The following is a 68,718-nucleotide window of genomic DNA, read 5'->3' as shown; positions in this document are numbered from 1 at the left end:
AAAAAAAAAAAAAGATTAGCGGATGGAGGGGATGCAATTGGAGGTCTAGCACTCTGGGAGGCAGAGGCAGGAGGTGGATTATTTGAGCTTATGAGTTTGAGACCAGCCTGAGCAAGAGCAGTCGGGTGTTGTGGCCAGCACTGTAGTCCCAGCTACTCAGGAGACTGAGGCAAGAGGATTGCATGAGTCCTAGAGTTTGAGGTTGCTGTAAGCTATGACACTATGGCAGCGAACCCCAAGGCAACTAAGACTCTGTTTCAGGGAAAAAAAAAAGAAAGAAAAGAAAAAGAAATTGGAGGTCTTGGTTAGTGGGTCAGTGGAGTTAAGCAGTGTATCCCATGTGACAGGTGAGAGGACAGTGGTGTGACATACAACATGCAAGACTCCTCCAGGACACCCAGAAACAGCAGGAGGATAGCTTCTGGAATAAGAGCATAGGTGAGGGTCGAATACTTTCTTTTGTCCCAGGTTATATTCGGCTTAACAAAAATGTAGGGAATTTATACAAATAAATTACTTTCTACTTGTAGAGCCTTAATTTTCCTTTTTTCCTTTCCCAACTCAGACATAGAAGGACCATGAATTTATCCCAGGCATGATGGCTTGTGCTGTAATCTCACTACTTAGAAGGCTGACTGAGGCAGGAAGACCTCCTGAGGCCAGGAGCTTGAGACCAGCCTGGGCAACATAGCAAAACCCTGTTAAAATGAATGTGAATTTACAAAATTTCAGAACAAGCACTTTAAAAGGTATAAAGATGTTCTGGGGACAGAAGCTGGGAGTAACCTGAACAAGGAAAAGAATGGGCAGCCCCAAAAGTGGATGAGGATGTGGATAATGAGTATTTTACAAGGCTCTGAAGGTAGCACCTCAGTATCAAGAGATGATGAGCAGAACAGAATTTTTCTCCTTCTTTATCTTGGCCAATCCACTAACAGAGCAGAGGGGCAAAAGATGGTAGCAGGATACAGCTCCATGTGGGAGGGCAGGAGAGGGGGAGCACACCGGCCATGGCTAGGCAGTGAGGGAGGTCACGGTTCTGACCTAAGGGGCCACAGCCATGTGTGGTGTGTTGGGGTGGACGAGGTGAGGAGACTTTGGGAATCCACAGTTGGTTCATGCATTGTAACAGCACTTCTCAAATGTCACTTGTTTACAGCTCATGTTCTTCACTACGAGGTGAGCACAATTCTAGAAGATGACCAGTGTTTTTTCAGTGTGCCCAGCTTCTGAGAAAATAAGACTCAAAAGTTAGCTAAGTGGCTTGGTGCCCATAGCACAGTGGTTATGGCGCCACAACACCAAGGCTGGTGGGTTTGAACCCAGCCCTGGCCACTCAACAACAATGACAACTGCAACAAAAATAGCTGGGTGTTGTGGCAGGCACTTGTAGCCCCAGCTACGTGGGAGGCTGAAGCAAGAGAATCACTTAAGCTCAAGAGTTTGAGGTTGCTGTGCACTCTCTCGAAGGGGACATAGTGAGACTCTGTCTAAAAATAAAGTTAGCTAAGTGACAGAACATTTCTACAAGAAATTATATTTTCAATCCCAAATGGGTGGTGCCTACAAAGAAATTTTTAGAACACAAACCATAAGGATGTATGCCTTCTTAATAAAAGTATACTATTAAAAATAGAGAAAAACAATTCAGAAGAAATAGTCTTTAGAGGTATTCCACAGACTCTTGATTAAAATCTCAATTTTAATTAGTGCAAACCTAGAAATGTTATTTACCCTTGGTTTTGTCTGTAGGATAGGAAATATAGGACCTGTCTCATTGGGTTACTGTGAGGAAGAAATAGAATATTCCTTGTATACAGTAAATACTTAAGTAGAATAAAGATAATGAGGGCTTCGTTTTCAAACCCTGCATGTAGCAGAATACTTGATTCCTCCTATTCTAAAATAATTGGTGTTTATTATCAATGTCCCACAATGGTATATTTTCATACTGACTCACTACTTGTTGCAAACACAGAAACTCAGGCTAAAGGTCTAAGGAGAGTAGCTCCTGATCATTTCACTTTTGGGAGGGTAAACATCTCACAGATTTACAAATAGCATGGATTTTTACAAAAGATTTGTTCAGGTTTAGATTTCTGTCAACTGTATGAAAGCAGGCCAGTTGAAAGACAGAGGAGGGGTAAATATTTCTGGGGGATACCAATGTAGCAGCTGTCGCAGTGTGCGTAAGCATGTTCTCTGGCATCCTTATCCTTTCCCAGGATAATAAGGGAAGAAGGAGCATGGTCTTTGGTCCTTCAGGTCACCTAGTTTCTATGACTCAGCACTCAAGATACTTCTTAAGCATGGACACCCTGCCCCTCCTAGGCATCTCCTTTGCCTTGGAGATGTTGCAGAGGGCTCCTTCCTCCTTGGCTTCTCTCTCACCCCTCTGGGGGAAGATGTTGTTCTCACCCATATCAGCCGTGACCCATCTCTCAGACCCTGGTCTAAAATTGAGCTGATCCTCCCAGAGCATGCACTGATGCTCCTACCTACACCAGCCAGGTCACCTGGCCATACCTACTCACTTCCCTGTCCATCTTACATGAGCCTCGAGGCCTGGGACTTGGTTCTGCTCATTCCTGGGGCACTAGCACCAGAACAGTACCTGGTATACTGCAGGCAGGGCGCCCAGGGCAGGGCAGCGAGGGCTCCAGAATGTGTATCAGTAAGTACCCGCACTCATCTCTGCAGCTCAGCCTCCTCCCACCTGTTACCTGACTCCATTCTCCCCTCTCTTTCAGCAATAGCTTCTCTCCAGGAATATAGCTAAACAGAATAAGAAGACATACTGCTTTTCACATTTAAGTCTTCAGAAGAAGTAAGAAACATAAGCACAGCACATTTTTTCACATTCTCAAATAATTTACCAGAGTTCAATAAGCATAAAAAAGGAACAAAGTTAAGATTGGATATAGAATTCAGATTCTTTTTCTTTCAAAGACACATTTTATATAACTTCCAACATTTATACTTTTAAACAAAATGAGCAAAAAATACACTGAGTGCAAAATAAATCAAAACAGAAGTAATACAATTTTAATTTCAATATTTTAAAATACAGAAATTGGAAAGTAAGAATATCAAATACAACTTTAAACAAGTCACTTGTCCTCCCCTATAATAATCAAGGTAAGCTACTTAAAGACTTACAAATTTAAAACAAAACAAACAAAATAAATACTGTACACTTTCCCTGCCTGCAGGCAAAAGATGGGAAATACTGTTATGAATCGAAAAAAATTGCTCTTCAAGCTTCAGCATCCCACTTCCCAGCCACACCCCATTCCACTGTCACACGGTGGGCTTCCACACTGAAAGAACACACGTGTGCATACACACTGCCTATACAAACAGATGACACTACCCCGCAGACACCCCAAACAAGAAGGAGAAACAGTCACCTTGGACTGTGGGTGTAAAAGTCAGTAAGGAAAGTCAGTCAGGCTAGCAAAACATTACTACAAAACTAGTAAATACATAGCCAACAACTGTCCTCTTTTCAAATTTCACAGATTAAAAACCTCTAAAACCAATACTATCCCTTCCCATCACCCTCCCTAAAAAAAAAAAAAAAAAAAACTTGCTGAAGCACTGGCAAAGTTAGACATTTCACAGTAAATGTGAAAGTTCATATTATATTATCTCTTAAAATGAACCTTTTCACCCTCTTTCCACAGCATGAAACTGTTATGGCTTAATTTATATTAAAAGTAGAAAAGTCTTTTCTGAAGGAAACACAGTCTGCATATGCATTTCCTGATCAGTGCTATTTCATACCTAACAACTGCATGACTTGCTTTTGCAGTCAGAAGCTGTTTGGGGAGAAGTTGAGGTTATAGCTTTTGATTCAGTCTAACCATAAACTGTAAGGCCCTTAGTTTGGTTTAGATTTCTTTTGCAAGATAAAATAACCTTAGGGTTCACTTAGCAAGTTACACCTCAGGTCCCTGACTATAATGTGGAAATTGTATGCATGCTTTGTAAAAATAAAAGGTTACTTATGAATCTGAGGGAAGAAATGATTCTAGGCAAGGAGACAACTCCCATTATATATTACATTTAATGCTGGTAACTTTTACCAACCAAAACTCACCAAAGAAATATAAGATTATGTCTGGGTTATTTTATTCCTGCAAAATATTATATATTCCAGCACTTAAGATCATTGTTTTGGTGAAAAATCTTGGGGAAAAATAGCTGATGTTTTTGAAAAGGAAATGGCCAAAATAAAACTAGAGACAAGTTTTATCTTGAGAATTAAGTTCTGTTGATGACTGCTTTCTGAAATGAAGAAAAGTGAATTTGGAACGTCACAGGTCTTGCATAGGTAAGCTACTTGGAGGTCAAGGGCTACGCAGTAGCCAGGGTTTATCAGTGAAACAGTGCAGAGTAAACGTGTTAGAAAAATCACTGAATAGTTTCAAAAAGGTTTTAACAAAAATGTGTAATGTTGTACTTGTTAAGACAAAGCCTTAGGACACTAGAAAGGGCACCAAGGGTGAGAGGGAGAATCAAAGGGTATTTCAAATAAGTATTTTCTCCTTTCAATAAAGAGGAAAAAAATACTATAGAAGAATAAAATCACAGTCAATCACAATAAGCTAATTGCTTTGGAAACAGGCATTTGCTTCCTAATGACCTTAATTTTTAAAAATTTATGTAGGGATGTCAAATATTTGACTTATGGCAGGATGTTCACTGAAAAATTGAAATAAGGGAAGGCTGTAGTTTCTAGTAAGGCTATAGTATTAAGACTACATTACGTTCAACAGCAAAATAGTGAGCAAATTAATTCTTCCCCTTTCTGTCCACCAGTAAGCACTTCAGCACCAACCACTAGAGGACAACAGCCCCAGGGGACAGGGCCTGTTTTAGGAAGCAAGATATCAGAGGTCCCAGACTGTGTGTCCCAGGCAAATACTGCCCTCTCTGGGTTTCATCTGTCTCCCTTATTTTTGAGTAACATTCTTTTTCTAGGATAAAGATCTGAAGCTCAACCCTCTCAAGATTGCTTTACATGCAGTCTAGGGACATTAGAAAAAGACTGGTGAGCTTCCAGCTTTTCTTTATGGAGAGAATAATTATCTTAATATTTAACAAGAAAAATGAACTTTTGATAGTTACTTGTAGTGGTAGCACACTGGGTCATACAATTATTCCAGTCTATAGTGTGATCACTACAGGCAGCATCTTTTGAAAATGGCTAAAGGAAACTTTTCTGCTGAAGCTGTGCCATGGAGCCTCCCTTCCTACACTACTACAGTGCTCTTTCTCTACAGGCAAGCTGCTGCTCCCGTCTCACAGCTGTCTTTGTTAATTCCCATCTTTCTAACCACCTTATTGTTTTCCCTAGTTCACTGGGTAGCTGCTAGCTAAATCATCTTAATTCCATACTTATTTTCCCTTTGTCTGGAAAAGTATGCTCAATCTGTGAGGAATTTCCTAATTCCTCTTTGAGAGAAATTTAAAGTTATCTTTAAATTACTTGAAGTCACCTTAACATACTTGAGGATAAACAGTCTCACTTTGTTATCTATAAATCATCTTGTTTCTTTTTCCTTCATTTTAAGCATGGAATCTGATCTTAAATTCAGCACCCTCTTAGAGATTCTTGAGATTTTTAAAGTAGTAGGCCCTGGGCATATATCTGATGTGAAATAAATTTTGTGAATAATAGCAGTTTTCACTTTTAAATGAATATAAAGGTATAGTCGTTATCAGCTGTAACTTAATAAGTGTGACATGTTAATAGGCTATGAAATGCTTTCCTATGTTTTTTTTCTTAACTGGTTATCAGAATAAGCATTCTAATCTAAACATACAAATGAGAAAACTAAGACTCAGAATAAGTGACTTATTCAAGGTCACACAACTGACACATAAATGCAAGAACATGGACAAAGAGCCAGGTCTTCTTCCTTCCATACGCCCCAGTATTGCCATATTAAATCACTAACTTTTGAAATTTTTTTAAGTTTTGAAAAAGAACTCAGGCCTTTGTTTTACTTTCACTTCTACAGTGGCATATCTTGGTTGAAAGTAATAAAGTTACGCTATTTTTATTTTTATAAATGGACTCTTGTTAAAGTTTGTTTAGAAGTGAAAATAATACTGCTAATTTTCTGGAGAAGATAATTTCAAGGGCAGAGACTACAACTGCAACTTTATATTCCCCCACAGTACTAACTAGTGCTGGGCAAACAGTAGTTGTCTGATAAGTACCTGTTGATCTCATATGAATAAATACAGTAGAGTACATTGAAAAGGCAATAATTAAGATTATTTTAAAAAGAACAGTATTTAAGCTAAGTATTTAATTAGTGATAAGGATGAGCTTATTCCTCTTGGAGTTTATGATTTCAGTAAGAATTTTCAGTTTTGTATGCTTTAAAAATGAACTAATATTTCTGAAGTTTAATGTATTTCTAGGATACTGAACTACTCTAAGCTGCCAGCTTATATTGTTTACATCATCCATCAATATCGAAGAGCATAATATTATGTGGTGTTGTGAATTACAGTACAGTGGATCCAGGTTAAGTGTTACTTATTTGGTAACAGTATAGGAAAATTATCATCTACTATTACTATTAAACTTGCATACATGAAATCATTATTCTCTATTTTACATATTTGTATTTGCTTACAACTGGCTAAATGCTATCATTGCTGTCTTCTTAAGCTGTGGTGTCTGTATGGTAGTACTGTTTATCAACTGTTTATCAATGGGACAAAACGAAAGACAAAAGGTTGTCTATCACTGTCAGCCCAGATACTGGCAGCAGTTACCTCAAAGTACAGCCACTTCCAGGAGATAAAGGGACCCACCACAGCCAAACTTTACAAAAGGTTTGACTAGGAAAGTTGCTTGATTAGTGGCTGAATTTCCACCAATTCAGAAAAAGACATGTATTCTGTTACAGTGGTTATATTACCATGCTGGAAGTTTTCTAACTTAATCAGTTAATGGGCTAAAATTGCCAAAATGAATCCACAGTACCTTTACTTAAAAATTCCACATTACTGGCTACTCAAAATTAGTATTTATTAGCCATAGGGTCAATGAATACTGGCCACAATTTTAATTCATAAAAGTAAATTGTTTTGTTTTAATTTATATGGCTAAAGGAATAAAGGATAATTAAAAAGATTTAGAATTATGAAAAATGTAAAGAAAAAACCCACCCCACATTATAATGTTATCGGAAAAAGAACTCATAGCTCTTATTTCTTAAACCAAAATAAAAACATGTGTACTGTAACAATAGAAAAGGGTCTACAGAAAACCAGGACATCGCATTAATATACTGTGTTGGAAGGTAGAGCAATCAAACTCAGAATTATGATATCCTGAGGAAAAACTGCCAATGACTGACTCTACCCATCTCTTCGCTAGTTTTTGGCATGGTGTACACAGGGTTTAATTTAGGCCTTTTATAGACACTGAGGATTTCCATAACAATTCTTCCTGGTACTAGATGAGATTCAGACTTTGGTCCACTCTGGACCAAAAAGACTAATTCATAAGCTATTTCACATTTATCCCATAAAATTTTGGAGTAGAGACAGAGTAAGAAATATTTCTCATTGAAAATATATATTTGAATGCAATCATAAAAGATGATGGTATAGTTTTTTTCCTTTTTTTTTTTTTTTTTAGCAATTCAAGTGATACTTAATACAGGAGAGAAAGTCCTGTTACCTTGCTGAGTAAAAAAAATTCATAATATGGCCATATTTCTTCTCCATAAAAATAAAATTTATCCTATTTGCCTATATTTTCTCCATAGGAACCTGTAAAATGCTCTGTTGTCAAAACTGGGAACATTTCCAGCCCACTCTCAGAAATTACTTATTTTTATGTTTTGGGAGAAAAAAAAAGAACTATTACAAGCAACTGAGAACTGGCATTCAGTAAAAATTGTCCATGAAGGAGATAAATGACTAACGTCCAACCAGATACTTAACCTCAATATGAACTAATCAAGTTAGGATAGATGGAAGAAACTGCAAAAAGCACCCATTTTACTCCAAATCTGTATCTTAAATAATTTTTAGAAGCTTAAAAAATAAAAATGTAAACACACACACGCACACACAGAGGATCTCCAACATGCTTGCTTCTATACAAGTTAATATAGTATAATTCTATTATATTACGGCTTATGCAGATTTGAATATCCTAAGTTATTAAATCATATTTTCCAACAAATTAGGTAGAAGAATAAAAGCACTGTAAGATATAACCTTTGCAGCAGGTGTTGGTCCTGTTCACCAACACTAGCTGCTACAGTTACACATGTATTTGGAAAAACTACAAACATGACAATTTAACCAAACTTATAATACTTTTCCCACAAGTGGGAAAAAAAATATTAAAGCTGTTTTCTTTGGGAACCAGATATGATCAGCAGAAATGAAAATGCAAGAAGCCTATTTTTTTACATTTAGAAGAAAATCACAATGTCAAATGAAAAGAGAAATGAGGGATCTTTTCTGGAGTTCTTACACATTGGTTATAAAAGTGTTTCCCTGCAAAGAGAAGAGTCTTGTTGGGTCATCACAAAATAACGGGGAGTGCAGAGGGAAGGTGGGATATAAGGTAATCAACCTGGATAACAGTATGCACCTTGGATGTTAGCAAAAGCGAAGCTAATAGCTTATAAAAAACACATGAAATATATAAAATAAAATGATTTTCATATACATCTTAATTTAAAATAATTAATGCATCAAATCCCTGTTTAAGACTTTAACCTGAATATCAAATTTAAGAGTCCAGACTAATTACTGTTACCGTGGCTCTTCCCCACATATAACACACACACTATCAAAAATAATTTAAAAACCTTCACATTCTTAAATCTAAATTAGTGAGATATTTCTCCAGAAATCTTCCAAATAAATAAATTTTAAAAAGAAAGAATTTATAAGCTGTTAACTTTAAAAAAAATCTGTTAAATAAATTATTGATAATTCTTTATCCTACCACTGAAAATAAATCAAGACACTACCAACCATAAAATGAAATTCAAGCCCTGACAAGAGACCCTTTCCAGTTCAAGGTCTCTTTTTAAGGTTCTACCCTCCTTCTTCCTCTCCCCCACCAGGTCCAAAATGGTTATTGCTGAGTGGGTGTGGCACAGTGAAAATGCAGCATCAGGTTCATTCTGTTCTTCAGGCAGTGTTCTTACTGTACACACAAACTGCTCCAGGCATGGGGACTGTGGAAGCACCAGGCTCCTGCACCCCCAAGACTGGTCTCCAAAGGGAAAAGTGGCTGCAACAGCAGCTCTGTCACACAAAGAAACGTGCATGGCCATTTCTGTTCAACTTAAGAATCTTCCCAAGACGTTGTTTGGCTGTTGCCATTCCTTTTTTTGGGCGTTTACCTATAAAACACCAACAACAGTGTAAATAATAATGAAAAGCACATTTGGCAGACAGCACCTGGAAGATTTACTAGGAGAAGTTTATGGAAAGTAACCACCGTAAGTGTTCTCAATGGACAAAGTCATACTTCTAGACTTCCACTGTTTAAAACTCATCCACCTCCTCACATTAGGGATAAAGGTCAAACTCCTTCATTTGATTACAAGGTCCTCCCACAGTCTGAGCTCTGCCTAGCTCTCCAGCCTGAACTCTTACATATCCTGCCTCAAACTTTGCTTTGGCAATAAAACTGAGTGCAATTTCACAAATACCTCCCATCCCACTTCTACCATTTCTGCCCAGGCTCAAATGCTCTCCCCTGCCTTCAGAGCTGTCCATTCTGTCACTCTCCCCAGCTCAGCCTGGCTAACCCCTTAGCATCCTTTTATAGGGTCTGCTTTCTGACCTCAGAGCTGACTTAGGCATCCTTTTTTGTACCCATTGTAACCCGTGGGTTGCTGTCCGTAATGCAGTAGATGGAGAACAACTTCACTGCAGAGACTACATCTACACTGGTAGCGACTACGTTTACACCATTACACACAGAAATAAACTTAATCTACAAATATGTAAAAGTTACCTTTTGTTGCCTGGTTGCTGATAGGTGGTGGATTTGATGCAGGTCTCTTGGTAGGGTGAAGGGGCACTGAAAAAGAAGTTTCACCAACTGGCCTTTCTGGGCTCAGACTGCCATTACTTATCTGGCATGCCCCTGAAATCAAGGTTGAATTCTGTATATACTTTCCATTCTGAAGGCCTGAGCCACTGCTGTCCACATAATTCCGACTTTGTACCTTTTGACTGGTTTCTGATGAACCTTCTTTTTTGATGCATTTCTGGCTTCTACTTAGATCCTGGAAGAAGGAAGGAAATGAGGCTGAATTTTGAGGGGCTTAAGAAAAGTAAGGTATTTAAATTCTCTATGCATTAGCAAAGTCAAGAGAAATAAGAAATAAACTATTGAATTTTGGTTTTCTTAACTTCCATCAGCCAGCAACAACCACCCTTTCATAATGGTCATCTCAGTTCATATACCTAACAGCTCTGAAGGATTCAAATCTTGAAGTTGCTTCATAACTTAAGTCAAGAAGAAAAAGGAGAGAGAGAAAACAATTTAAACAAGTTGAAATGCCCTGCCTGCCATTACAGTGAGCATGTGCCACGAGGGCCTGAGAGGGGAGGTGTAGACTTAGGCTTCCATAGCATGCCACAGCTCCCTTTTACCTCTCACAGTATAAGGTACTTTTCTTTTTTAGAACTTTTTTTTTAAGACAGAGTCTCACTATGTCACTCAGTAGAGTACCGTAGCATCACAGCTCACAGCAACCTCAAACTCCTGGGCTCAAGCGATTCTCCTGCCGCAGCCTCCCACATAGCTGGGACTACAGGCGCCTGCCACAACGCCCAGTTATTTTTTGGTTGCAGTTGTCATTGTTGTTTATCAGGCCCAGGCTGGGTTTGAACCCGCCAGCCTTGGTGCATGTGGCCGGCGCCGTAACCACTGTGCTACAGGCGCCAAGCCTAGAACCTAACTAACTTCTTTAAAGTAAATCCTTACATCCAAAGCCCCTAGCTTAATGTTTTCCCTTAACTACACACAACTCCTCTTTCAGTCTCTTAAGACTATTGAGTAAACTTTCAGAAAAAAAGAAAATGCTACAAATTAACAGAGGGTCATGACCATCAGTACTAAAAACAGAAAGAACAGACTAGAGATGTTAAAAGAGTACACTGCAATGTGATGCTTCATGAAACCAGTTTTAATTATGCACAAGTGTATAAAGAGAGATATAAAATATATCTCTGACTCTGTCATGACCAAGTAAGTTTCCAAATCTGTATTAAAGATAATAGCTTACTTTTAATATTGAATCCTATAATGCTAATAAATAATAAACTTTATGGCCAGCTACAGTGAGGCATTATAAAATCATATACTGAAAAAGTGAATTAGATCAGTTGAAGGATTGACTTTTTTTTTTTTGGAGACAGAGCCTCAAGCTGTCGCCCTGGGCAGAGTGCAGTGGCATCACAGCTCACAGCAACCTCCACCTCCTAGACTCAAGCGATTCTCCTGCCTCCGCCTCCCAAGTAGCTGGGACTACAAGTGCCCGCCACAATGCCCGGCTATTTTTTTTTGGTTGCAGCCATCATCATTGTTCGGCAGGTCAGACTGGATTCAAACCTGCCAGCTCAGGTGTATGTGGCTGGTGCCTGAGCTGCTTGAGCCGCAGGTACTGAGCCTAAACGATTGACTTTTAACTCTGGAGAATATCCTTCTATTCAATAAAGAACTTATACTCGCAAAACCTTGCTTTAAAAAAAAAAAACTTGGCTGTTTTACTTCTTGTAAAAGTAATAGCTAAATATGTAGAAAATATAGATAAGTCAAATAAAGGAAATAAAAAACACCCATAATTCCACTACTTAAGAGATTAATGATCTTACATACACATTTAGGTTGGTGTCTAATTATCTTTTCTGCTTGTATATTATACATGTACATTTCCTTCTCCAGGGGTTTCCGTCTATACCTCCATCTCAACCCAGGACTCTAGAAGATGGCAAAATCTAAAGGCTCTTTTCACTTCTGTTGAGGTTATGCCAGTGCTATGAGAAAGCTTTATTCACAAGAGATTTCTCCACCAGGCACAATGGCTGATGCCTATAATACTAGCACTTTGGGAGGCCGAGGCGGATGGATTACCTGAACTTAGGAGTTCGAGACCAGCCTGAGCAAGAGTAAGATCCTGTCTCTAAAAATATCTGGGCATTATGGCGAGTGCCTATAGTCCCAGCTATTTGGGAGAATGAGGCAAGAGAATGATTTGAGCCTAAGAGTTTGAGGTTGCTGTGAGCTATGATGCCACAGCACTCTACCAAGGGTGAAAAAGTGAGACTCTGTCTAAATAAATAATAAAGAGTTTTGATTCTCTTTGGCTGCTATTTTCCAAGGTTTGCAGCAAAAGGTTATAACACTTTCCTTATTTTCTTATTTGGTGCTGCTGGTCAAGTGTTTTTTTTTTTGTTTGTTTGTTTGTTTTTAAGAATCAGAGTCTCCCTTTATTGCCCTCGGTAGAGTGCTGTTGTGTCATAGCTCACAGCAACTTCCAACTCCTGGGCTTAGGTGATTTTCTTGCCTCAGCCTCCTGGGTAGCTGGGACTACAGGCGTCCACCACAACGCCCAGCTATTGTTTTGTTGCAGTTTGGCTGGGGCCAGGTTTGAACCCACCACCCTTGGTATATGGGGCCAGCGCTCTACTCACTGAGCCACAGGCACTGCCCTTAGGTTTTGGTTTTTTAAAAATAATATTTTCAGTTCATTTTCTTTGGTGTAAGCATTAATATGCTGGGATCCTAAAACATCTAGTTTCTCATCTCTTAAAGAAGAGGTTCTGCTGGAGTTAATGGATAATCTTGAGGCTGGGATTGGGGTACTGGTGGCAGCACAAACCATGAAAAAATGTAAGCAAAAGTCAGTACTTATGATGAACATTTTCCTCAAAAGAGAATCTATAACTTTCATCAAATTCTCAAGAAATAATGTCAGTCTGGGTGCAGTAGCTCACATCTGTAATCCCAGCACTTTGGGAAGCTGAGGTAGGAGGACTGCTTGGAGCCAGGAGTTTGAAACCAGCTGGGACAACACAGCAAGACCCAGTCTCTATAAAACATTAAAAAAACTAGCTGGGCACGATGATGCATGCCTGTAGTCTCAGCTACTCAGGAAGCTAAATTGGGAGGATCTTTGAACCCAAGAGTTCAAGACTGCAGTGAGCTATGATCACATTACTACACTCTAGCCTAGAAAAGAGAGTAAGACACTGACTTTTTTTTTTTTTTTTTTTTTGAGACAGAGCCTCAAGCTGTCCCCCTGGACAGAGTGCCGTGGCATTACAGCTCACAGCAACCTCCAAATCCTGGGCTCAAGCGAGTCTCCTGCCTCCACCTCCCAAGTAGCTGGGACCACAGGCGCCCGCCACAACGCCCGGCTATTTTTTGGTTGCAGCCGTCATTGTTGTTTGGCGGGTCCGGGCTGGGGATTCGAACCCGCCACCTTAGGTGTACGTGGCTGGCGCCTTAGCCGGTTGAGCTATAAGCGCCGAGCCAAGACACTGACTTTTAAAGAAAACAAAAGAAAGGAAAGCTATAACATCAGAGTTATAAAAAAGATCTTCTGGTAGTCTTCTTTTCCTTTCATGTTTCAGGGTAACCAGATATACCTATAGGTGTTGGAAGTCAGTGATTTTTAAACTACTGCATTGAATAAATTATTATTTTCCAGATCACATTCTATCCATGAGCCTTACCTTAGTCATCATGTTAGAATCCCAACATGGACAGTTGTTCAAACGTGAATTTAATCATAATTTTTTTGCTTTAATCATAATTTTTTTGCTTCCTAGTTCCAGTAGTTAACTATACAAAAATTTTAACAGCTTAAGTAAGAATTTTAAATGTCCTTTTATGTTTCCAACTTAGAATATACCTGAGGATTAAGTCTGGAAGTATCAAACTGTTTAATCCAGGAAGAAGTCCTCAAATCTCGGTCTTCAGTCTTGACATGGTACCCTAAAGAGAAATTTTAATTAAATTATCTTTGCACAAACTTGATCTGAAAGAACAAAATTAGCCTAATGCTTAAAACTGAAAGCAAATTTATGTTGACATTTTATTTAAAAATAAATACATTAACTCTTTTGATATTTGTTCATATACTTTCCCCGTCACTATTTTCCTTTTCCTTTCAATAACAAAAAACAATCACTAGCTCACAGCTTATCATGTTAATTCTTTCAATTCTCTCAAGGACTATATTTATTTATTTATTTATTTATTTAAAAGGCAGTCAAGTAAAGCAGTGGGTGCAGAGAAGGAACAATGAAATATCTAACTGAGAAAAAAAGAAAAGAAATCTATAACTGGTTGTAATCAATTAGCTGTAAACCCACTGTATTTGACTAGCCTCAAAGATTTTCTTTGTATGACAGGTTTTGGGCCAAATACTGGAAGATCTAAAATCAAATTTTATGGCCATCTGTTGTAGATATAAAACCAAAACCAAAATTCTTTCTCTAAAAATGTTATTTCCTATGTAGAATATTTTCCCAAATAGAATAAAGGCAATTGGTTACAGTGGAAAGATAGACAAATTCAGATTTGAATTTGAGATCTTCCATTACTAATGCAATTGAAGGCAAGTTACTGGGCTCAGCGCCTGTGGCTCAAGCGGCTAAGGCGCCAGCCACATACACCTAAGGTGGCGGGTTCGAATCCCCAGCCCAGGCCCGCCAAACAACAATGATAGCTGCAACCAAAAAATGGCCAGGCGTTGTGGTGGGTGCCTGTGGTCCCAGCTACTTGGGAGGCAGAGGCAGGAGACTCGCTTGAGCCCAGGAGTTGGAGGTCGCTATGAGCTGTGATGCCATGGCACTCTACCCAGGGGGATAGCTTGAGGCTCCGTCTCAAAAAAAAAAAAGAAGGCAAGTTACTTATCTTCCCCAAACTTCAGTTTGCTCTTATACAATAAGCACAGACTTTGAGATGGAATGGTCTTGGGTTCAAATTCTAGCATCATTGAATAATAGCTAAGTAAACTGTGGGCAAATTAATTTCACTAAGTCTTACTTCCTTTAACTATAAAATGGGAGTGATTTTTACCAATACTATATGTGTTGTTTCAAGAATTAAGTAACATGAATGCCAAGCTCCTGGTCCATAGTTGACAATTATGTAGAGTCAACACAATTATTACGTAGGCATTCAATTTTAATGTAGTCCATCTTCTCCCCAAACTTCCTCAAGATTTTTGTAAATAAAAATTTGCTCTAGGGCGGCACCTGTGACTCAAAGGAGTAGGGCACTGGCCCCATATAATGGAGGTGGTAGGTTCAAACCCAGCCTTGGCCAAAAAAAAAAAAAAAAATTGCTCTAAAGGTACAGAGCAAAAAAGACAATGGGGCATATCTGACACTGTCATTAAGTCTGCCCTCTTTTCCCAATTCTCCGATTCAAGTAGAAGGAAAAATAGCCTCAATCAGAAAGAAACAGTTCAAAACTTGTTTGACTGTTAAAATTTAGCAGACCATTTAAGACACCATAACATTCCTTTTCACTCTGCTAATAATACTGTCTTGCAATAGCAATGGTAGAATTATGCTACTAAACATAATTCTGAATCCTAGGTAATTTACATTTTGTGTTCTTATGCCTCTATCTTACATGACTTGGCAGCATTATATATATTTTCTTTCAACATTCTTTTTTTTGGTAGCTGCCATTGTTTGTGTTTGGCAGGCCTGGGCTGGGTTCGAACCCACCAACCCTGGTGTATGTGGCTGGCGCCCTAGCCTCTGAGCTACCGGTGCCAAGCCTCTATCAACATTCTTAACACCATTTAGAGCTAAAGGTATGCAACGAATAGTTCTTATTCATAATTTCTAACTTAAACTAGGAATACTGAACTATTAGGTTGGGCCTCATATGTTACTTCTTATAGACTGATAATTTCTTTTTCTTACCATATTCCACTGGTTTATCATAGCGATACAACTGCCTAACCTCATGGTTACTGCTATGGCAGCTGCTGGGATCCTGGTGAGAGTTTCTTTCACCACTGCAGTCTGTGCTTTGTATTTGCCTTTGTAAACACGCGGAATAGTGCAACCCTGCCATAGACAGCATGCCCTGAATAGCTTCTTCCTCTGTGCTCGTCGAGGTAGGACATTCCCTAAAAAGCAGATTATCAGAAAAAAAAGAAAGTGTATTTTTTCTGATAAAATTTTCAGCAAAATTTAAAACTAAAAAATGTTTTCATAGCATTTACACCATAATGTTTTAAGACTACTTCCATCAGCAAACCTACCTTTTAATTGGAGTTTCACTTCTAAATGGCTTCTGGCTCTTTTGAAGGAAGCTCCTCATCACATTAGATTCTTCCTTAAAGTTTGATGTTATTTCTCGTTTCTTTTCATCACCTGAACTTTCAGACTCTTCCGTGGTAAAATTATTTTTCTGAGATAACAAATAATTAAACAGAAACAAAGCTATATAAGAAATTGACCAAGTCTGTACTAACTAATCCAAAAGACTTTATGTATCTGGAGAAATTCAAAATCTTAATTATCATGAAATTATTTCTGATTTCACATGAAAAAGTAAGAATCTTTATTAATATAGGCACATACTATACTTTAATAAAAAAAAAACAGGCTTTCTTTAAGGTAAAATGAAATAAAACCTATGAGAGATATGAGAAACATAAGAATAGCATACGCAGAAAAGTCCTCTCCCTCTACTTGTCCAAAATCAGACAAAAGCTATGTGAACAGTCACTTGACAGTGGGTACATACAATGACCGCTACAGGAAGACCCCACGCTACACAGATTAGCTTCAGGGAAAGCTGTTGTTTGCCTTCCTCCCAACTGATGCTGCGTGGTGCTCATCTTTCTATCAAATAGCGTACAAGTCTCAGGCGTACCAGTGCAGTGCACTCAGGTCCAGAGTCTTCTGACTCAGAAATATCAGAATATCCTGATGATCTATTCCTGAGTTCTGACTTCACACGTGTAAAAAATCCTACAAATTGAAGAGAAAGGATGAGGAAAAAGACAAAGTCATTAGAATTTGATGAATAAGGCAAAGGTTAACCCTAAAGTTCACCCAGCTCTGTGATGTTTCCCTGTCTTTCCTCTTCTATCCTCTTTTTAGGAAAGATGACTTTCCTAAACGTAAAAAGCATTCATGTAGTTAGTGAAGTCAACAAACTTATAAACTAGGCTTTCTCTTTTCATGAGGCATCACCATCTAGCACTTCTTGTTTGAGGAATTTCCTGTTGACTAGCACCTTTTTCCTGCCACGTGCACAAAACCAGAGTAACCAACTACAGGAGTGCCAAGTTTATCTGAATTAGCAAGAACTAAAATGTTCAGTATGGATGAAATAATGTTACTTATTTGAAGCATATACTTGTCAAGTATAAAAATATTTATTTCAACTACTTTTTAAAGTAGAAGGGTATGTGGAGGTCTTAAAAAATGTTGAGAAATTAAGATTCCGTTTAAAGAAGAAAGATCTCAAGGAGAAGGCAGTGTTGATATTTTATCATATTGAAAAGAACCAAATTAATAACCCAGTAAAGGTTGCCAATTTTTGTCAATAGGCAATCAAGTAACACCACAATATATGGAGACCTAACAGCTTCAGATCAGCCAATTTTATATATATATATATCTCCTGAAAATTATATACATGTTAACTAAAATTATCCATATAAAATTTCATTAAACTTGGAATTTTTATTTTGGGGATTAGAGATCCATAAAATGTATGAGCTTTCACATGACTCTAAAAATCAACTAGATGAAGGTATGTGAACCCCATACACCCCTGTCTCTGATACCACTTTCCATTCCCACTCAGCACCTCCCCAGTGGGTGACCTTTTCAGACATACTTCTGATTTTTCATAACAGTATAAGGGACACAAAAATTCTCAATCCTACTGTAAACTTACAAACTTTAAAATTAGCAAGTTACTTAGCATATTATCTCATTAGTAATGAAGAGATCTTTACAATAACCATTAAAACAAACATACTGTTAAGTGGCTTTTGAGATGCTTCATTTTCCATCCCCTCTATTCTTGAACTCTCTTCTATCTTCATTTTTGTCTTTTTTGTCCTTCTTTTATCATCTTCATTTTCACTATCTGCTGTATAAAGACTCTGATCTGCAAAGGGCTGTCTCTCATCTCTGTGTCATCAAAGAAAAGTAATCAAGTCAGAAAATAAGACTATGTAGCCAAACAGTATTCCCCTCCCCCTTAATTTACAGACATTGAGTGTAAAGAATTGAGACCCTGTCCCCATATTTCAGTCAGCTGTGCCACAGTATAGACTAGGCGTAGAATGAATAAAGGGAACACTCTGAAAATTAATCTGCTTGATAGTTTGATCTACTTTACGTACTTAATTATTCTTCCATTTGTCAGCAGTAATCGTAGATCATTATCTTTTGCTCTCCATTCAGGTACTGTGGAAGATGGTTGGAGATGTTTGTTGAATTTTCCATTCAGTTTAGAGCTCAAGATGTCCTTAAAGTACAAAAGCAAAAGTTATTTAACCTCCACCCTCAGATGTCCCTGCTTGACTCAGGAAGACAGTAAACCACCGGCTCCCCTATGGTGCGGCATCTCAAGGTAACTGGCAGCCTCCAGAGCATGGGGAGATGTGGCACTATGGCGCTCCAGAGTTCCTAAAGCCAAAGCAAGAGTCGGGCTCATCTTTCTGGAGGACTATTAACAATAAAATACATTCTATGAAGTAGAATGTCAAATGTGCATAAGGTGAATTAAAAAAAAAGATTCACTCTTGCAGAAAGCTGAAAAGCTGGAACAGCACTGTATAAAGTATTTTAACTCTCCCCCCAACCCCTGCTTCATCCTGCTGCAGTGCTAACCATTAGGCCTTTCTGTTCACCTCATCCTTCACTTAATACCTCCCCAGCAACTAATAGGTCACCACACTGCTACCACTAGGCACAAAGACCACTAAGTGACATAATGGTATAATAGTAGCTGGGTTTTAATGCATAAAAAAGATTTCCTTTGTCCTTAATAACAAATAGAACCTTTCATAATAAGCTAACCTTCCCTGATGACTATGGGTAAGTAGATCTAGAAAATGTTTTAAAACAATTATATAAAACTTAAAATATCTGGCTTGGCACCTGTGGCTCAAGCAGTTAAGGCACCAGCCACATACACCTGAGCTGGCGGGTTGAAATCCAGCCCAGGATTCCAATCCCACCAAACAACAATGATGGCTGCAACCAAAAAATAGCCAGGTATTGTGGTGGGCACCGGTAGTCCCAGCTACTTGAGTGGCAGAGGCAGGAGAATCGCTTGAGCCCAGGAGTTGGAGGTTACTGTGAGCTGTGATGCCATGGCACTCTATCCAAGGCAACAGCTTGAGGCTCTGTCTCCAAGAAAAAACAAAAACAAACTTAAAACTATTTAAGAAAGTTCAAGTTTCCTTCTTTCTTTTTTGTTTTTTTGAGACAATCTCTGTCACTTTAGGTAGAGTGCCTTGGTGCCATAGCTCAGAACCACCTCAAACTCCTAGGCTGGAGCAATCCTCATGCCTCAGCTCCCAAGAAGCTGGGATTACAGGTGTGCACAATGCCTGGCTAATTTTTCTATTACTTTTTTAGTAGAGACAGGTTCTCACTCTTCCTCAGGCTGGTCTTCAACTCTTGAGCTCAAGCAATCCACCCACCTCAGCCTCCCAGAATGCTAGAATTATAGGCACAAGCCTCCGCACCCAGTCAGAAAGTTGAAGTCTCTACAAAACTTTTTTAAATATCTAGTTGAAAGATACCCCTATCTTATTCATCTTATGTACTTATTTATAAGTACTTTATAAAGTATAAAGTACTTTAAAAAGTATGTTTAAAAACATAAGGACTTTATGTTTTTAGGGTTGGGGTCTGACTATGTTGCCCAAGCTGGTCTCAAACTGCTAGGCTTAAGCAATCCTCTTGATGCAACCAACCTCTCAAGCAGCCAGGACTACAGGCACATGCCACCACACTCAACTCTTCTATCTCATTCATTTTAAATTACTGCCTATCCTCTACTTAAGATATAAAATTATGAATGATACAGCTATCATAAACTTTTTACCATGTTTTACAAAAGTGCTTCATCATTCTCATTATTGCCCCCCTATTTTTCCCTTTATCCAGTAGGCCAGCACAAATTTTAATGAGTTTATTCTAACACTCTCCCAGTCTAACAGTCTTCTAGGCTGATGATGTTGGCTCAAGTACAGGCATTCTGCATTCGCTCTTCTCTCTGCCTATAACATTATTCCTCAGATCTCTGTGCATTCATTGGAGTTGGTGTGATGCATCAGTTCAAACCTGACAGGCTCTGGGACCACCTCAGCTAAAGTAGCCAGCCACATCCCACCCATTTACTCCCACTGCTGCTCTGTTGTTTTAGGTTCTTTCATCACTTATAATCTGAAATTGTATTATTTTGGTGTCTCTGCCTCCCCATCCTTCCAACTTGAACTAGGATGGAAGCTTCATGAGGTCAAGAACTTAAGTTTTGCTCACTCTGGCATCTTCTCCAGAGCCTAAAAGAACATGTGGTACTTGGTAACATCCACTGAACATGTCAGGAAATAAATGAGGTCTATTCATCCTAATTCTACAGGACAATTAAGATTAAGCACCACTCCTCAAAGCTGGATGATATCTACAATTCTACAGTAAAAATTAGATAACAAGAACAGTCAGACTGTTCTTTCTTTCCTTTTTTTTTTTTGAGACAGTCTCACTCTGTTGCTTTGGGTAGAGTGCAGTGACATCATAGCTCACAGCAACCTCAAACTCTTAGGATCAACCAAACCTCTTGCCTCAACCTCCCAAGTAGTTGGGATTACAGATGCCCACCACAATGATTGCTAGTTTTTTTTTTCTACAAGAATACAGACAGGTGAGCTACCACCCTAGACCCAGACTGTTTACTTTTTATTACCCCTTTAAAGAACTTTAAAGAAACAATCATATCTCTTTTTGTTATTATAAAACATAATACTTGCCTCTTCCCATGGACACATCTCTAATCTTTTGAGGACCTCCCTAGTGTGGAGCTCAAGGATGTCTAGGTTAGAAGGAGTTCGGACATTATGATCTCGAAGTTTCCTCATCTTTCGCCGAGAATGGTATGGGGAAGTTGCTTCGTTTGAGGATCGTGAAACTGGACACACAGTAGGAATTCCCTGAGATTTAACTGGTTTGCCATTTTCTTCCTTTAAGAATTAAAATCAAAGTATTTTTATGACACAGCTACTATATTCACACCTGCCTAAATAATTACCCATAAATACATTTTAGAAAACTAAACCATTCAGTTTAATCATATATACAAAAAAGGCTAAATCATAAGCCTTGAAGAGCTTTGCTGGAACCTTTATTTCCTTCTCGCCCCAACAGTATAATTTCAGATCATAAGATACTGTGAACACATTTCCTTGATTTTCAGTATCATATTAAAGGCTGTGTTGTACACATATGCCACTGTATGGATATAGTATAATTTATTTAATGCTTACCGGTAGCCATTTAGTCTGCTTCCAGTTCTTTTCCCCAATAAACATTCTTTTCACATAAATACTTGCATAAATCAATATTTACTTTTAATTTTTTTCTTTTAAAGACAGGGTCTTACTCTGTTGTCCAGGCGAAGTGCAGGGGCATGACAAAGCTCACTGTAGCCTCGAACTTCTGGGCTCAAATGATCCTCCCAACTTAGCCTCCTGGGTTGCTGGGATTACATGATGGCTAATTTTAAAATGTTTTTGTGGCTCGGCGCCTGTGGCTCAAGCGGCTAAGGCGCCAGCCACATACACCTAAGGTGGCGGGGTCGAATCCCCAGCCCGGACCCGCCAAACAACAATGATGGCTGCAACCAAAAAATGGCCAGGCGTTGTGGCGGGCGCCTGTAGTCCCAGCTACTTGGGTGGCTGAGGTAGGGGGCTTGCTTGAGGCCCGGGGTTGGAGGTTGCTGTGAGCTGTGATGCCATGGCACTCTACCCAGGGGGATAGCTTGAGGCTCCGTCTCAAAAAAAAAAAAAAAAAAATGTTTTTGTAAAGATGGGTTCTCACTGTGTTGCCCTGGCTGGTCTTGAACTCTGGCATCAAACAATCCTCTTGCCTCAGCTTCCTAAAGTGTTGGGATTATAAACATTAGCCATCTCTCACCATATCATGAAAAGTAGCAGTCTACTCTTCCTCATCCTGATTCCTGTTCTCCAGAAGCAACTATTTGCAACTTGTTTTTTGTACTATGGTAATATATATGTAACATAAAATTTTCTACTTTAACCATTTTTTTTTTTTAAATTTCAGGTTAGTGGGAGGGCACAAACAACTAGGTCAAAGTATTTCAATTTTGTTAGGTATAGTCCCTCTTGTGGTTATGTCCTGCATTCCAAAGGTGTGCCAAATACACCCACACTGTGTCCATTCAGTGGGAGCACTTCACCCTGCTTCCCCTCCCTTGTCACCCCTCTCCCAACTTAAATTGAAATGAGTTTTTCTCCTGTGGGGGCCAAATTAGGCCACCTTAGATCAGTAGTTCTCAACATTCCTAATGCCACGACCTTTGAATATAGATCCCCATGTTGTGATAACCCCCAACCATAAAATTATTTGCACTGCTACTTCATAACTGTAATTTTGCTACTGTTATGAATTGTAATATAAATATTTGATATTAGGTGACACCTAAAACAGGTTATACGTGTCACTGCATTATATCATCTACTGGCTTCATATTAATATTGAATACATTGGGTAATTGCTTTTCCGCTCTTGTGATACTTTACTAAGAAGAATATGTTTCAACTCCATCCAGGATAATACAAAAGATGTGGAGTCACCATCTTTTTTATGGCTGAATAGTATTCGATGGTATGCATACACCACAATTTGTTAATCCATTCCTGAGTGATGGGCATCTTTAAGTATATAGTTCAGTTGCATTATGTATATTCATACTGTTATACAACCATCACTACCATCCATCTCCAGAACTTTCTCATGTGCACAAACTAAAACTGTACCCACTGAATAGTAAGGAATTTCCTATTCTCCCCTGGCCCTAGCAACTATAATTTTTACCTGCACTCCTCTATGAATTTGACAACAGTAGGAACTTCATATAAGTGGAAGAATATACTTGTCCTTTGGTGACTGGCTTATTTCACTTAGAGAAATATCTTCAAGGTTCACCTACTTTGTAGCCCATGTCAAAATTTCCTTCTTCTATAAGGCTGAATAATATTCCATTGTATGTATATACCACAATTTGTTTATCTTGGCCCAACTCTGGCTATTGTACATAATGCTGCCATAAACACGGGTTACATACATCTGAGTCTCTGGTTGCGATTCTTTTGAGTATTGGGTAGCCAGGACTCACAACTCTAATTGTGGGTTTTCCCCCCAGTTTTTTGCCTTCAAATTTCTAAATAACATGTTTAAACTGTTTTTAGCTTCAATCATTACTGAATTCCTACTAATCAAAATGAAGTCTTAATCCTCACATACCTGTCCTAAACATACATGTTCCCCCTTCCTTCAATATTCAGTATTTAAACTGTACTCAGTAAAAATTATTGATAACCCAGTGCCATGTAATATACTATTATTACATTCCTTTCTTTTACACCCTTTGATATTCCTTTGAGTTACAACTGCCTCACTCCCCATCTGCTTTGTTTTCTATGAATTCATCATTAATTGATCTCCAAATTCTCCACTAGAAGAATACATTAGGTAATTCTTGTAGACAGCCTCCTAGATAAGACTGCCAGATAAAGTACAAGACACCCAGTTAAACTTGAATTTTAGGTAACAACCAATATGGAGCATTTCACTCTCCTGACTTATCCTGGACTGGCTGGTCTTTGGGGTAGACTTACTCTTCCAGGTATATTTTACCACTTTAAACTTACAGTATCAATTTGGAGTTGACACAGTTTCAGAAATGATACCTTCATTTATTTAAGTATTGTTTTACTTCCGTTAATAAAGACTTACAGTTTTTTTTCACATAGATTCATACCTATCTTATTAACCTTAGCCTTAGTTTTGGTTGTTACCATGCATGAGATTTATTTAAGATTAAATATATGACTTGATACTAAGTTCATTAATTTGTGATTAGTATCACTCGTTAAGAATAGAAAATATTTTTCTACTATAGCTAGAATATTTTTCTACTATAGCTACTACATGTTCAATTCTAACCATGCATATTAAACCCAGTATTTTTTTTTTGAGACAGTCTCACTTTATCATCCTCTGTAGAGTACTATAACATCATAGCTTACAGCAACCTCAAATTCTTAAGCTCAAGCCATTCTCTTACCTCAGCCTCCCTAGTAACTGGGACTATAGATGCCACAATGCCTGGCAATTTTTTGTTGTTGTTTGTTTGCTTAGCAGGCCCAGGCCAGTCCAATCCCATCAGCCCTGGTGAACGTGTCCAGGACCCTAACCACCGAGCTTCAGATGCTAAGCCCAAAAAGCCCAAACCCAGCATTTTTAATATTTCTTAGATGTATACTTCTTCCTATTCCCCAAACACAAACCTAATGTAAGCTGTGAAATTATCAGCTGTCCTTCATTCCACCACTTAATTTCCTCCATTCAAGCTAGATGCTAACCTTTCTAAAGAATTATTTTAATTAAAACATCTTTCTACCCTTAAACACCTAGAAGAGCCCTTAATTAATAAATTAAAACACCTAATCATAAATTTTTATGAGCTTCTATCAAAGGCATTTACTTGACCAAGTTGCTCTAGTATTTTAGTCCCACCCCACTATCCTCATCCCTTTCTCCAACCCAGCTTCTCTAGCATAACTCATCCCTCTTACATTTTTTCCTATTGTTCTAATTACTTAACAAGTATTCATGTCTAGGTAGCAGAAATTAACTGGATCTGAAAGTTGTATTGTTTAGTCAGTATTTTTTATTTTTAGAGTAGCCTGAAATAATCTAGTAACTGCTTAGTATTTCATTTCAATACAATACTCTAAATTTCTCTCTAGGAATTCTGAAGCTTGAAAACCTAAGAATCCACCCAAGGGTCATTCAATTATTTCTAAGTGTGTAAGGGTTTTCAAATGTTTGTAGTGAGGTGGTATATGTATTTGCTTTTCAGAGCAGACAGTAACAAAGCATTTACATGATAGTTTCTACTTACCTCTATTGCTCGAATTACTTTAGAAAGTTCTTTAATAAGATGTCCAGGTCTAACATTGTCTGGAATTTCAAAGGCATGTTCAGATACAAGCTGTATTTGGATAAGCAAAGATAAGAAAACCAAAGTTATTTACATTTTTTTACATAAAAACTAATTTACTAAACCAATTTTTGAATTTTCTAGGCTCTATAAACATAGTCAAACACTAGAAGCCATGTCTCAGAGTTCATGAAGTTGGTATAATACTATCTAAAGAGATCTTCATTAAAACATAAAAATTGTCTCAGCACCTGTAGCACAGTGGTTATGGCATCAGCCATGTACACTGAGGCTAGCGGGTTAGAACCCATCCCAGGCCAGCTAAACAACTATGACAACTGCAACAACAACCAAAAAAAAAATAACCAGGCATTGTAGAGGGCACCTGTAGTCCCAGCTACTTAGGAGGCTGAGGCAAGAGACTCGCTTAAGCCCAAGAGTTTGAGGTTGCTGTGAACTGTGACGCCATAGCACTCTACCAAGGGCAACAGGGTGAGACTGTCTCCGAAGAAAAGAAAAAAAACAAAAACATAAGAATCCTTAGATAGATTTGTTTCCCCGGTGAGTTTTGCTCTATATTAAGTAGTAACCTTGTACTTTACATCTCAAAGCCCACCATAATTAATTAAGTATAATTAAGCCTAATATTTAATTCATTATTCATAAAGTTTCTAAGGGAAATACAGGCACTGACATAATCCTAGTTGCTCTTAGAAAATCTAATTTGAGGCTCAGAGCCTGTGGCTCAAGTGGCTAAGGCACCAGCCACATACACCTAAGGTGGCAGGTTCGAATCCAGCCTGGGCCCACCAAAACAACAACGGCTTCAACCAAAAAATAGCTAGGCGTTGTGGTGGGCAACTGTGGTCCCAGCTACTTGGGAGGCTGAGGCAGTAGACTTGCCTGAGCCCAGGAGTTGGAGGTTGCTGTGAGCTGTGATGCCACAGCACTCTACCCAGGGGGATAACTTGAGGCTCTGTCTCAAAAAAAAAAAAAAAGAAAATCTAATTTGAATAAATTTTTGTAAACTGTTTTTCTTTTAATAATCAAAAGCAAAAGAAAAGGCCAGGCGCAATGGCTCACACCTGTAATCCTACCACTCTGGGAGGCTGAGGCAGGTGGACTGCCTGAGCTCACAGGTTCGAGACCAGTCTGAGCCAGAGCGAGACCCCATCTCTAAAAATAGCCATGTGTTATGGTGGGTGCCTGTAGTCCCAGCTACTAGGGAGGCTGAGATAGGAGAATTACTTAAGCCCAAGAGTTTGAGGTTGCTGTGAGCTGTTATGCCACAGCACTTTACTGTGGGCAGCACAGTGAGACTGTCTCAATTAAAAAAAAAAAGCAAAATCGAAAAATGATCCAATAATAGTAAACGGGAATTAATTGGTGAGTTACCATATTGACAGAACTGCAAGCTATTGTCATTAGTTATCATGTCCATTTCAAATATAAATCTCTGTATCTAAGTACCTTTTGCTTTTTAGACATACTCAACATAATAGTTTCTACTTTTGCTGTACACTTGGTTTTAGCATAATTTGTTAAAACAAGTTAATAACACAGTAATATTAAGGGCTAACATTAGAGTAACTAGGTACTCTAATATTAAGTATTTTACAAGTCTTAGCTCATTTAATCCTTCCAACAGCACTATGGCATTTTACAATTTCCCCCATTTTGTTACTGACGGAACTGAGGCACATTAGTTAGGTAACTTGCCCAAGTCACACAGCTGGTTTATTAGTAGCAAAGCTGAGATTTGATTCCAAACATCTGACTCCAGAATCCATGCTCCTAATCACTATACTAAGTTGCCTAAGTTGTAGAGCAAATTAATAGAGGGTTAACGTAAACAACATGCTATTTATTTATTTACTTTTAAGACAGGGTCTTACTCTGTTACCTGGGCACAAGTGCAGTGCTGTCATCATCGTTTACTGAAACCCCAAACTCCTGGGCTCAAGTGATCTTCCTGCCTCATCTTCTTGAGTAGCTGGAATCACTAGATGCAAGCCACTCCTAACAGCAATTTTCTTTTAGTATTAGTAGAGATGGGGTCTCGCTAAGTTGCTCAGCCTGGTCTTAAACGATCCCCCTGCCTCAGCCCCCAAAGTACCAGGATTACAGGTGTGAGCCACCACACCTAGCATATCATGCTTTTTAAAATGTGCTGTATGTATTAACTGTATTAATAACAAATTTTTTACTATGCACCAAAATCACCTGTGAACTTTGTCAAAAATAAAAGTTCAGTGGTTCACACTGGTAATCCTAGTAATCTGGGAGGCTAAGTCAGGTGAATTGCTTGAGCTCAAGAGTTTGAGACCAGCCTGAGCAAGAGCGAGACCCCATCTCCAAAAAAAAAAAAAAAAAATAGCTAAGCTTTGTGGTAGGGACCTGAAGTTCCAGCTACTCAGAAGGCTGAGGCAAGAAGATCGCTTGAGCCCAAGAGTTTGAGGTTGCTGTGAGCAATGATGCCATGGCACTCTACCGGAGGCAAGAAAGTGAGACTATGTCTAAATAGAGGTTCAGGTCATACTCTAGATCTATTAAATCAGAATCTCTAGAGAAGAATCCAGGGGCTTTATTTTTATACAATGCACTAATGGCAATTCTGATAAACTCACAAATTTGAGCACCATTTGTCTAAAGCCATTAGTAGAAAATGAATTATATTATTTTTGCAACATGCCCATTTTATCTTGTTATACAGGGTGGCCATAAAGTTCATGTGCAACTTAAAATGGTAAACGCTGTACAGTTTTAAATTTGCTTATGCTTTTCCTTCTTAAATGGATGATAACATCTTTGACAGTGGAAGACATGATTTTTATTTTCCTGGATGCTTTCACACTTCCTTGCTCTACTAGACACATAACAATGATAATAAAGTGACAGGGAATATACAGTTATTGGGATGGTAACCTACTAATTACTATTCTCCAATATCCCTTAAGAGCAGGATTTTTATTTCAAAGGGACACTCAAGAAATTAATTTGGACATGCATTTTCATTAGTTCACATATTTATCATTTATTGAAGTATTATGTGCAAAGTTCCATGGAGTTAAAATAAAGATAAGAAAGAAAGTTTCTGTTCTTCAAGAACTCATAAACCTGATGAAGGAGAAATGAGTACATTACTTTATATATATGAGTTGTAAACCTTCTGGCACAAGAAATATGCTATGGAATCATAAAAGAAATTAACACTAATTCCAAGTGGAGATCTGAGATAACCTTTGGAGGTGGTAGGAATCAATGCAAATATGACCAAGTTTTAATCAAAATGAAAAGCTCACGCTTAAACCTTGACCTCTCTGTCCTTCATTTGTACCAAAGTCTAGCAGAGGAGTAAAGAGCATATGCTTTGCAATCCCAGAATTACAAGCTTTAAGTTCTAATTCTACCAGTTCTCTTGGGCAAGTTACTTAAAAAACTCTTGAACCTCAGCTTTCCCATAGGTAGAACAGGACCCAGACCTTATGTAGTTGCTATGAGGATTAAACAAATTCATATATATAAAGACTAATAAGCATATTATAAGAGTCCAATACTATTTATCATTCTATTGTATCTACATGTTCATTTCTCAGTCAATATCCTAAATACACTTACTTTCTTTGCCAGATTAAAGACATACTTAAGTACTTAATTTTCATAAATATGAACAGAAACCAGTACATCTGTATTTATTGTATAATAAAATGCAGGTTGTACTTCAAATATTATCTCTATTTGAATCCCTTACTACTGATACTCACAAGCACTGCCACAACAGAGTAAGGACTCTATTTCCTTGATCTTGCCACATAAAAAGCAACAATGATTTCACCAAAGAGTATGACTTACTTCTTTTTTCATCCATAATTTTAAAGCAGTATGCAGTGCTTTCACTCCCTGTACTAGGTAAGTTTGAGGCTGGAAACCATCTTCTCTCAGTTCTGTAGGAATGAAAGTGGGATGGAAAAAGACTTTAAAGTGGTCTAAAGAGAAGGGATTAACTTTAAGTTTTGAGTAATCACCAAGTATGAAAATGTGTAACTTCAGCCGGGTGCAGTGGCTCACACCTGTAATCTTAACACTCTGAGAGCCCTAGGTGGGTGGACTGCTTGAGCTCAGGAGTTCAAGACCAACCTGAGCAAAAGTGAGACCCCATCTCTACTAAAAACAAAATACAATAGAAAAACTAGCCAAATGTTGTTGCAGGAACTTGTAGTTCCAGCTAGTCCGGAGGCTGAGGCAAGAGGACTACTTGAGCGAAGAGTTTGAGGTTGCTGTGAGCTATCATGATACCATGGCACTCTACCAGGGCAATAGAGTGAGAGTCTGTCTCAAAATGTATATCTATATAAAATAAAAATAAAAATTTTTTAAAAGTATAACTTTCAAATTAACAGAAAGACAAAAAAGTAGAAGAACACAAAACAACGCAAGAGACAAGAAAGAAAAAAACAGAACTGCCTTAAATGTAATTGTACTAAATGTTCTAGTAAAAATAAAGATTGTTCCTTCAGCCTAGAGGGGGAAAATTTTTTTAAAATAAGGAAGGAAAAAGAAAGAAAGACTATTCCATTAGATTTAAAAATATACTACAAGTACACATATAACATATAAAAAGAATACAGAAAGGTTTAAAATAAAAAGACGGGGAAAAGATGCCAAACTTTCGGGGGGAAGCTGGTATATCTATATTAACAGGCTGTCATTAATTAAAAGGTCATTTCATAACAACAAAGGATTTAATTCATCAGAAAGATATAAATAACCATATAAAATCTGTGCTCAATAACATAGGCTTAAAATATACAGAGCATTAACAAGACAGAACTATAAAGAGAAATCCACAATCATAATGGAAGATTTTAAAACATTTCTCTTTATAAATAAACTAAAAGAAAAAAAATCAGTAGACATATATTCAATTTTAACAATATAGGACTTGATTCAATGGCCATAAATAGAACATTATACCCAGAAACTGCAGAATACACATTTTTTTCAAATATACATAGAACATTTACAAAAAATCATCTATATGCTAGGGCCATAAACAAGTCTCATCAAATATCCAAGAATCTAAATCACAGAATTGTTCACAATGCAATTAAGCTAGAAATCAGTAACAAAATAACTGTAGAAAGCCCATATGTTTTGAATTTGCACAAATACTAATAAATAGATTGATTGCTAAACTAACATTTGGATCAAAAAAAAAAAAATACACATTAAGCCAGGCACACTCACTCACACCTATAATGCTAGCACTTTGGAAGGCTGAGGTGGGAGGATTACTTTAGGCCAGGAGTTCCTGGCCCAAACAATATAGCAAGATCCCATTTCTACAAAAAATAGAAAAATTAGCTGGGCAAAGTGGCATTCGCCTGTAGTCTTAGCTACTTGGGAGACTGAAGTAGGAGGGACCCCTTAAAGCCTACGAGTTTGAGGTTGCAGTGAGCTAGGATGCCACTACACTCACACCTGGACAACAAAGTAAGACTTTGTCTTCAAACAAACAACAAAATACTAAATTGGAAATCTTAAAGTATGTTGACTAAACAAGAATGAAAATATTATATCAAAATGTATGGTATATTATATACGTAAGAAAATGTATAGCTTTAAATGCTTAGATTAGAAAAAGAGGCTGAAAATTAATGAGCTGAGGACCCACTAAAAAGCTTTAAAAAACAAAAAAAAATTATGAACAAAAATTAGCAAAATAGAAAACAAAAGAATGTTAAGTCTCAAACTGGTTCTTAAAGAAGATATTAAAATTGATAAAGTAGGCACAAATACCTACTATCAAGAATGAGAAATCATCACAAATGCTACAGATATTAAGCACTTAAGAGGGATAACAGGAACTTTATGCCAACAAAAGTAATAATTTAGATAAAATTTCTAGATACATTCTAGAAACTAATTTGTCAAGATGGGCTGAATAATTAACTAGAAAATCTTAATATTCCTTTAATCACTAAATATACTGACTTAGCAGTCAAAAATCTTCCCAAAAAGAAAACTGTAGCTCCTGATGGCTTCCTCAGTGAGTTCTGTCCATCATTCAGGAAAGAAATCATTCCAAATCATACAGAAACTTCTCCAGAAATCAGAAAAAGTAATAATCCCAACTTTTTATCTGAGGCTATCATAACTTTCATACCAAAATCTAACAAGGATAGTAGGAGAAAACAAAATATAAACCAATATCACTCAGGGCCAAAATGCAAAAACTACACAGCACATTTATAGGTAATGTGTAAATATATATCCTATATTTGTATAAAATGTGTTTTACACATTTTATAAAGTATATTTTATATATTCTAGATATATTGAATATGGAACATATACAAATAGATAAAATATAAACCATACACTAACTTACTAGAATATAAAAAGGCCAAGGATGTATACCAAGTGTATATCAAGACCAAGGATGGGTTACTATTAGAAAATTAATGAATGTAACCACTAAATTAAAAGATTAAAGGAGAAAAATCACAGAACTAGAGAAACTCATTCAACTACCAGTCATCATTTTTAAAAATACAGAAAAAAAGCAATATTTTAGCTAACTTAGAATACATAGGGACTTTCTAAACCTGATAGAAGTTATAAACATAAAGCCACAGCAGACATAATACTTAATGGTATAAGGTTGAAAGCCTCCTTTTGACTCTAGGAACTTTAAAGATAAAGGTGCCCACCTTCACCACTTCTATTCACCATTGCCATAGAGGTCCTCACCAATCAAATAAAACCAATAAAAATAAATGAATAATATAAATATTAGGGGAAAAAAGGAATAAAACTGTCATTCATTGAGAACATATGTGATTGTGTATTTCAGAATCCAAAAATATCCTCAGATAAGTAATAGTTTTTAACAAGGCTGCTAGATACAGAATTAGTATAAAAATGAACTGCTTTGGCTCGGTGCCCATAGCTTAGCAGTTAGAGCACTAGCCATATACACTGGGACTTGTGGGATTGAACCTGACCCAGGCCTGCCAAACAACAATGACAGGTACAACCAAAACATAGCCAGGCATCGTGGTGGGCACCTGTATTCCCAGGTGCTTGGGAGGCTGAAGCAAGAGAATCCCTAAAGTCCAAGAGTTTGAGGTTGCTGTGAGCTGTGACACCATAGCACTCTACAGAGAGCAACATAGTGAGACTCTGTCTCAAAAAAAGAAAAAAAAATGAAGTGCTTTTATGTTCAGTTTCCCATGCCTAGTAGGTTGAACCATATATAACTGCCAATATGTGATCATTTTTTGAGATAAAAACCAGCAATTTCATATGGTCTAACCATACATATAACTATACATACATAATAATGATATATATAGTCCTTAAAAAAGTACCTTGAAATAAATCTAGTAAGAGACACATGTGTAAGATTTTTACCAAAAAGAAAATCATGGCTCGGCGCCTGTGGCTCAAGCGGCTAAGGCGCCAGCCACATACACCCAAGGTGGTAGGTTCGAATCCCCAGCCTGGGCCCACCAAACAACAATGATGGCTGCAACCAAAAAATGGCCTGGCGTTGTGGCGGGCGCCTGTAGTCCCAGCTACTTGGGAGGCTGAGGCAGGAGACTCGCTTGAGCCCAGGAGTTGGAGGTTGCTGTGAGCGTGATGCCATGGCACTCTACCCAGGGGGATAGCTTGAGGCTCCGTCTCAAAAAAAAAAAAAAAAAAAGAAAGAAAGAAAATCATGAAATGCTGAGAAGACATTTAAAAACATCTAAATAGGGTGGTGCCTGTGGCTTAAAGGAGTAGGGTGCCGCCCCCATATGCTGGAGGTGGTGGGTTCAAACTCAGCCCTGGCCAAAAAAAGAAAAAAAAAAAACTACATAGAGTTGTTCCATCATCATTTTTAGAAAATTTTACCAAAATGGATCTCTAGATTTAACATGTTCTAAGTCAAAATCCTCATGCCTTTATTTGGTTACCTGCTTGCTTTTAGAAATGGAAGGGGGTCAGCTTGTGACAAGGTTACAACTCCAAAATTTATATGGAAATGAACTAGCAAAGAAAAGTCAGGATACACAAGAAGAATAAAGTAGAAGGACCTACCAGATAGTCTTATTATAACACTAATAAGACAGTACTTGGTGGAGAAACAGACTACCAGCCCACTGGAACAAAAGATTGAGTGTACATATACCATGGGACCTTCACATATGTCAACATATGATATAGCAACAGGAGTGGTCTTTACCAAGACCAGAAAAAGAATAGACTATTTCAGTGGTTCTCAATCTTCCTAATGCCGCGACTCTTTAATACAGTTCCTCATGGTGTGGTGAACCCAACCATAAAATTATTTTCGTTGCTGCTTCATAACAGTAATTTTGCTACTGTTATGAACTGTGATGTAAATATCTGATATGCAGGATGTATTTAAGCAACTCCTGTGAAAGGGTTGTTCAACCCCCAAAGGGTTTGTGACCCACAGGTTGAGAACTGTTGGTGCTGAAACAAGTGGATATTTGTAACAAAATAACTAAACTATATCCCCTTCCTACTGTATCCACAAAGAAATCAACTGCAACTAAGTTAAAGGTCCAAATGCAAAGCACAAAATTGCAAAAGCTTGAAAACAATATCTGCAAGACCTCAGGTTAACAAAGAACTTACTAAGCAAGGCACTATCCATAAACACTGAGAAATACTATTTTAAGAAATTTGGTCCTTCCATAAACACTACAAAGAGAATAAAAAGATAAGTCAAAGATGTCTGTTACATATATTTCCAAAAGTACTAGGATCTGGAATATATAGGAACTCCTATAGATCACTAAAAACAAACAACTAAATTAAAATATTGGCAAAAGACCTCAACAGGTTTTTCAGTAGAGAGGAAATCCAAAAGACACACACATGAGAAAATGCACAATTATAAGGGAAATGCATACTAAAGGCACAAGGGACACCATTTTATACCTGTTAGATTTGCAAAAATTACAACCTAGAAATACTAAGTATTGGCCAGAATGCAGAACACTGGGAACTCTCATACCCTGTCAGGGAAATGGGAATTGGGGACAATTTGGCAAGAACTTCTAAATTCTTCCTATAACCTAGAATTAGGTCTATTCTTTGGAGTAATTCTTGCACTAGGTAACAAAGACAAGATTATCTTAGCAACATTTTCCAAAATTACCAAAAACCGAAAACCACCCCAAAATGTCCAATTGTAGAATAGGGTATATAAATCATGGTATATTCGTACAAAGAATATGATAGCAATGAAAAGGAAAACTACAGCTACATGCAAAAACATGAATGAATATCATAAACAATGCTGAGTAAAAGACAGCTGGTAAGAGATCATCAGCATAAATCTATTCATCAAGCTTTACAAATGGAGAAAATTAAACTTTTTAGTTTGCAATATAGGTAATAAAACTGAAGAAAAGAATTATCCCTAAAGTCAGGACAGTGGTTATTTCTAGCAGGAGAAAAAAAGGGTGTAATGGTAAAGATAAAAGGCAAGGTACTGGCAAGGTTATTTTTACTTAACTTGAGTAGTGGTTACCTGAATAACAGCTTTATTTATGCTTTAAACAGTACAAGAACGTGTGTGCATATATAGTGTTTGTTGTATGTGTGACCTATTAAGTATGTGTATGACATAGTTCACTATGGTAAAAGTAAAAACACAACATATTCACACGAATTTCTTCTCTGGGTTTTTAAACCAATATATAATGATCTAAAACACAGGTAAAATATGTTAGATATGATTCAAAATTCAGAAAAGCTGAAGCAAAGGATTTCACTTCTGCTCAGTGACTAATTTACTTACACAAATACAAACTGGTTGTTTTATTACCACTGACATGAAACACAGTTAAGAGTTTCATATATTAAAAAAAAAAAAAGAGTTTCATATAATCTACCCTTATTTAAACCATCATATAAGCCTCGTTAACAGTCTAATAGTTGTCAAACCATAGGCCATAATGGGAAGTACAAAGATTAAGGATGAAAGAACATAATTTGGGGTTATAAGATCATTATTTCTATTCCTAAGATGAATGCTTAAAACCATGGCAATTGCTCTAATGGTCATTTGGCTTTAGCCATCAAGAGACTGGATTCAATCACTAGTATTGCCAGGGATTCTGTACCAATCTTGCTGATAAAACATCTTAAAACAACCTACAAATAAATACCCTTTTATAGCAACCTTTAAAATAATTTTTTTATAGGGCCACACAATCAGGCCTCAATGTTTCTTTACTTTTGATGGCCTAACACAAAGACTATAAAGACTGTATAGTTATTTCTAGGACTAAGCAAATTGCTGCTGTGATTTCAAGAGTAACAGAAAAAAATTGTCTTTTAGATAAACTTTCCATTTGTTATAAAAAGTTGAATTATGTGCCTTTTTTAGACATTAAGGGAAAAAGAAGCCACTGTGCATCACTCCAGGGCCATGTGTATACATGCCTGTCTGTGAATAATTTCTCCTAGGAAAGAAAAGACAGCAGAAAGTACTCTAAACCAAGTACAGAAATGTCAACTTCTTAACTAGAGGGCTGGGTTTTATTTCCACAAAACAAAGACATCTGTAAGTGTTTTTGTAAGTATGTATAAGTGTTCAGCTTTTCTAGGCTTATATACTTAAATAGGAAACTATGAACTCTACTGTCCAATATTTTACTGAAAACTATATGTGACCACTCTATAGTCCAAGTAAAGAAAAATACCTGAAAACAATAAATAAGCCTGGGATTCACACTAAGGATTCCTCTGTGGACCAGAGACTAGTCTTGGGAAGAAAGGACCTATTCCTCCCCATCCATAGGATCCTACCTCCATCCTAAACATTTGCGGTACATCAAGACATCTGCTTCTAGTCTACACTGTACTGGGAGGTATGGGGTTTGGGGTGCCACTGTTATTTCCTTAATCTACTCAAAGGTAGCAGGGGGGCTTGAGACAGAGTCTCACTGTGTTACCCTCAGTAGAGTACCATGGATCACAACTCACAGCAACCTCCAACTCGTGGGCTTAACTGATTCTCTTGCCTCAGCCTCCCAAGTAGCTGAGACTACAGGCACCCGCCACAACGCCTGGCTATTTTTTAATTGTAGTTGTCATTGTTATTTGGCAGGCCCGGGCTGGATTTGAACCTGCCAGCCCTGGTGTAAGTGACTGACATCCTAGCCGCTGAGCTATAGGCACTGAGCCAGCTTCTTTTTCTTCTAAGGAAAAGAAAAATACATGAGTTTTATCATTTTAGTTCTGTATATGGTTTCCTGAAAATTAAATTTTTGGTTATTTCTTTTCATTTTACCTTTTCTTATGTAACTTTTACGTGGAAAAAGAAACAAATGTTCAGAATAAACTTTACTGTTCAATCTGTTTATATCTGTTCTTCTGAGAGTTATAAATTATAATAGCAGTACTATTTGGAAACTGACTAGTTAGACAACACAAAAACAGATAAACTATGTTCTCACTGGCTCAGGTACATGAAAGGCAGAAAATGAATAGAGGCAGAAGTGATTCAGTCTCCCAACTTGACTGCTCAAGGATTCTTAAGCCAAAATATAAAAATGTCAACATCTTGAATTCCACACTTTATAAAGTAGTTTTTGAGTTTAAATAAAGGGATGTTCAAGAAAATAATTTTCTTTAACTACAGAACATAACCTGACAACTGAAAAGTTGGTTTGCATGCTAAAAGATAAATTAGTCTCGTAGCATAATGGTCCTAATAGTGATGGTATAACATTACCTGATTCTCTCAGGATGTGAAAATTACACCTTCAATTTTTTAAAGCAAATGTTTGGGAACAAATAGTACGTAAGGAATCACTTGATATAAACAACGCTTTGGAGAGTAAGGCACTTTTACATGCTTAATGATGTATACTGGCTACCAGAGAACTAGATGAACACTTTCCAACATTACTTAGGTTGTTCTCAGAGAGTCCTTCACAGACTTGATTTTTTTAAGAAAACAAATTGTTAGCTTATGGACTAGAGACTCTAAGTCACTAAAGAGGTTTCTGCAGAAGGACGATCACGTATTTAAAAAAATAAATAGGCATGACATCTACATTCTATTAGAAAAAGGCCTGTCAGGTGGCTTTTAGTGGATTAACAAATATTATATATCTTATTATCTAAAAAATGCACAAATTATTAATTACCTTTCAGGGTTTCCAGCAAGTTTTTGGCTACAAACCAACATATGGCTTCAAAGAAAGGGAATTTGAAAAGATCTGGTGTTTTTAGCCTTTTCTCCATCTCATAACACCTAAACGAATAAAATTTGAAGAACTGTTTAATTATATTAGCATTTCAAATAAAAGTAACTTGAAAATAAAATATAAAACAAATCAAGTACTGTATATTATAATATTTAGTAACAACACCACATATGGACAAAACTGAGTTATCTTAACCAAGTTCTGACTTTAACAAATTTGACACATACTTTCACACCATGGGATTTGTATCCTTTTTTTTTTTTTTTTTTGAGACAGCCTTAAGCTCTTGTCCTAGGTAGAGTGCCATGGCATCACAGGTCACAGCAATCTCCAACTCTTGGGCTTAAGTGATTCTCCTGCCTCAGCCTCCCAAGTAGCTGGGACTACAGGTCCCTGCCACAATGCCCAGCTATTTTTTGATTGTAGTTATCACTGTTTGGCAAGCCCGGGTTGGATTCAAACCCGCCAGCTCTAGTGTATGTGGCTGGTGACTTAGCCACGGAGCTTACAGGCGCTGAGCCTTGCATCCTTATTTTAACAAAAGAGATTTTTACAAAGGTTCCACTATAATAAGTAAAACAATGTTTTTGCAGTGTTTTGGACAACACAGCAACACCTTCCCAGAAGTTTTCTTTAGCCTCAACTCAAGACCTTACTTGGCACTAACCAAGGTGAGGAGACAGCTTGTCACAGTGTTCGTCTTCTATCAGGGTCCTTGTAGCAGTTCATCTGACACAGTAGGGATAGCTCAGGTCCAAAAAGAGGAGATACACACTTGGTGGTTGTGGGAGCTGCCCTGGCTTACAACCCCATGTCCTGTAGGAGCCTCTCTCTTTTTTTGTTAAGCATTATGTTATATATTTTTCTTTGGAGACAGGATCTCACTGTCACTCAGGTTGGAGTCAGTGGTACAATCATAGCTCACTGCAAGCTCCAACTCCTGGGCTCAAGTGATCCTCACACCTCAGTCTTCCAATTAGCTGGGATTATAGGTGTATGCTACCATGCCTGGCTATTTAAGTTTTTTTTTTTTTTTAGAGACAGGGTCTTGCTATTTTGTCCAGGCTTGTCTCAAACTCTTAGCCTCAAGCAATCCTCCTCCCTCAATCTCCCAAAGTACTAGGATTCCAATTGTGATCCAATGTACCTAGCCTCACTCTCCCTTGTAATAACTCCATACACAGACACACAGCTTCCAGGGGTCCTCATGTGCATATCAAGTGAAAAGAAAGAGTCACCAAATTCAGGGAAGCCCAAAGATATGGCTTCCTACCAGGTATTTCTAGTTCTCCCAGTCCTGATACAGTTTATCAATCAGGAATCACTTTTACCACAGCAATGTTGCTCAGTAACATTCTACCTTCATTAGACTACCAGGGGAACAAAATCAGGCAAAGATAAAATTCCCATATAGAAGGGGAAATAGCTGTTAATCCTTTACCTGCAGCAAAATTAAAGCAGATCTTTTGACAGTAACTGGGACTTAGGGTTGCTGTTTTCCAGCACCACATGTCACACCTGAGCCTGACTAGATTTCATTCATTTCTCTCATTGCAAAAATAGCCAAAGAAGAACAAATACATATAAAATCTTGAAATTTAGGGAGATATTATCAAACAGAATAAGTTACTTTTTGTTTTGTTTTTAGATTTAAAATGCATCAAAATGTCCTCCTGGCAAAATTTTAAAATACTACTTTTGTTTAAAGTTCTTATTCCTAATCATTTCTCAGGGCCTATCTCCATGAAATCACAAATAAAATGTTGTGAATTTATTCTTTTTAACTTAAAAAATTTTTACTATTTAAGAAAGAACAAAAGATCCTTTAAATACTGGTGACACAAACCTGAGCTGCATGCCAATGTTAAGGTTGTGCAGAAAGTTCCCCCCAAAAGCCATACAGTCCTGAGAAGTGAGCACAGCATGAATCCACCCTGAAATGGTTAAAAGCATAGAAATTAGTAATTTTTCAATATTTGAACCAAATGTGATATCTACCTGTGAAGTAACTCAAAACACCAACCTCAGTTTCCTTCATTATTCCAGTGCTAGAGAAGTTAATGTCTATTACAATCTATACATTCATTTAATTAAATATTTATAAAATGCTGATTTTATATGCCAGGCTGTGTGCTGAGTTTGAGAAACAGATAAAGAATTTTTCTGGTTTAAAAACACAACTTGACTTTATATTAAAGACTGTACTCCAAGATTAGTCAAATCTGGTTTGAATTAGGAAAGCACATCTTCCATAAAGAGCCTCCCAGGGCCATCCTGAACCAAGTGCCCTTAAAGGTAAACAGAGGAGGATCAAGGAACTCAACCCGAAACCTGACTCTATAAGAAGGAAATGGTAGATCACTCATTTAATTATGAAGCTTTATGGTCTTCCAAGTATAAACTTTGGCAATCAAAATTATGTTTTGTTTTCCTATAAAAATGTTTTCAAAGTGAGAAACATTTCTAAGAGATGATACTTTTTTTTTTAATTGTTTGGGATTCATTGAGAGTACAAAGAATTAGGTTACACTGATTCCAAGTTATTAGGTAAAGTCCCTCTTGTAATTGTGTCCTGCCCCCAAGAGGTGTGCCATACCCCATGACCCCCTCTCCCACCCCTCCCCAAACCCTCATTTCCCTACCCCATCCCTTGTATTAGGTCATCCACTGCCTTCATATTAGAACTGAGTACACTGGATTCTTGCTTCTCCATTCTTGTGATGCTTTACTAAGAACAATGCATTCCACCTCCATCCAAATTAATGTAAAAGATGTAAAGTCTCTATCTTTTTTAATGGCTGAATAGTACTCCATGATATACAAATATCACAGCTTGTTAATCCATTCCTGGGTTGGTGGGCATTAAGATTGTTTTCATGTTTTGGCAATTGTAAATTGAGCTGTGATAAACAGTCTAGTGCAAATGTCCTTATGATAAAAGGATTTTTTTTTTCTTCTGGGTATATGCCTAGTAATGGGATTGCAGGATCAAATGGGAGGTCTAATTTGAGTTCTTTAAGGATTCTCCAAACTTCCTTCCAAAAAGGTTGTATTAGTTTGCGGTCCCACCAGCAATGTAAAGGTGTTCCTTTCTCCTGACATCCATACCATCATCTGCAGCTTTGAGCCTTTGTGATGTGAGCTATTCTCACTGGGGTTAGGTGATAGCTCAGAGTAGTACTGATTTACATTTCTCTGATGATCAGAAACAATGAGCACTTTTTTAAAATTTATTATTTGGGATTCACTGAGGGTACAGAGAATTAGGTTACACAGATTACAGTTACACTCTTAGAATTGTGTCCTTCCCCCAAGAGGTATATGCCATACACCGTGACCTCTCATTCTCCTCCCTCCTCTCCTCTCCTCTTCCCACTTATTCATTCCCCTACCCCCACCCTGTATTAGATCATCTACTGCCTTCTTATTAGAATTGACTACACTGGATTCTTCCTTCTCCATTCTTGTGATGCTTTACCAAAAAGAATGTGTTCTATCTCCATCCAGGTTAATACAAAAGATGTAAAGTCTCCATCTTTTTAGGGGCTGAATAGTATTCCATGATATACATACCCAACAGGTTGTTAATCCATTCCTGGGTTGGTGGGCATTTGGGCTATTCCCACATTTCGGCAATTATAAGTTGAGTTGTGATAAACAGTCTAGTGCAGTGGTTCTCAACCTGTGGGTTGTGACCCCTTTGGGGGTCGAACAACCCTTTCACAGGGGTCGCCTAAATACATCCTGCATGTCAGATATTTACATTATAATTCATAACAGTAGCAAAATTACAGTTATGAAGTAGCAACGAAAATAATTTTATGGTTGGGGGTCACCACATGAGGAACTGTATTAAAGGGTCGTGGCATTAGGAAGGTTGAGAACCACTGGTCTAGTGCAAATGTCCTTATGATAAAAGGATTTTTTTCCTTCTGGGGAGATGCCTAGATAATGGGATCATAGGATCAAATGGGAAGTCTAGTTTGAGTTGAGGATTCTCCATACTTCCTTCCAAAAAGGTTGTATTAGCATCTGCAGCTTTGAGATTTTGTGATGCGGGCCATTCTCACTGGGGTTAGGTGATATCTCAGAGTGGTTCTGATTTGCATTTCTCTGATAATAAGGGACAATGAGCATTTTTTTCATGTTTGTTAGCCATTCAACTGTCTTTAGAGAAGGTTCTATTTGTCTCTCTTGCCCAGTGATATATGCGATTGTTGGGTCTTTTTTTGTTGATTGAGTTCTCTATAGATCCTAGTTATCAAGTTTTTGTCCAATTCATAATATGCAAATCTCTTTTCCCATTCTGAAGGTTGTTTTTATGCTTTGGTTGTTGTTTTTCTTAGATGTACAGAAGCTTTTCAATTTAAGTCCCATTTGTTTATTTTTGTTGTTGTTGCAATTGCCATGGAAGTGTTCTTCATAAAATCTTTCCCCAGGCTGATGAATCTCCAAGTGTTTTCCCCACTTTCTTCAAGGATTTTTATTGTTTCATGCCTTAGATTTAAAACGTTTACCCATCTTGAATCAATTTTTGTAAGTGATGAGAGGTGTGGATCCAGTTTCAGTCTTTTACATGTGGTTCTCCCAGCACCATTTATTGAATGGAGATTCTTTTCCCCAGTATATGTTCTTGTTTGGTTTATTAAAGATCATGTGGCTGCAAGAAGCTGGTTTCATCTCATGGTTTTCTATCTGGTTCCAAATGTCAATGTCTCCATTTTTATGCCAATACCATGCTGTTCTGGACACTTAACTTTTGAAAGAAATGTTGGTAGACTTAACATAAAGACTTCATGTAAATAAATATATATACACATTTGTGTGTAAAGCCAGCTTTTAAAATAAATATATTCCATTCTCCTTATGTTTTTCATCTTTTGGCCCTTCACTGTACTATATAACCCAGTATCAAAAAAAATCCCAAAGGACTTACTTCAAAGTGTGCCTGCCTATTTAACGTGCTCAAAGGCTCTGAAACCACAAATTAGAAGTTTGTCTGTGCCAGCTACAAATCCTACCAATCAGTGGTTCTCAATAGTGGCAGTACACCCTGTACAAGGTGTTTTAGAAAGTCTGGAGGCTTTTTTGATTGTCACAATTATCGGAGAGCACTATTGGCATTTTGTGACTAGGAGCCAGCAGTGCAATGTGAAAGATAGTTCCATACAATAAGAAACTGTCCCACATTACTCGGGACTGTCAGCTTCTGCTGGATATTCATATAAGTACTAAGCCTATCCATCAACTATCTTAGCCTAGAAACTAGTACTCCATTATATATCTAAATAATGTATTTTGCATGGTTTGGGGACAATTTCCAAGAATATAACAATTCTGTAAATGAAGAAAACATTTGGAAGTTTACAAATGTCAACTATCTGATTAACAACATATTGACATGTTCAATTAAAAATTGATGTTTAAGTAATATACGTTGATCAAAATTAAATCCAGTTTTTGTGAGAATTAGTCATTATTATTTTTTTTTGCCCACATCCCCTCACTCCTTCTCTGTCTGATCTCCCCTTCCTCCATGCCCCACCATGTCATTAATTGTCATTAATTGTCTTCATATCAAAGTTGAATACATAGGATTACTTCTCCATTCCTGTGATGCTTCACTAAGAATAAGGTGTTCCACCTCCATTCAGGTTATTACAAATGCTGTAAAATCTTCATTTTTTTTTGATGGTTGAGTAATACTCAATAGTGTACATATACTACAGCTTACCAATCCATTCCTGGGTTGAAGGACATTTAGGTTGTTTGCATGTTTTAGCGATTGTAAATTGGGCCGCAATAAACAGCCTGTGTCTTTATAGTAAAAGGTGTTTTTTTTTAATCCTTATTCATCAGTGAAACGTGTCTGTAATTTCCCCTTTATAATAATATATTTTTTCTAATTTTACTCTCAGGGGTATCCAGACTAAGTAGAATGATTTTGAAGTATTTCTATTTCTACTGTTTATAAGACTTGGCGTGATCTATTTTTTTTGTTGTTTTTTGTTTTTAGAAATTATTTTTTATTTTTATTATATATATTAGTCATCTTTTTTTTTTTTTAGACTTTGGTAAAGACATAATAAGGAAAAAAATGTGTTTGCTATTTGTATTTTGTCTTGTGTATGCTGTAACAAACAAGTAGTAAATGATCATGTATTCAAAAAAAATTGCACAGCCCTTGTTAAGCTATATTGATAGGTACTTTCTATTTTGGTTGCTGATACAATGCTATTTCTTTTTCTTTCTTTTTTTTTTGAGACAGAGCCTCAAGCTCTCCCCCTGGGTGGAGTGCTGTGGCATCACAGCTCACAGCAACCTCCAACTTCTGGGCTCAAGCGAGTCTCTTGCCTCAGCCTCCCAAGTAGCTGGGACCACAGGCGCCTGCCACAATGCCCAGCTATTTTTTTGGTTGCAGCTGTCATTGTTGTTTTGCGGGCCCAGGCTGGATTCGAACCCCCCACCTTAGGTGTATGTGGCTGGTGCCTTAGCCACAGACGCCAAGCCTATCTTTCTTTTTCTAATATTATTTTGTAATTTTTTTATATAGGAATATAACTGATTTTGTATAGTTATTTTGAAGTTAGCTATATTGCTGAATTTTTCTATTGTTTTTGGTAACTTGCAAGTAACTTGGTAACTCGGAAGTAATGTTTTTTTTTTTTTTTTTTTACAAACTATTGGGATTTTTAAGTTATCATAATTGTACTAGCTAGGATCGGATCTTCAACTTTACTAGGAGTAGTACTAATGAGTACACTTATCTCACAATTGATTTGTAGATAATGCTTTTGTTTCCTCGTAAAATTGATATATTTGTCCCAATGTTATCTTTAATGATTATGTCAATGTTTTGCCTATAGTTGATGTTCTATAAATATTCACGGAATAAAGGAGCAAAAATTAAGAAAAAACAAAAACAAATGTCAACTATCTTGGGGGGGGGAAATCATGTTTCCTATAGCAGTGGTGGCCAAGTGTGGTCCCCAGACCAGCAGTACCTGCATCAATCAAGAACTTGATAGAAATACAAATTTTCAGGCCCACTCTATATCTATAGAATCAGAACCCTGGGGATGAAGCCAGTAATCTGTGCTGTAACAAGCCCTCTAGGTGATTCTGACACTCCAGGAAGTTTGAGAAGCACTGGCCAATACCAATGATACTGACAAAATCTGTCCTTAAGACTTATGTCAAAATACCTGTATTGGTCTGCTAGCTTATGCAACTAACCATTTCATTCTGTCATCTAATGTTGCTGTGCCTAAAAAGCAGATATTAAAAGAGCCTTTCATTATAAATTACCTTTTTATTTCTTCTTTATGTTCCAGTTAGGTCATTAAATTGATATTTTTTAAAAATTAGTTGTTCAGGAGGTTATCTTACCTATGAATTTCAATGTAAGAATTTAAAGAGGCCACAACAATGGCCTTTTCATATTTATTATAAAAGGGAAAATTAGGAAGAGGACCTAAGAGAGGTTAGCCCATTCACAATGGAAGTGCTGATATTTATCTGGGCAAATATTTTGGTAGTTCTATGCATTTATTCATTTGTTAATGCAACACACATTTATTTATCATATACATCAGGGCCAAGGCAAAAAAGCAGAGCCTATGGTAACAGATCCCCGTGAACTCTGCAGACATTAAGGTTGGTCCAAAACCACTGGTTTGGACAGGCTACACTTTGTATTTATTCATATCGCAAAATGACAGACCTGATACTTATACTTGAGGTGACAGCTAAGACTGATACTCAGTCCCTTGCTACCCTTTCCTTCCTAATTATCCTGGAAGCCCTGATTCTTACAGCAGGTTTGGCTTTTACCAGCAATGAAGAGCTGACCAAAGTTAAAATTGAAGGGAACATCATCAAAATTTAAAAACTTCAGTGCATCAAAGAACATTATAAAGAAAAAGTGAAAAACTGACCAACAGAATTGGAGAAAATATTTGCAAATCATATTATCTGATATGGGTCTAATATACAGAATATATTATATAAAGAACATTTACAAACTCAGTAATAAAAAAGGACAAATAACCCAATTTAAAAATGGGCAAAGGATTTAAATAGACATTTATCCAAAGAAGATACAGCATTATACATACATTCACCAGTTGAGCATCCCTTATATGAAAACCCAAAATCCAAAATGCTCCAATGAACATTTCTGGTGAGTATTATGTCAGTGCTCAAGCAGTTTTGAATTTTAGAATATTTCAGATTAGAGATTTCGGATTAGGGATGCTTAACCTATATATCCCTACAATGAAACATTATTGGGACATAAAAAGATGAAGTATTATTATGTGCTACACCGTGAATAAGCCTAAAAAATATTATGCTAAATGAAAGAAGTGAGATACAAAAAGCCACATCACATTATTCCACTTACATATAAAGTGTCCAGAATAGGTAAATTCATAGAAACAAGGAAGGAAAGAATGGGGCATGACTGCTAAAGGGTATATGGGGTTTCTTCCTGAGATGCTGAAAACATTCTGAAATTTAGACAATGGTGATGGTTGTACAAGCTTGTCAACCTCTACTTAAAATCACTGAATTACATACTTCAAAAGGGTGAATACTAACTTATGGCATGTGACTTTGACCTCAATGAAAGCAAAAATGAAGGCAAAAGACATAAAATAATGCCAAAGAAGTCCTACCTATAAGACAATCCCTCTAAGGGACAAACAGTACAAAGTCCAAGATCAGAATTATCTCTCATGTAATGCCTAAAAACTACTTTCCAAACATGTTGAAGCCAGGGGTTCTAACTAAAAGCTGACCCTATGTGACTGAGTGTTAACTATGGGGAGTAAGGGCTGGGATGAAAGAAAACCTTACCTGTAGGAACAAATAAGGTATGTCCCTGCTTTACCACACACTTGTAGCATTTATCCACCTTATCTCCAAAGAACACCTCACTCTGGGTCACAGATGAACTCCAAGATTCATAGAGTGCCAAATTTTCATCTGTTGGCTTTATCAAATAAAAAATCTTCTCACCCTAGAACGAAGTAATCGAACTATTTTTGAAAAAGCAAAAGCCATTTCTAGGATGGCCTACATTGATGCAATTTCCCAATATATGATCTAAAACAAATTAGATAATTATCGGATTTTTTAGGTTCAAAACACATATTCCACATACATGATCAGTAACTACCAACTTAATAAACAGGTGCTAAACCTCACCCTCCCCAACTAACAAAGACTTGATAAAGTAGGGTTGAAGAAATAGCTGCGAGAAAGGAGAGTAGAAACCATAAACATCCCACGGACTTCCTCTCATTTTCAAAGTACAGAAGTAAATATGTGACAGGCTCCAGGTTACAGAGTCCTCTACTGCAAACTTTGCCCTTTCTTCTAAGATCTCTAACATGATGATTATTTTTAAACAGCTATAAATAAACTTCTTTTAATAAACTAATTCTCCTGCTTCATGAAGAAAAGGAATAAGAGTCCAAGGATAAAGCATCAAATACAGTCCAGAACATTGCCAAGGCATAGACATTTGACACAGATGAAGCTCTGGTTCTAGATCAGTACTCTCCAAGGGAACTTTCTGTAACGATGAAATATTTTTTAATATCTGTGCTATCCAATACAGTCGTCACTAGCCCTGTGTGCTACTGAGCACTTAAAATGTAACAAGTGCAGATGAGGACGAAATATTTAATTACATTCAATTTAAATTTAGCCACACACAGCTACCAGCTACTATATTGAACAATACAGTCTAGATAAAGCAAGGTGAATTGGTATTTTTACCAAATACAACTAACTGTCCCTTCCCTATCTTTTTTTTAAGACTTGCCCTATCTTAAGGCCAAAAGCAATTATTACTGTAATTTTGCTATTTCTTAGGTATTTGATTCAAGGATTAATGGATAATTAAATAGGGGGAAGAGAAAATAAAGAGAGACAAAGGCTAAGAGAAACCAATTAAAAGATGAGGGCAAAAGATAATCTAACTCTAAATAAAAAGGTCCCAGCTCTTTCATTACTTGGGATAAAAAAAATCTAATGTTTAAAGGCAAAGTGAGAGTTTCCATTTAAAAAGTAGAAGAACTTTCCCCTTTACAAATACAAAGAAAAAAGAAAAAAACAAGTCATTTACAACAAATGAACTTATCACTGAAAAAATACAGCTATGTATTTTTGTCAATGGAAGAACAAAGAACTAGCCCGATCTTACCCAGAGGACGTGGTACCAGACCGAAGTTCCACCGAAGTCAATGTGGAAATCTGTATAGCTGTCCTGAACTCCCATTAAGCAATATTTCTGAACAAATGGCTTGGGAAAAACTGAATCATCTGGCCAATAATTTTCTACCCAAGAAAGTTTTTTGGCTATATCAGGGACTTCCACCAATTCAGACATCCTTAAAAAAATAAACAACAAACAAAAAAACCACTTAAAAAAAATCAAACAAAAAACCCACTTATACACACACACACACACACACATATATATATATATACACTTTCCCATATCATGAAAATTACACTTCTTAAAAATGCTTCTTCCGGCTCGGCGCCTGTGGCTCAAGCAGCTAAGGCACGAGCCACATACACCTAAGGTGGCAGGTTCGAATCCCCAGCCCGGGCCCGCCAAACAACAATGATGGCTGCAACCAAAAAATGGCCGGGCGTTGTGGCGGGCACCTGTAGTCCCAGCTACTTGGGAGGCTGAGGCAGGAGACTCGCCTGAGCCCAGGAGTTGGAGGTTGCTGTGAGCTGTGATGTCATGGCACTCTACCCAGCTCGAGGCGCTGTCTCAAAAAAAAAAAAAAAAAAAAATGCTTCTTCCATCTGAGCCCAAACCAAGTAATTAACTGGAACTTAAAGTTAACAATATTACTTAAAAAGTTTAAAGCACATCTTATTTCTAAATATTCTGAGCATGCCAATGCAAAATTTATAACATTACTACCACTGGAGGACTTTGCAAGTCACAACTATGTTTCTTACTAAAATAAATGTATCATTTTAGGTAACACTCAGAACTGCTAATCCAAAATGTACAGAACTACTCACTTTGTATCTGAAAATTCAAGGCTGATCACATTTAACACTTTTGGTCTATTAGGATTTGTGAAGTATTTAACGTAATTGTGAAGTGTCATTTTGCTGTCTGCTTGCCTCGCCACATCAATGACATCTATCACTTTGTCACCACCTGCAGAAAAAAATTATAGTCATATTATTATTGTGCTTAGGACTTATGTCAATAGATACTCTAAACAAAAATATTTTCAAGACTACATTTACTTGGTATGGTAATTAAACCAACTATAAACTACATGCTGTAGATAAAGATTCTCCCTATATTCTTACTTTTTAAAGTTAAACCGGACCTATAAAGAAAAAAGGACAGTTTTTGAGGCAAAAAATAAAGCACTAAGACTGAGATGCATAACTAACAATGAGTATAAAAATTTATATAGCTTACAAAGCTCTCAATATACCAATGATGTCCTGCTGCAGCTCATAATGATAAAAAATACATTATACTGGTATGTGGAAACTGCCCAACACTTTCTGGACTGGCTCTTTCATTACTTGGGATAAAAAAATCTAATGTTTAAAGGCAAAGTGATAATTATCCTCTTAAAAAGTAGAAAAACTTTTCCCTTTATAAATGTCATTTACAAAGAAAAAAAAGTCAATACTGGATTTCAGTTTTCTCAGACACAAAATGAAAAGACTAATTTTCCCTTTTCACTTCTATAATACCTAAAATTCTATTATTTAAAAAAAAAACACATCAGTCATTGGGGAATTAGTGAGCAGGTTGACCAAGACAAGTAATTTCTGCTCTCCTGATAATGTCTTTTCTTTCAATATTCTTTTAAAAAAAAAATCAGCGGTTAGGCAGCAAAAAACTCAGTTCATATTATTTATTGCCAGTACCTGAAAGCCCAAGTTCTGAATTATGACTAATTTACAGTTTTCCTGTAAGACCACAAACTGATGCTTATGGACCATTGCATCGCTACTCTCAGAACCATAATTAGTTTTAATAAAAGAACTATAGGATAAGATGGAATGGAAAACATGGCAATACTTATGCAATCTGAAAGAGAAAACAAATAAGTAGTTTAACGAAATTCTGTCTCATAGACTATTAAGAAGTAACAGTTCTGTTACTAAAATTTAACTGAACTTAAATTAAAAAGTTAGCTATCAAGCAGTTTGAACATTTCTTAATACTTATATTTACATTAGTTATTTTACAGTTGCTATCTATGCAAATAGTTTTAAGTTAAACCTCAACCTCATCCCCTAATTTGTCAAATATTAAAATTTAGCTGACTATGAAGTCATAACATTTAATTGGATTTCCTCAGTGAAACAACTATGAGAATTGTCAACCAATGGCTCAATAAAGAGACAAGTTCTCAGATATTCCAGGGTGACAAGATAAAATTATTGCAGTGAACACACACTTTTGAGTCAAGGTAGATGTGGGATCTAATCCTCCAATAGTATCCGTCTGTCTCTGACAAGGAGTAACATCTACACAGTCAGCTTTACTATTAACTACCAAGATGATAATGAATGGAATGACTAAAAACCTCAACAACATGTCAACAGGGAAAGAATTTTTCACCTTGTTTCTTGTGCCTTCCTGGGCTTCAAAATTACATATTAAGTCCAGATGTTTCTACATGGCAACATTCACCAAATCATTACTATAGAAACAGGTTTGAAAATGATCTCCTCCTTTTATGGTCCCTCCTCTAAGCAGCTGGAGTACTGGGCTCCAGGAATTCTGCAGCTATTCTACAGATGCCTTCAACCAATCCAATTTCCCGTGTCTTCTTGGTATCTGTGGCTGCTCCTCAGTCATGGTTTTCCCTAACCTCATATCAGAAAATTTAATGACACTGCAGAAAGCAGCAGGATGGGGCTCAGTAAAAATAGGCAAAATGTGCCATTCTGTTTTTCTGACAGTTGTAGGTCTGTTGAGAAAACAGTCTTCAACACAGGTGATACCGAGTTTCATTTTTCCTGATCTAGGAAACTGAACTAAATTAACATTTTTTTCATTTAACTTTTAATATTATTAGAACCAATATTTTTACTTTTACCGTGTCTTCCCGGGTACTTAAAGGAATCAAGTTCGTACCTACATAATGTTCCACATCTGTCACAGAAAAAGTGGGTGAAGGGAGCCTGAGCCCCAGATCATCTAATTTAGGGACCATAATAGGGACATCAAATCCATGTTTCTCTAGATATCTTTGTGTCAGCTGGCTGCCATGCATCTTTACGATGATTTCATCGGCACTATGGAAAAACATAAGAATATGTGTCATTTTTAAATTTCAGTTTAAAAGTAATACTATAGTAATGGGTTAATTCATATGCTATATAATTATCTACATTCATGGTTATTAACCTATCATGGCTAATTCTCCTTTTAATAACAAATGTTTTGTAAAGGCCCTTTTACTATATTAAAGTAAAATTTGTAGGTAATATAATTTTCTTAATTCAATACATGTCACTGATATATAAAATGCTCTAACTATAAAAAGAAAAATATATCAAACCAATTTATAGCAAATTATGTACAGATTGAGTATCCCTGATCCAAAAATCCAAAATCCTAAATGCTCCAAAATCTGAACATTTTGAATGTTGATATGATGTTCAAAGGAAATGTTCACTGATGTATTTCAGATTTTCAGTTAGAGATGCTCAAGGGGTTACGTGTAATGCAAATATTCTAAAATTTAAAAAAAAATCTGAAATCTGAAACACTTCTTGTTCCAGGCATTTTGGATAAGGGATACTCAGCCTGTATTTCAATGTGTACATGTTCATGTAGACTACACTAGAGGACATCATAAAACAATAGGATGCTTAAAACTAGTTCTAGGATTTAAGAGAAGTAAAAAAGATCAGAAACCACTCAACATGAACTGTGTAAATCATGAGAGCAAAAGATAGGGTATACATTAAAATAAAAACTTGATTTAAGTAAAAATAGACCAGATTTTATCTGACTATAAAATTTCATACAAATATTTGCCAGTCATTTCAGAGTCTAATGGGACAAAGACCAATTAATTGTTCTTCTGCATACTGGGGGACAACTAGTATCCCTGGTCTCTACCCACTGAAACAAGAGTCCAAAATGCTCCCATTGACAGTTGCCAACTTAAATAATCTGTTATAACTTGTATTGGGTAAGTTTTAATCCTAGGTAATAACTTTAAGCCACTAAGGAGGTTTGGACCCCGGCTGCCCTCTGTGATGATCAACATTAAGCATTGCACTGAAGTATGATCCATCCCTTTGTCATTGTCTTCCAGATCTCTTTCAATGGGGTATTCCAGATTTTGCTCACAGGACACAATGCTATACGGTCAAAATTAAGTGCAACACTTGCCTTAAAGGTTAAAACAAAAGTTTCCGTTTATACAATCAGATCTGAACTGTTGATGTCTTTGCAGCCTAGGTGGTAAGGAAAAGACAGGAGAAAAAGGAGATGCTGGTTCTCTTTATTGGGCTCCAATCTTCCTACCCTTTCAGTAAGGCAAGGGCAGTTTGAGACCTATGAAAACTGAGACAGTCTTTTCCCAGACACTCTTGTAAGCGGGTGGCTCAGATCTTCATCTGCTTTATCCACTGAATAGGGTTCTGTACTACCTTTTAATTTCCCAATAAGCATCCACAATTGTCCTTTCTCCCAACTTCTGAGGATTAAATTACGCCTTAAACGTCAATCTAAAAGGGAATTTTATTTATTTATTTATTTATTTATTTATTTAGAGACAGAGTCTCACTATGTTGTCCTTGGTAGAGTGCCGTGGCGTCACAGCTCACAGCAACCTTAAACTCTTGGGTTTAAGCGATTCTCTTGCCTCAGCCTCCCAAATAGCTGGGACTATAGGCACCTGCCACAATGCCCAGCAATTTCTTTTTTGTAGTTGTCATTGCTGTTTAGCAGGCCCAGGCCAGGTTTGGGCGCGCCAGTCTCAGTGTATGTGGCTGGCACTGTAACCACTGTGCTATGGGTGCCAAGCCTAAAAAGGAAATTTTAAATCACTTGTACTCTCTGATCTCAAATGATTGGTGTTTTACTTCCCCCGTTGACCAAAAATATAAAAATACAAGCACTTATTGCCTGAGCTCACGAGTTCAAGACCAGCCTGAGCAAGAGCAAGACCCCTCTGTCTCTAAAAAATAGCTGGACGTTGTGGTGGGCACCTGTAGTCCCAGCTACTGGGGAGGCTGAGGCAAGAAAATCACTTAAGCCCGAGAGTTTGAGGTTGCTGTGCGGCATCCTACTAAGGGCTACAAAGTGAAACTGTTTCCAAAAGAAAAACAAGTACTTGAAATATAGGTACAACATTACTTGCAAGAGGACAAACTGGAGATAAAACATATCACAAAGGGATGGTGTTTATATACACACATACAACAAAGCAGTTAAGGAACAAGGTAAATCTATGTATACATGTGGAAGGACATCTATGAAATACAATAGAGTTAAAAAGGCAAGCTGCACAACACTATGCATGACATATCTCCATTTTATTTTTTTTTAATTATGGGCATCTATATGTGTATATACACTAATGTTTTAAATGTTATTATTTATGTGGAAAAGGGTCTCAAAAAACTTACACTAAGTCTTAACATGGGGAGAGGAAATTTAATCTTATGCACATCTGTGTAATCGCATTGTGTGTGTAATTTAGTAATTATTGTTAATGTGTTATGGTTTAAATCAGGTGTCCTCAAACTTTTTAAACAGGCGGCCAGTTCACTGTCCCTCAGACCGTTATAGGGCCGGACTATGGGCCCCGGGACGAGACGGCTGCTAAGCAGGACAGGCAGCGGCGGCAAAAACACCCGGCAGGCTGGATAAATGTCTTAGGCAGGCTGCATGTGGCCCACGGGCAGTGGTTTGAGGATGCCTGATTTAAATGATGTAAAAGTTTATCAAGTTAAAAAATAAAAACAAAAATGACTCTTAGTCAATGGTAATTAGAGTTTGGACATTTGTGATCTTCCCTATAATCTGTTCTCCTTTGTGTTCACTTTGGCAGAAAAGCCATATGAATTATGTAAGGCCAGTGTTTTTAAACACTATTTTTATGGGTCAAGAACAATAGCTATTAGGGAAAAAATGGAAGCTATGGCTCCTCTATGTGGAAGGCTCTAAGATATGTGAGAAATGCACACTCACTCACACATTGACACTAAATTACATATATAGTCTTTGGGAGTTCACAATCCTCCCTAAGTCTACGAGTAGACTCAAACTGAAAACTCTAGGCCTAGATCCTAAACCAAAAAAGCATTATCAAAAAAAACCAAAAAAACAAAACTGCATTATCCAATACAAAGGGAAATAAACAAGCAAACATTTCTCCTACCATTTTAAAACTAATAAGGAGAATATTTGAGAATAGGGCCTTTAACACCATAAAAAGCGTATATATTTCGTATATGTTTTCTCTCTGTCTCCTGGTAGACTTGAGGGAGCCACAGTACATGCTTATCATTACATGTTCCTGTTTAAGGATCAAGGGGCAGGGTAACAGAGAGGAATCCCAAAGACTGAAGAGAAATAGCAGGAGTTGTATCATTCCAAGATCTGAAGTAATTCTATAAGAGGCTGCATGTGATACTGTGATTTAAATTTAAGTTGTGTTTCCCCCTTTAATAAGCCTGGATATAATCTTGTGTAAAAGCCTATTAAGCATTACCACTTTAAACATACGTCAGACAGTGAACAGGAAATGGTCTAAATTAGCATGATTAAATGCTTTTGACTTTCTTTGAGCCATAGACAACTCAAATATATATATCCCATTACTTAAAAAAAAAAAAGAAAAGAAAAGAAAAACAAAAAGCCCAGTCCTGCAGCCACCAGAATGCAGGAATGCAATGGTTGTGTGCACTTCTGGTGGACCTAGGGTATAGACCAATGAATGGTTCTCAACCTGTGGCTCGTGACCCACAGTAAGTGTATTAAAGGGCTAAGGCATTAGGAAGGCTGAGAAACACTGGTATAGACAGATAGGAAAGTAACATGAGGAGAAAAAAGTTGGAAAACAAAAAGGTGAGGTGAAAGAAAAAGAGAAGCAGCAGCTGCATATTATAAGAAACCAAGTACTGGGACCACTGTCTCAGATTAGTCCATTTTGAGCTTTTTGGACTTTGACCCACAGTGAAGAAGTACATTTTACCATAGAGATAACATGGTGACCCAGTATGCACATCTAACAAAAGTTCCATGAAACTATGCTTGTTAACTTCTGTTACTTGAAATGTACTGATAGTTTTCTATTCTACATCACTAAGGAAAAAAAAAGTGAAAAGCTGGTTGAGAACAACAATAGGTTGTAGCCCAAAGACTGAAACACTGCTTTAGAATAATGTCACTTTATCAGCCAACATTCTCACATTTTCTTTGAACAAGTTTCCATACCTTGGGAAGACTCGAGAACGTAATTCCTTAACAAAAGTTCTAGTTCCAGCTTGCACTGGTTTGGAACCATCATCAATTTCTGTGTAGTCATGCCTGTGCCAGTTTCTCCTCTTCTTCACTAGAATTTTTAGAAAAATTTAAGAAAATGTTTTTGTTAATTGGTAATACTAAGTATTTTTCTATTCATTATATTCTACATAATCTGAAATAACACTTCTAAGTACAACAAAAACACTCAAATTTTTAATGCATTTCAGGCCACATAAGTAAATTTTGTTTAACATAATGCTACAATTACTGGCAATTAACTGTAGATTTTTTAAATCTACTCTTTTTATTTCAAAATATTTAAAAATTAAATTAAGGAATCCAAATCAGCAGATGGAGCTTTTTATAATATCCTCATTTATACATACTATAAAATTTCCCAATTATTTGAAATTATGATTTTCATTAGAACATCTAGATCATCCAAATCACCATCTCGAAATAGGGGCTTTTATCTCACATCAGTAATCTATTTAACAACATAATTCCCTCCTCTTATGTAAAGATTTATTTTCAAAGTAAGCACGGCTACAATGACACAAAGAAGAGCAAGTGACAGAATCACAATTGAAGGAAGACAATGGGATGACAAATAACTTTATCATTGCTTCTAACACTAAGATTTGGTGACTCTCTAGTTCTGAGAAGCTACAATCTTGGGCAGTACAGCAATTGAAATCAGGAGACTTGGATTTGATTCCTAGTTCAGCCATTACCTTCCTCTGTAACCTAAGGAAGTCATTTAAAACCTCTGGATCCAAATTTCTCAATGTGGGAATGAAGGGGTAGGTTAGAGTGCTGATTTTTCTAACCGTGTGGAGGAACACAGAACAAAGGAGACAGAGAAAAGGACTCATTCCTCTTTCCTTCAGAGTGGCACCACCTACAGCTCTTTTGTGTGGGAGCAAGGTAAGATTTCAGTTATAAATCTTTTTTTTTAAGCTTAAATATCACTCTTAAACCTAAAACTTCCAGGATTCTTGAAAATATACTAATGTCTGCAACTTACATAGAAATGAATCTAAAAAAATAAGACAGTGGGATAGCTTACAGATAGATAATGTGGTAAAGCAAACATAAAATGTTAATAGCAGACTCTGAGCAATAAAGGCTTATACGTATTTACTATAAGATCCTTTCAACTTTTTCTATACATTTGAACATTTTCATAACAAAATGTTGTGGGAAAAGCAACTTTATAATTCCAAATGATTTTAACCTTCACCTGACAAAGATCACATTAATACAATAATACTGGGTCCTCATATGAATAAGAACAAATCACACTAAATAATTAACGAGGATGGAAACCAGGCTTATTCTTACCTAAGAATCCATTCCCAAGTAACTTATGGAAGCCAAATCTTCAGCTTGGAAAAGCACATTTTTAAAAATTTCATAAGAAAAGTTTAGAATTATAAACAAACTTTCCTAGGGAATTCCATTAGGTAACCTTTTTGTGTTTATTTTTCTCATTTAAAATCAATCCTGGCCAGGCATAGTGGCTCCTGCCTGTAATCCTAGCACCCTGGGAAGCCGAGGTAGGCGGCTTGCTTGAGGTCAGGAGTTTTAGACCAGTCTGAGCAAGATTGAGACCCTGTCGCTACAAAAAAATAGAAAAATTAGCCAGGTATAGTGGCACATGCATGCCTATAGTCCCATCTGTTTCGGAGGCTGAGGCAGAAGGATGCCCTCAGCCCAGGAATCTGAGGTTGCCGGGAGCTATGATGAAGCCACTGCACTTTAGCTGGGGTGAATTTTAAAAATAAAGAAAATAAAACCGATCCTAAAACTCAAGGATATTTCATTCCAGACTTCCTCCAACTATATATAGATATGAAACTCCATTTTATTTTCTACTGGGATCACAATGTTTATCCTGCTTACCTTTCTCATTATACCATGAGTATTTTTTCCTTATTAAATATTCAAAAGCAATTTAAAGGCAGCCTAGAATTTTAAGATGTACATGAACCATATTTTATTCTTAAACACTTAGTTCATCCTTAATCTTTCTTTAAAGTTGAGATTAATGTTTTCCTAATTAATTCCTCAGGATAAATTCTTAAAAATGATAGAAGAAAAATCAACATCTTTAAGATATTCCTACATATTTCAAAAGTGCCTCCAGAAAAGTGGTACTAGTAATTTATATTCCTACTAGTATTATATAAGCAGCCTATTTCAAGGCCCTGGGTTAACAATGAGCATCATCACTTAAAAAAAAAGAAAGAAAGGCTGCACATTTGATACATGAATTATAATGTTTTAATTTGAATTTTTTCAGAGCGGATTAATCAGTGAAATGTACTGGCTTTGGAATTAAGACACCTATGGGTTCAAATTCCAACTCTGCCAAACAGCTACATAAAAGAACTAGCTAGCTAAATGTTCTCATTTTTCATATCTAGTTGCTACAATTATCAAAGGAGATAACAGAGGTCAAGTACTTACCTACTATAATGCTGGGCATGTAATAAGCTGCTGATTACTACCATTTCCTTTTAAATGTACTGACTTGTAGGAGGTTAACAGAAATATACAATTGTCCTGTTGGGCCACATGCTTAAAACATGAAATGTTTTAAGTTTTATGTTTTAAGCTAACATAACTGCCTACAGCTGACTGAACTTGTTAAAGGAAGGAACATTTTAGTAGTGGTCGTAGGAAAATGAGAGAAAATATTGTGTTTGGAATGTACGTGCCTGAAGAAGACAGAGAATATATATTTAATCACTGAGTTATTTGTTGATATTTGCCCTCAGAGTTCTTAATTCCCATTAAGAGGGTCAAGTCCAAACTCACCATATCAAGTGGGTATTATGCTGTGGTATCTATAATAAAAACTCCCAGGGGAGGCTCGGCGCCTGTAGCTCCGTGGCTAGGGTGCCAGCCACATACATTGGAGCTGGCAGGTTCAAATCCAGCCCGGGCCTGCAAACAATGACAACTACAACCAAAAAAAATAACTGGGCATTGTGGTAGGCACCCGTAGTCCCAGCTACTTGGGAGACTGAGACAAAAGAATCACTTCGGTCCAAGAGTTTGAGTTTGCTCTGAGCTGTGATGCCATGGCACTTCTACCCACAATGACAAAGTGAGACTCTGTCTCAAAAAAAAAAAAAAAAAAAAGACTCTCAGGAGAATTTTGAAAGGAATAGGAAAACCTTAGGTAGCAAGCAAGAGAGACTTAAAAGCAGAGGGAAAAGGATCCAGAGGGTTTACCCAAATTGGAGTGGAGGGTGAGAGGTACAGAAAGCAAGCCTTATATCAAGACAAAACAGATTACTGGATTTCAGGCACTGAAGATCGCCAATGCCTAACTTTCTGCTCTTAAAGGGTGAGAAGCATACAAAGGGCCCCATGGCAGGCAAGTTTCTCTGTGAAGTATCATTATTCGAAGTGCAGGTTGTGACTCATTATGGACTGTGTAATCAATTTAGTGAGCATGACAAGTTTTTAAAAAATTAAATCATGTAGGGAAAAATAGAAAATAGAGGGCATCACATGTAGTAAATCATTATGCCTCACAGTAACTCTTAATATTTCATAGCAGTTAAATTCAAATGATTTCCTTTTGGAACTACATACTTAAATTCAATACTAAAACTGTTACAAATTTTAGTTAGTTACATTTCTCTTGAGATAACAACATTGTATTATTTACTTCTTCCAAGAATGACTCTTGGTCAACAATTATTTCAAGTTACATTCTACATACTTCAGTGCTGCCCAGAATAACATCCTTTAAAAACATTTTTTTTTTTTTTTTTTTTGCAGTTTGGCAGGGGCTGGGTTTGAACCCACCACCCTCGGTATATGGGACCAGGGGCCCTACTCATTGAGCCACAGGTGCCGCCCCTTTAAAAACATTTACATCCATAAACTGGTCAGTTACACATGAAACAATTCTACCAATTTGCTAACCTCAAGTTGTATACTGTGTAACAGAACAGATAACCTGTATTTTACAAGGAAATATCTTAATACATTCACACAGCTTAACTTTCTAAGTATCTTGTAAATAAATAAGAAAAATCATTAATATTTCTAATAAAACAAATGAGCAGTCAGTTAGTAGTAAGCCTATTTTCAAAAATTATTTGCATATAACATCAGAACAAAATTTCTATTCTATTTTTTCTTTAAATGCTATGGGGGAAAAGCTGTATTCAAAATAAAGAGGTATGGTGGCTACCACCTGCAATCCCAGCACTTTGAGAGACTGAGATCACTTGAGACCTAGAGTTTGAGACCCGCCAGAGCAACACAGTGAAATACCCCTCCCCTGATTCCCTGTCTCTACAAAAAAATAAAAATAAATTAGTTGGGCATGGTGGCATGTGCCCATAGACCCAGCTAATAAGGAGGCTGAGGCAGGAGGATCACTTCAGCCTAGGAGTTTAAGGTTACGGTGAGCTGTGATCAAGCCATTATACTTTAGCCTGGGTGACTGAGAGTTCATCTCTTAAAAAAATAAAGAGGTCATATAGGTTATCTACATCCAACCCAGGTATGTATCAAAGTGTGTTCCGGTAAAGGTTTCTTTCAGTTTTAAGAATAGTCTATAGGTTTCCCTTTGATTTTTTGAACACAAAAATGCTAGTTTGTAGCTTAAAGTTTAAAAAAAAATAGGTATAATTCAAAGCCCTTCGAAGAGTTTACGTCACATTTGCACAATAACAATATTCCAATTTATTCTTCTGAAGCATCTGTAAAAGGTTCTCTAAAAGGCTAAAAGTAAGTATTTTATGTAGGTGTACACTCCAGAGGATGTATGAGGCTTCCTTGGCTTTGCCCTACATTTTTAGGAAAAAGACTGGTCAGGGACTTGGTCTGGTCTTGTCCTTTGTACCTTACCTCCTCCGACCTCAGGAAAGGAGTTTCAAGCAGAGAATAGCTTAGCAGGACTCCAGGCCATATTCAATATGACAACCAAATTCAGAAAATATAAGTAATATTTTAGCTTACCAGTACTTTTGTCCTTAAAATGTAAAGCACACAAGTGTATCAGAATAAAGTCTTGTTTCTCTCACATTTGCACGCGCTATAGGCTATCCCTAAAATACTACTGACTTACCTTTTATTTATGAAGAGATAAAAACAGTTGAAATCAGTTTCCAGAATAAGAAGAAGTTCACTTTACCACACTTCTCAAATTGAAAGCTTTAAAAATATGTACTTGAGTTTGAGGGCTCTGAACTGGCAATTAAAACTGAAAAGTATTCTTCCCCTTGATCTTTTGACTTATTTAATAATTCAGACAAAAACTATGTTCTAGATAACTTTACTAAAATTTTCTTCTATAGTTCTGGGTGGATATAATCATCAGGGACATGTTAAGCTCAAAACATTGATTTTTATGTAAGTATCTAATACTTACTCAAGGAGGATCCATGTAAAACTACACAGTTGGGACAGTGATACAGGTCAATGTCAACGGCATGATGTTCTTCTACTCCAACACAGCTAAGACGAAGAAAAATTAAGTCAGTATGTATTTAGGCTGAAAATCTTTACTAAACTATAATAGAGTGGTTGGAATTAAGCCGAGAAATGTACAACCACCTCACCAACACATTGTAGAGCACAAAAAACATACATAAGGATAAATTTTATTTTATTCTCTATACGCTCGCTAAATGAGTGTGGGGGAGAATATATCCAAATATATGTGAAGTGATTCACTCTTAGCAGCAGCAGAAACATAAAAATAACTAATTGTAAGCCATAAAACCCTTAATCATTATGTAAATGGCACCTGTTATAGAATGTCAATAAGGTATGAGTCAAAAGATAAATCATAATGAAAATCTGAAAATTACTTTGAGCTGAACAATGAAAGTACTACATAACAAAATTTGGAGGATGAAGAGCTTATAGACAGAAATGCATAGCTTTAAATGCACTCTTTCATGTGTTAGAAAAAAGAGGCTGAAATTATTAAGCTGAGCATCCACTCAAGAAGTTACAAAAAGAGTGCAAAATAAACCTTAAAAGCAGAGACTGAAGGAAAAATAAAGGCAAGAAGAAAACTCAGTAACAAAACAAAACAAAGCCAAAAATGGATTCTTCAAAGATTTATACAAAATTGGCAAACTTCCAGCAAGATCAAGATAAAAGAGAGAAGACATAATCAACATTAGAAATGAAAAGGGAGATATCATAGAAGAGGATATACGAATAATTTTATGCTGAGATCTACAATTTTAGATATGGGCAAATCTGAATCATGAAGAAGTAGAATATCTGGATAGTTCTGTAACTATCAATCAGTAATTTTCAAATTGACCCACAAAGGAAACTTCAGGCTCAAATGACCTCACAAGCAAGTTCTACCAAATATTCCAGGAGTGAATAATTCTAATACATCAAATTTGTTCCAGAGAACAGGACAAAAGGACTTACTAACAGCATATCCTTGATATCACAACTTGGAAAGGATGATTATAGGTCACTTTCACTATGAGCAATGATACAAATATCAAGCTGGATCTATCCCAAGAATGCAAGGTGGTTTTTATCACTAAAAATCTTAATCAGTGAACTCATCACATTAACAGATTAAAAGAAAAAAAATCATGTAACTATTCAAAAAGACATAAGATAGTATTTGACAAAATTCAACATTTACTTATGATAAAAAAAGCAAACAAACAGAGCCACTTAGCAAACTTAAAGGATATTTCCATAATCTGGAAAAGGAACTCTAAAAAATTTCTATATAAATACCATGAAAGCAGTCACTTTGAGATTAAGAACAAGACAAGAATGCCTGATATTCCCACTTCTAGTAAACATTGTGCTGGAGGATTGAGCTAGTATAGTATTTAAAAGAAGAAAAATAATTATAAGATACAAGGACTGGAAGTTATCACTGGCAGTTATCATTGGCAAATGCTATGGTTAAACATGCCGAAAATGCACAAGAATCTATAAATTCTAAGAATCAATAAAAAGATGGACTGCTAAATATTAGTCTATAAAAATAATCATATTTTCATATACCAATAAAGTGAAGTAAAACTAAAAAGTAGAATAAGGCTCAGTGCCTGTAGATCAGTGGTTAGAGTGCTGGCCACATACAATGAGGCTGGCGGGTTTGAAGCCAGCCCAGGCCTACTAAACAATAACTGCAACAAAAATACTGCAACAAAAAAATAGCCAGGTGTTGTGGTGGGCTCCTATAGTCCCAGCTACTTGGGAGGCTGAGGCAAGAGAATCGCTTAAGCCCAACAGTTTGAGGTGGCTGTGAGATGTGCTGCCACAGCACTCTACCAAAGGCGACAGAGTGAGACTCTGTCTCAAAAAAAATAAAAAATAAAAAATAAAGTAAAATAAAACACTAGGTACAACTGCATAAAGTTGCCAAGTACACTAGAATAAATTTAACAAAAATTATAGAAGACCTTTAAAGAAAATTATAAAACATTATTGAGAGACTGGAAAAGAAGACCTAAGTAAAGGAAAATATACATCATGATCATGGATTTGAAGCTCAATATTAATTCAAAGTGATTTATAGATCCATTTAATTCCAATCAAGATCTGTGGAACTTGACAGACCAATTCTAAAATTAATATAAAAACATAAAGGGCCAAGAACATGCAAAGCATTCTTAGAAAAAACAAAAAAACCAAAAAGCCCCCAAAACTCCACCAAGCATTAAGACTTTTTTTAAAGCTACAAAAATCAAAGCAATGTGGAACAGATGCCAGTGCCCCAAAACAGACCTGTGTACATGCGGACACTTATGTATCATATATTAACACTGAATGAACACACAGCAATAGACTTTTCAATATAAAGTCCTGGACACTTTTTAAATATCTGTGCCAGGAAGAGTTTAATCAAAACACAAAAAGGACTCTCCATAAGTAGAAAAACTGTTTAACCTCACAGATATTAAAATAACTTCTGTTCATTAAACTATAAAAACAAAATAATAAGCCAGAGTAGTAGAAGACATTTTAATACAGATAACCACTGAAAAAATTATGCCCAGAATATAATGAACTCCTACAAATCAATAAGAAAAAAAAGAACTTAATACAAAAATGAACCAAAGATTTGAATAGGCACATCTACAAGAAAACCTAAGTGGCTGATATACATGAAAAGAAGTACAGCAACCTCACAAATAACTGGGGCAAATACCTCAACATACCCAAAGACTGGCTAAAATATGATGATACCAAACAATGCAGATGATGTAGAGTAAAAGGAACTTTTCATTTACTACCGGCTGGAGTTATAATTTGACAGGACCATTTGGAAAACAATTTTGCATCAGAACTAAAGAATCATGTATTCTATGACCGAGTAATTCCTCTTTTAGGTAAACACACTTTAAAGAAACTCATGCACATGGCCAGGCATGGTGGCTCACACCTATAATCCTAGCACTCTGAGAGGCCAGGGCAAGGTGGATCACTTTGGTTCAGGAGTTCAAGACCAGGCTGAGCAAGAGTGAGACCCTATCTCTACTAAAAATGAAAAACTAAGGCAAGGAGATCACCTGAGCCCGTGAGTTTGAGGTTTCTGTGAGCTATGATGCCATAGCACTCTACCAAGGGCAACAAAGTGTGACTCTGTCTGAAAAAGAAAAAAAAAAAAGAAAGAAACTCATGCACATGCACACCAAAATACTTACCTATACAGAAATGTTTATAGAATTATTATTTGTAAAATCTATAAATAGTAAAATGAATATAGTATATTCTCAGAATTCTATATGGCGATGAAAATCAAAGAATTATATCCCCAAGCAATAAATCAGTGAATTCTAGAAATTAATCCACACTGAGTATATGCAAATTAACTCAAATTAATCATATGCCTAAATGTAAAAGCTACAACTATAAAAAACTCCAAAGCATTAAGAGGAAATCTTCAAGGGCTTGAATCAAGGTATGATTTCTTAGTTCTGAAACGAAAAACACCTGGGAGAAAAGAAAAAAATAGGTAAAATAGACCTCATACTACACTCTGAAGGCTTTTATTCTATTTCTCAGCTTAGTTTGCTGCGAAAAAATCAGCTAATTATGGAAAGAAGTAGGTGTGAGGAAAGAAAGTATAAAATGGCTAATCTAGAGAATGAAAGACAAAAAACACAGTAACATTGCTAGGCAATGTTGAGAATCCACCCTAAGTTAGTAATAGGAATTCCAAATCTTTTCTGCACAACTGTAGGATTTTTTTTCAGCAACATTCAGCCACAAGGTGCAGGCCCAGAGTAGGCAGTCTGGTCCATCGTAAGTTGGGGTTTTTATAGATCAAGACCAGAAAGAGAGTCTCAGATATTTACAAGAGAGTTACTATACTGATAACCCATGAAATTTAAGCTGGACAGAGGTGTGTAAAGACAGATGAAAGTAGTGAGAAAATGGTGAGATGACCTGAGGGGTCTCCGTGTGGTCCTAACATTATTTCCACGGAAAGCCCTAAGCAAGGGATCCATAAGGAGTGGAGATTACGCTCACAGAGTGGAATGCTAAGGCAACATTTCTGAGATTGTATAGTCTCCAACACTGATAAAGTCCAAGTATGATAATAGTGTGTGGCTAAATGGGGCAAAGAAAAAGATCACTGCAGATAAAGAAGATTTATAAGAGCTATCCTTGCATTCAATGAAACAAAGTTCAAAATTTTGAAGGTGCAACTCATTAGGCATCAGTAATAGGTGTTACACTCCTACCAAAACAGAAACTCAAGGTTACAGATGCCAACATGGCACTTCTTCTAGAAAACCATAGTTTAGTCATGTGTCTACCTTCACCAGGCCATATTCCTCACTCTTAGAAAATGACGGTGACACCAGCATATATCATAAACTCATCTATGAATATCTAAGATGTATAAACAAGGATGACTTCCAAGAGGCTTAAGGAAGAAAGAGAGAGGGATATTCCAATTAGCAAGGAACACTCTGGGCAAAACTTGGCAATTAATCCTCAAAAATCTGTGAGTTCCTCTCTTTAGCTTCTACTCTTCACTCCCACTCTCACTCCACATAACCTGTTTTACTAAAATGTCAGTGACAACTTCAGCTTCTGGCCAATTTGAATCAACTGGTAAAACACTTGTAGCCACATTTCTTTTTAAATTTCAATACTTAATAGTAGATTTAGTATATCAGTAAAAACGGTAAATCAATAAATTAGTAAATCAAAAAAACCCAATTCATTTAATCATACAAAATAAAATTTTTAAAAATCAAATTAAACATAAAAATTTAATGTTCCTAAACCAAGAAACTTATTTTAGATCTTTGAAGGGCTCTAAAATGAACTACTATGTGTTTCAGTTTCTCTCTCAAAAAGAGGGATAACTTCTCCCTATTTTTTATCAAGCTCACCCACTCCACCCTTCACTCAATCTCAGTAAGAAAATTATGGAATCACCATAGCTTTTGCAGATACATTAAGAGTATGTATCCTACTCTTAAATCCTACACAAAACGCGCAACTCAGAAACTAAATTTTGTAAGAATCACTTTCAAACCTGGCATATAACCTTTAGTCTCTCCTACTCCATTTATTTCCCTTCATGTACAAATCATAACACTCTTTCCTAACAGTAAAATGCTCAATGTTTATTAAGCATTGTGTGTGTGTGTCGGGGTGGGGGGGGTTGGGGGGGGTTCCTATGGACTGACATCTGATCTTTGCTGAATACCTTCCATCTACAGAACAGCTTCACTGCCATTTGGTGAGTAGGGCAGTGACAACTTTAGCACTTTCCATTGTCTTAATCTTCTGAAATTGTTGCTTAGCTGGCCATTTTTTGACACTTGATGAGAACTGAATTGAATTAATGACTAACCAGAATTCCCTAGGCTCTGCCAAACATTCCCCTTTTCTCCTCTCAGATAATGCTCCCATTTATAGTTTCTGTTCTTGGTGTTAGAAGAGTGGGTGGTCAAATTCTTTAAGATCTCACTGTCAGTGGACTTCATTACATATTCCTCTTGCTTCAAATGCTCTCCCCATTCTTCACCAAGCAATTTTACACTACCTAGTCTTCAAAGCCCAACTTAAATTCCTCCTCCCTGGTAAAACTTCAATTGATCATGCCACGAAAATCTTTCAACATTCTATTCATAATACATTTTATACTGAAAGAGAAGGTAAAGGAAAAAACCCATACTTGCACTTATTTATGGCCTAGTATTGAGGTATTTTATACACCCTATTTACTGAATTGATCATCTTAAGGCCTTCTCTCTCAATACTAAATACATGATCACAGTAATTACTGTTGATTTTTTTGGGGGGGAGGAGAGAACAGAGTCTTACTCGGTTGCCCAGGCTACAGTGCCGTGATATCATTAGAGCTCACAGCAACCTGAAATTCCTGGGTTCAGGGGATCCTTCTGCCTCAGCCTCCCAAATAGCTGGGACTTCAGCTAATTTTTCTATTTTTAGTCGAGATGGGTCTTGCTCTTGCTCAGGCTGGTCTCCTGATCTCAAGCAATCCACCCGCCTCATCCTCAGAGAGTGCTAGGATACTGAGCCCAGCCAATTTCTGTTGCTAATTAACTGTGCTATAAACTTATTTGAAAACCACTATATTGTGGTAAAGTCTTTTAAAAGTCTGCCTTGAGGGTGGCGCCTATGGCTCAAAGAGATAGGGCGCTGGCCTCATATGCCCGAGGGGGCGGGTTCAAACTCAGCCCCGGCCCAAACCTGCAAAGAAAAAAAAAAGTATGCCTTGAGGCTGGGGACAGTGGCTTCCACCTGTAATCCTAGCACTCTGGGAGGCTGAGGCGGGTGGATAGCTTGAGACCCCATCTCTACTAAAATAGAAAAACTGAGGCAAGAGGATGGCTTGAGCCCAAGAGTTGGATATTGCTGTGAACTATGACACCACAGCACTTTACTCAGTGTGACAGCTTGAGTCTTAAAAAATAAAAGTAAAAATTTGCCTTGAATTTTTTAAGAATCTGGAACTAAAGGCAACAGTTGGTGAAAAGGACAAGATCTTTCAACGTATAAATCAGTAAGTTTTTCATCTTTCCTGAGATGATAGAAGGCTCTGGAAATGAAACTGAAATTCTGCGTTAGTACTAGTTTCCACATGTGTATCAGAAGTTCTCCTTTTCATCTTAAGCACCTAACTATTCAATTTCTTCTTCACCATGGCATCTGACATAATCAGAGGACTGAGTCATTGTGTACCCCTATGGTAGCACGCTAATAGACAATGGGGCATGGGGAATGGTCTGAGGCAAGTTACCTCCAGCAACATAGAGGATAGTTTATAACTTGTTCTTTGTATTTCCTTTCATGTTTTAACTCTAAGGTCAGTTTAGGTGAGGCAAGGCCTGCTCAGTCTAGTTCCATGCCACTAGATAAACAAATATCAATCATATTTTGGCACATTAAAGCTATTTATTGGCATACTATGTGTTTAACTATATTTAACAAGGGGTCTGAACTAAGTGTATTCTCTGAACCAAATTCCTTTGGTTCACAATAATCTCAGAAGATTAGTCACGTTTCCTACCTCCAACAGCTGAGTTTACGCTTCCAACTGTCCCAGGGCTGCCTGAGTTATTTCCAACCAGTTGACTAAGAGTATCTACGTTAATTAGGGTGAAGGAGGAAGCCAATAGAAAAAGAAATTGAACAAAGACCATGACAGAAAAATGGGGGGCAGAGGGTTGAAGAACCAAGAAACAAACTCAGTGATACAAAATGTATCCCTTAAAAAACTGAAAATCTCCTCAGTCCTGTAGTGGTACAAAAAGTAAAAAGTAAAAAAGCTGAAAATCCAGCTGGCCTGAAGGTAGTGAATTATCTTAATTCACTGTTCAGTCTGTTACAGATTGAACTCCTTGTTCCACTCTTTAGCCTCTTCTCACTACTGCACTTGACTAGTCTTAAAAAATAAACTTTTTCTTAAAAAAGCTGAAAACCCTATTGACAAGTTTCTAATGAAATTTCATTGCTCCAAGATAAATATGAGAAATATATATCCAATAGGATTTACATGTTAATACAGTAAATTATTTGCTTCTTGAGTAAAGAAAACATACTTGTTTTGCTTGTCACTGTCCATCTGACACCTAGCACACAAAGTGGGCAATGCAAATCATACAGGGGTCCTTATGCATAAGCACAAATAAGCCACTCTCTCATGAAGGTAATGATTTCTATTACAATGTTCTAAAGAAAGAACAGGTTTTTAACATTTCTGAAAAATCTAAAGAGCTAAATGTATTTGCTTTTCAGTTATCCTTCCACCAGTCACTCAACTTCAAGTTAATTCTAACTCCTCTCCACCTGTCTACTTTCTGCCGACCTAACTATGTGTGGAGAACGTCTACAGAGATTAAGAGAAGCCAGAATGCAAACAGTGCCCAGCAGATCTGCTATTTTGTGGAGATAAAAACTATTCTGCCAGGTGTTATGGCACACACCTATAGTCCCAGCTATAAGGGAGGCTGAGATAGAAAGATCACTTTGAGCCCAGAAATTCAAGATCAAATGTCTCTGAAAGAAACAAGTGGCTCAAGTGGCTAAGGTGCCAGCCACATACACCTAAGGTGGCAGGTGCGAATGCAGCCCGGGCTGCCAAACAACAATGACGGCTGCAACCAAAAAATAGCCGGGCACTGTGGTGGGCGCCTGTGGTCCCAGCTACTTGGGAAGCAGAGGCAAGAGAATCACTTGAGCCCAGGAGTTGG

At 37.0% G+C, this 68,718-nt stretch overlaps 1 protein-coding gene across 1 annotated transcript; it reads right to left on the bottom strand.

The window, feature by feature from the left end:
* Positions 1–8,426: 8,426 nt before the first annotated feature.
* On the bottom strand, positions 8,427–60,721 carry KDM7A (lysine demethylase 7A). The gene is made up of 19 exons (XM_012806246.2): positions 60,411–60,721; positions 54,980–55,097; positions 50,657–50,817; positions 48,562–48,703; positions 47,720–47,906; positions 46,366–46,528; positions 39,353–39,440; positions 37,447–37,553; positions 29,120–29,211; positions 25,229–25,318; positions 21,054–21,263; positions 18,414–18,538; positions 18,044–18,198; positions 16,925–17,022; positions 16,308–16,456; positions 15,964–16,172; positions 13,932–14,014; positions 10,022–10,295; positions 8,427–9,401 (listed from the first exon to the last, which is right to left on the bottom strand). Coding segments are annotated over exons 1-19 (2,547 nt in total). The 5' UTR covers positions 60,412–60,721; the 3' UTR covers positions 8,427–9,306.
* Positions 60,722–68,718: the final 7,997 nt, after the last annotated feature.

The sequence above is a fragment of the Otolemur garnettii genome, unplaced genomic scaffold (genome assembly GCF_000181295.1).
Source record: "Otolemur garnettii isolate 467f Iridium unplaced genomic scaffold, OtoGar3 scaffold00049, whole genome shotgun sequence".
Classification (NCBI taxonomy): Eukaryota; Metazoa; Chordata; class Mammalia; order Primates; family Galagidae; genus Otolemur; species Otolemur garnettii.
This window is presented reverse-complemented; position numbering and strand designations above follow the sequence as displayed.

What these genes read in the sequence shown, in the direction of transcription:
- KDM7A (XM_012806246.2), bottom strand. An exon ending in CGTTCTCGAGTCTTCCCAAG is followed by an intron (nt 50,818 to 54,979) that starts GTATGGAAACTT and finishes GTTTTTCCATAG; the next exon opens with TGCCGATGAAATCATCGTAA. An exon ending in AAGTAATTCGAGCAATAGAG is followed by an intron (nt 21,264 to 25,228) that starts GTAAGTAGAAAC and finishes TAATTCTTAAAG; the next exon opens with GAAGAAAATGGCAAACCAGT.